This window comes from Manis javanica, chromosome 15, assembly GCF_040802235.1.
Source record: "Manis javanica isolate MJ-LG chromosome 15, MJ_LKY, whole genome shotgun sequence".
In the NCBI taxonomy this organism is placed as follows: Eukaryota; Metazoa; Chordata; class Mammalia; order Pholidota; family Manidae; genus Manis; species Manis javanica.
Window position 1 is genome coordinate 44,226,648 of NC_133170.1, and position 72,089 is coordinate 44,298,736.

Here is a 72,089-nt window from a genome sequence, read left to right on the forward strand (position 1 = left end):
TTTTTTTTTTTTTTTTTACTGGTCTGCTAGTGTTTGCATGGCCTCTTGGATGCTTATCCCAATGGTCCTCAGGTATTTATTTATGTTTGCAATAGGTATTGAAGATTAAGTTTTAAACTTAGGGTAACTTGGCTTGGTCATGAAATGCCTATGATTTCCTTTGGAGAGCTATCTGGACTTCATCAGCAGTGGTCTATATTTACAGACTAAGATTTGGTAAAACCCCACTAAGAACATCTAGAAATTATAGCAGAATGAGTGGACTTCAGTATAACTGATTACCTGCAATTAAGAGTCTAAAAGAAACATAACTTTGACCTTCTGCACGTTTTGTTTACTCGGACAGGTCAAGAACCCTTTCTCTATAATGGAGGTACTTTCCATAAAGAAATGAATATTCTTATGTTCAAAGGACTTGACTTATTACCTTGGAAAGGCTTACTGTGGATTTATAAGTATTTTGCAATAATTAAGTGGCTGTTAGATGTTACATCCAATGGTTCCTGTTTTCTAGTTGTAAACCAGTTTATTCCACAAACACCCACTAGGAAGAAAATCTGTATTCAACTCCCTTCTCTCCTGACATGATCCTTTAAATAGTCCTTGACTCATTCATTCAATCGGTTCATCACTTATTTGCAAGTTTATATTAAGCTCCTTTTATGTCCCAAGTACTGTGTATATTACTATTGGGACACAAGAGTGAATGAGACATAATTCTTTCAAGAATTTATAGTCTTTGAGCAAGAATAAAATGTATGCAAGTGACTATGATGTAAGCTATAATATTGGGAAGTGTTAAATAGAGGTATTTTAGTGTTGAAAGGAGGGAGTGAGATATTAACCCCTGTGTATTTGTAGATGTTGCCTATTCTTGAGTGTATTACATGCACATATATGAGGTGTATGTGTGTATACTGTATAATGTATATAGAATGTGTATGTATATGTGTGAGGTGTGTGTATACACACACATACATACATATACATACACATATATACATACATAATGTACACATGAACAATGAGGGGATTAAGGATGCCAACCCCCATGTAGATGAAAATCCATATGTAACTTTTGGCTTCCACAAAATCTAGCTACTAATAGCCTACTCTTGACTGGAAACCTTACTGATAACAGTCGATGAACCCATATTTTGTATGTTATATGTATTATACACTGTATTCTTAGAATGAAGTAAGCTAGAGAAAACATGTTTTTCCAAATTGTTGCAAATCTCCAAAAAGTTTTTCCAATATATTTATTGAAAAAAATCCACATGTAAGTGGACCTGCATGGTTCAAACCTATGATGTTGAAGAGTCAACTGTGTGTGTGTGTGTGTGTGTGTGTGTGTGTATACGTGCACACGTTTTAGAGGAAATACTTTTGTGTTTTGTTACTATGTTAAAAGACACTCCTCAGGATTGTTAGGTAAAGTGACTGACTTAGTTACCAGAACAATTAATATCCTTTATGCAAAATTCCATTGCTCATGGAATGAAATTGATAACTTTCTACTTGTTTGCTTTGCATACATTGAGCACAAATGTGTGGAAGGTGCTCCAGGATAGCAAGTATTTCTTGTCCTGTAAGCTGTAACTTTTTATCTCTAGGACTTAAAACTTAATACATTATCAGAAGCTATTTGTTGAATGAATTAACTTGGGCAGCTCAGATAAACAGCACCCCTCTGTCAGGGGTCATTTTGAAAGCTGTCATAAATGCCCAGAATATATTGATGTACACAAGATAGAAGTGTGTTTATCTTTCATGCAACAGACTGCTGTAAATAGTTTAGGTTTATTTTTTGTCATTGCCTGGTCTCAGGAACTCAAGGTTCTGTTAGTCTATTATGTTGCCATCCAGAGGGTATTGCCTTTATTTATTTGGAGTAATTTAATTTACTCTATTACCTGACATCCTGCCAGCAGAACGGGAAGGTGGGGATGTAGGGTTGCTTGTTAATGACGTTAAGATATATTTTGGAAGTTGCATAAATCCTTTTGACTCTTATCCTATTGGTCACAATTTGTCATGTGGCCATGGAGAACTAGAAGCATGGCTAGAAAATGTAGGCATTAGTTGGGCAGCCATATACCTTAGATAATGGGCTCCAGTTGTCTTTCTGCCATAACCTCTTATGCATGGTGTAAGCATAATGTTTACTTCAACGTGATTCTGCCAAATGTTGTATTTTCATTATAGAATCTGGCACCTTCAATTTTAGAGTGTGTGAGATGAAGATTCATTCTGTGGTAGTTTTTCTAGGTGAAGGAAGTGCTTCAACTCATGTGCCCTGGATTATCAAGATTGCTTGTGGTTATTACAGGAACTAACATTGTTTTAGAATTTCCATGTGTTTCGCCAAGAAAACAGTTCCTTTCCATGATGGACTGACCCTCCCCTTCCCATTCAGGGCTGGTATCCAAATAGAACAGATCACTAGATCACTTATTTTCTTTACCAAGTGTTTTAGACTGTTTGTTGATTCATTGTCCAGTTGGAACTGTGCCAGGTTGCTGAGGCCTGTTAAAGGCAAAGTTACATATTTTTTGTTGACAACAGGCATCAAGAATCTCTTTTGTGTCCATTCTCCTTCATTTGAGTAATCCTCATAATGTTTGACAGATTAAAAATAATTATTAGCTTTATTTTACATGAGGAGAAACACCAAAAAATAGGGTGGCTTGCCAAACATCACAGGGTAGATTTCTAACAGAACTAGATATTTGGACACCAAACCTAAATTGCATTCCTTTTTCTATTTGTCATATTTATTTAAATGTCAAAGATTTGAGGGAGATTTCAGACGCACTTGGATTCTGTCAGGTTCTCAACATGCCCGATTTGGGGCCATTCTGTGGTCATTCCATGTAGCAGGGAAAAGAATTAAGTTTCTCTTTTTCGGTTGCTCTGTGCTCTAACCCTTTATTGCAACAAGTTTTCTTAGCAAGTAGTGACAACACAGGTGGTGAGCTTTGACTGGATCACAATAACACTTTCTGCAGGTGATGAATTTATTCTTGGAGGTAAGAATGGATGGTGGTCGCTAATATGAGATGACAGGGTTAGTTATTTTCTCCCACCCCATGTAACTTAATAACTATCATATTCTTAATGCTGACATGCTATATGCCCTGATTCTCTGAAGGATAAACATGAGAGTATAGTTTCAACTGCTACTATGACTCAGATGTGAAAGAAAAATGGAATGTGTTTATTTAGTCTATAATAAATCTCATCTTTCACTTTTATTATTAAGTCTCCACTTGGTAATTGGTAGAAAAAAAATTTAGTCTTATGCAGTTTATATTTTACTGCAATCATGGAATGGATGGTAGACAGTCTTTCTTAGATTAAATTGCTCTGGTGCCCAGCCAGCCTCTCTCTCTGCCTGCTCTCATTCCTAGGTGCCATCTGGCAGTAGGAAGACTTCCAGATCTTTGGTGGGGAGGTTGCTCCTTGGCCTGCTGCTGACCTTTGGTAGGCACTGGCTGGCACTGCTATTGGCCACCCAGACCCACCTTGGTTTCCATTGGATTCAGATGTCCAAGTTCCCCTTCCTGGCTTTGTTGAGCCCATTGGCCCAGTGATGTCACCTCAATGTGTCATTAGGGCCCCACTGTAACTCCACATAGCCTGAGGATGTGGAAATGAGAAGGCTCAAGAGAAATAAACCCCAAGCCTTTCTTTGCCTGACCACTGGCATGTCTGTGGTGGTAGAATAAGAGGCATTGACTTCTCTCTGCTATGGACATTAAAGACTTCAGTAGTAGATGGGGATGGGTCATTTCTGTGGGAGAATGCTGTGGCCTCAACTGTTGACCTGGCGAAGCACGAGGTTGATATTTGGGATATTCCTTCTCAAGATGCTTAACTTTATTTGAGCCATTTTCTAACATTCTTTCTGTAACAAAGTCCAATGGCTCTATGTTGAGGAAGATACCAAATGTAGTGGTATCAGAGAACAAAAGAAATGCAGATAAAACTACGTAATATAATTTTGACCCTCATAATGCATTACTTGCAGTGGGACTCCTGGGGGATCCCAGTGCCTGACCCATTCAGCCACCACCACCACACGAATCCTCATGTGGACACATGACAGGTGAGTTATGGCCCGGCTGACACTGCAGCTATTGGAAGTTAAATATATATGGCTCATCTACCTTTCTTCATAATTTCTCCCACTGTCCTTCTGTCCTCCCTCTCATTTACATTTTTTGAAGAAAAGGCAAAGTGATTATTTTTTTGTTTTCATGTGTCCGGTAGTGGATATAAAAAGCCAAGAGATGGGGCGGAGCCAAGATGGCGGCGTGAGTAGAGCAGTGGAAATCTCCTCCCAAAAACACATAGAGCTATGAAAATATAACAAAGAAAAATCTTCCTAAAATAGAGACCACAGGACACAGGACAACATCCAGACCACATCCACACCTGCAAGAACCCAGCGCCTTGTGAAGGGGGTAAGATACAAGCCCCGGCCCGGTGGGACCCGAGCGCCCCTCCCCCCGGCTCCCAGCGGGTGGAGAGAAACCGGACCGGTTTTTTTTTTTTTTTTTTTGGCGAGCGCTTTTTGGAAGCCTTAGAGGGACGGGCCCCCGTTGCTGGGGAAGCAGGGTGGCAGGACCGGTGAGGAGGTGCCTGGGAACGGCGCCGGAGGACAAAGAATATCCCGCGTTTCTCCCTGCGAGACCTGGGGGCGGGTGCCTGAGACCGGTGCCTGAGGACGGAGGAGGTCGCGCGTTTTTCCCCTTTTTTTTTTTTTCTCTTTTTGGTGAGCGCTTTTTGGAAGCCTTGAAGGGACGGGGACCCCAGTGCTAGGGAGGCACGGTGGCGGGACTGGTGAGCGGGTGGCTGGGACCGGCGCCTGAGGACAAAGAATATCCCCCGTTTTTTCCTGCGGGACCGGTGGGCGGGTGCCTGAGACCGGCACTTGAGGACAGAGGAAATCGCGCGTTTTTCCCCTTTTTTTTTTCTCTTTTCTGCGAGTGCTTTTTGGAAGCCTAAAAGGGACAGGGACCCCGGTGCTAGGGAGGCAGGGCGGCGGGACTGGTGAGCGGGTGCCTGGGACCGGCACCTGAGGACAAAGAATATCCCGCATTTTTCCCTGTGGGACCGGTGGGTGGGTGCCTGAGACCAGCACCTGAGGACGGAAGAAATCGCGCGTTTTTCCCCTTTTTTTTCTCTCTTTTTGCCGAGTTCTTTTTGGAAGCCTTGAAGGGACAGGGACCCCGGTGCTAGGGAGGCAGGGCGGCGGGACTGGTGAGCGGGTGCCTGGGACCAGTGCCTGAGGACAAAGAATATTGAGCGTTCCTTCCCTGCGGGACCGGTGGGTGGGTGCTTTTTGGAAGCCTTGAAAGGACAGGGACCCTGGTGCTAGGGAGACAGGGCAGCAGGACCAGTGAGCGGGTGCCTGGGACCGGCACCTGAGGACAAAAAAAAAAAAAAAAAAATCGCTTGTTTTTTCCTTTTTTTTCCTTTTTTTTTTCTCTTTCTTTCTGTTCCCTCTCTCATTGTTGCTGCTGTTGTTTTGGTTTGGAGAGTGCTTTTTGGAAATCTTAAAGGGGCAGGACAGGTCACTTAGACCAGAAGCAGGGAATCTGGGGATCTCTGGGCACTCTAACCCCCTGGGCAGCAGGGAGCACAGAGGCCCCTTACGGAGATAAATAGTCTCCTGGCTGCTCCCCCTCCAACAGGGCTCCACCATTTTGGAGGAACAGCCCCAGCCAGGCCAAGCCCACAGCAACAGCGGAGATAAACCCCAAAGCAACTGGGCGGGAAGCAGAAGCCCTGTCTGCGCACAGCTGCCCAGCACAAGCCACTAGAGGTCGCTATTCTCCCAGGAAAAGGCTACAAACCAACAAGAAGGGAAGCTCTTCCAGTGGTCACTTGTACCAGCTCTGCAAACTATCTCTATCACCATGAAAAGGCAAAACTACAGGCAGACAAAGATCACAGAGACAACACCTGAGAAGGAGACAGACCTAACTAGTCCTCCTGAAAAAGAATTCAAAATAAAAATCATGAACATGCTGACAGAGATGCAGAGAAAAATGCAAGAGCAATGGGATGAGATGCAGAGAAAAATGCAAGAGCAGTGGGATGAAGTCCGGAAGGAGATCACAGATGTCAGGAAAGAGATCACAGAAGTGAAACAATCCCTGGAAGGATTTATAAGCAGAATGGATAAGATGCAAGAGGCCATTGAAGGAATAGAAGCCAGAGAACAGGAACGTATAGAAGCTGACATAGAGAGAGATAAAAGGATCTCCAGGAATGAAACAACACTAAGAGAAATATGTGACCAATACAAAAGGAAAAACATTCGTATTATAGGGATACCAGAAGAGGAAGAAAGAGGAAAAGGGATAGAAAGTGTCTTTGAAGAAATAATTGCTGAAAACTTCCCCAAACTGGGGGAGGAAATAATCGAACAGACCATGGAATTATACAGAACCCCCAACAGAAAGGATCCAAGGAGGACAACACCAAGACACATAATAATTAAAATGGCAAGGATCAAGGACAAGGAAAGAGTTTTAAAGGCAGCTAGAGAGAAAAAGGTCACCTATAAAGGAAAACCAATCAGGCTAACATCAGACTTCTCAACAGAAACCCTACAGGCAAGAAGAGAATGGCATGATATACTTAATGCAATGAAACAGAAGGGCCTTGAACCAAGGATACTGTATCCAGCACGACTATCATTTAAATATGATGGTGGGATCAAACAATTCCCAGACAAGCAGAAGCTGAGGGAATTTGCTTCCCACAAACCACCTCTACAGGGCATCCTACAGGGACTGCTCTAGATGGGAGCACCCCTAAAAAGAGCACAGAACAAAACACAGAACATATGAAGAATGGAGGAGGAGGAATAAGAAGGGAGAGAAGAAAAGAATCTCCAGACAGTGTATATAACAGCTCAATAAGCGAGCTAAGTTAGGCAGTAATATACTAAAGAAGCTAACCTTGAACCTTTGGTAACCACGAATCTAAAGCCTGCAATGGCAATAAGTACATATCTTTCAATAGTCACCCTAAATGTAAATGGACTTAATGCACCAATCAAAAGACATAGAGTAATAGAATGGATAAAAAAGCAAGACCCATCTATATGCTGCTTACAAGAAACTCACCTTAAACCCAAAGATAAGCATAGACTAAAAGTCAAGGGATGGAAAAACATATTTCAGGCAAACAACAGTGAGAAGAAAGCAGGGGTTGCAGTACTAATATCAGAAAAAATAGACTTCAAAACAAAAAAGTAACAAGAGATAAAGAAGGACACTACATAATGATAAAGGGCTCAGTCCAACAAGAGGATATAACCATTCTAAATATATATGCACCCAACACAGGAGCACCAGCATATGTGAAACAAATACTAACAGAACTAAAGAGGGAAATAGACTGCAATACATTTATTTTAGGAGACTTCAACACACCACTCACCCCAAAGGATAGATCCACCAGGCAGAAAATAAGTAAGGACACACAGGCACTGAACAACACCCTAGAACAGATGGACCGAATAGACATCTATAGAACTCTACATCCAAAAGCAACAGGATATACATTCTTCTCAAGTGCACATGGAACATTCTCCAGAATAGACTACATATCAGCTCACAAAAAGAGCCTCAGTAAATTCCAAAATATTGAAATTCTACCAACCAATTTTTCAGACCACAAAGGTATAAAACTAGAAATAAATTCTACAAAGAAAACAAAAAGGCTCACAAATACATGGAGGCTTAACAACATGCTTCTAAATAATCAATGGATCAATGAACAAATCAAAATAGAGATCAAGGAATATATAGAAACAAATGACAACAACAACACAAAGCCCCAACTTCTGTGGGACGCAGCAAAAGCAGTCCTAAGAGGAAAGTATATAGCGATCCAGGCACACTTGAAGAAGGAAGAACAATCCCAAATGAATAGTCTAACATCACAATTATTAAAACTGGAAAAAGAAGAACAAATGAGGCCTAAAGTCAGCAGAAGGAGGGACATAATAAAGATCAGAGAAGAAATAAACAAAATTGAGAAGAATAAAACAATAGCAAAAATCAACGAAACCAAGAGCTGGTTCTTTTAGAAAATAAACAAAATAGATAAGCCTCTAGCCCAACTTATTAAGAGAAAAAGAGAGTCAACACAAATCAACATAATCAGTAATGAGAATGGAAAAAGCACGACAGACTCCACAGAAATACAAAGAATTATTAAAGACTACTATGAAAACCTATATGCCAACAAGCTGGAAAACCTAGAAGAAATGGACAACTTCCTAGAAAAATACAACCTCCCAAGACTGACCAAGGAAGAAACACAAAAGTTAAACAAACCAATTACAAGCAAAGAAATTGAAACAGTAATCAAAAAACTACCCAAGAACAAAACCCCGGGGCCGGACGGATTTACCTCGGAATTTTATCAGACACACAGAGAAGACATAATACCCATTCTCCTTAAAGTGTTCCACAAAATAGAAGAAGAGGGAATACTCCCAAACTCATTCTATGAAGCCAACATCACCCTAATACCAAAACCAGGAAAAGACCCCACCAAAAAAGAAAATTACAGACCAATATCCCTGATGAATGTAGATGCAAAAATACTCAATAAAATACTAGCAAACAGAATTCAACAGTATATCAAAAGGATCATACACCATGACCAAGTGGGGTTCATCCCAGGGATGCAAGGATGGTATAACATTCGAAAATCCATCAACATCATCCACCACATCAACAAAAAGAAAGACAAAAACCACATGATCATCTCCATAGATGCTGAAAAAGCATTTGACAAAATTCAACATCCATTCATGATAAAAACTCTCAGCAAAATGGGAATAGAGGGCAAGTACCTCAACATAATAAAGGCCATATATGATAAACCCACAGCCAGCATTATACTGAACAGCGAGAAGCTGAAAGCATTTCCACTGAGATCGGGAACCAGACAGGGATGCCCACTCTCCCCACTGTTATTTAACATAGTACTGGAGGTCCTAGCCACGGCAATCAGACAAAACAAAGAAATACAAGGAATCCAGATTGGTAAAGAAGAAGTTAAACTGTCACTATTTGCAGATGATATGATACTGTACATAAAAAACCCTAAAGACTCCACTCCAAAACTACTAGAACTGATATCGGAATACAGCAAAGTTGCAGGATACAAAATCAACACACAGAAATCTGTAGCTTTCCTATACACTAACAACGAATCAATAGAAAGAGAAATCAGGAAAACAATTCCATTCACCATTGCATCAAAAAGAATAAAATACCTAGGAATAAACCTAACCAAGGAAGTGAAAGACTTATACTCTGAAAACTACAAGTCACTCTTAAGAGAAATTAAAGGGGACACTAATAAATGGAAACTCATCCCATGCTCATGGCTAGGAAGAATTAATATCGTCAAAATGGCCATCCTGCCGAAAGCAATATACAAATTTGATGCAATCCCTCTCAAATTACCAGCAACATTCTTCAATGAATTGGAACAAATAATTCAAAAATTCATATGGAAACACCAAAGACCCCGAATAGCCAAAGCAATCCTGAAAAAGAAGAATAAAGTAGGGGGGATCTCACTCCCCAACTTCAAGCTCTACTACAAAGCCATAGTAATCAAGACAATTTGGTACTGGCACAAGAACAGAGCCACAGACCAGTGGAACAGATTAGAGACCCCAGAAATTAACCCAAACATATATGGTCAATTAATATTTGATAAAGGAGCCATGGACATACAATGGCAAAATGACAGTCTCTTCAACAGATGGTGCTGGCAAAACTGGACAGCTACATGTAGGAGAATGAAACTGGACCATTGTCTAACCCCATACACAAAGGTAAACTCAAAATGGATCAAAGACCTGAATGTAAGTCACGAAACCATTAAACTCTTGGAAAAAAACATAGGCAAAAACCTCTTAGACATAAACATGAGTGATCTCTTCTTGAACATATCTCCCCGGGCAAGGAAAACAACAGCAAAAATGAGCAAGTGGGACTACATTAAGCTGAAAAGCTTCTGTACAGCGAAAGACACCATCAATAGAACAAAAAGGAACCCTACAGTATGGGAGAATATATTTGAAAATGACAGATCTGATAAAGGCTTGACGTCCAGAATATATAAAGAGCTCACACGCCTCAACAAACAAAAAACAAATAACCCAATTAAAAAATGGGCAGAGGAACTGAACAGACAGTTCTCCAAAAAAGAAATACAGATGGCCAAGAGACACATGAAAAGATGCTCCACATCGCTAATTATCAGAGAAATGCAAATTAAAACTACAATGAGGTATCACCTCACACCAGTAAGGATAGCTGCCATCCAAAAGACAAACAACAACAAATGTTGGCGAGGCTGTGGAGAAAGGGGAACCCTCCTACACTGCTGGTGGGAATGTAAATTAGTTCAACCATTGTGGAAAGCAGTGTGGAGGTGCATCAAAATGCTCAAAACAGACCTACCATTTGACCCAGGAATTCCACTCCTAGGAATTTACCCTAAGAACGCAGCAATCAAGTTTGAGAAAGACAGATGCACTCCTATGTTTATCGCAGCACTATTTACAATAGCCAAGAATTGGAAGCAACCTAAATGTCCATCTGTAGATGAATGGATAAAGAAGATGTGGTACATATACACAATGGAATACTACTCAGCCATAAGAAGTGGAAAAATCCAACCATTTGCAGCAACATGGATGGAGCTGGAGAGTATTATGCTCAGTGAAATAAGCCAAGCGGAGAAAGAGAAATACCAAATGATTTCACTCATCTGAGGAGTATATGAACAAAGGAAAAACTGAAGGAACAAAACAGCAGCAGAATTACAGAACCCAAAAATGGACTAACAGGTACCAAAGGGAAAGGAACTGGGGAGGATGGGTGGGCAGGGAGGGATAAGGGGGGGGAAGAAGAAGGGGGGTATTAAGATTAGCATGCATGGGGGGGAGGGAGAAAGGGGAGGGTGGGCTGCACAACACAGAGAGGATAAGTAGTGACTCTACCACATTTTGCTAAGCTGATGGACAGTAACCGTAATGTGGTTGTTAGGGGGGACCTGATATAGGGGAGAGCATAGTAAACATAGTATTCTTCAGGTAAGTGTAGATTAAAAATTTAAAAAAAAAAAAAAGAAAGAAAGAAAGAAAAGGGGGATTACTCCTTAACAGGATAAAACTATTGGTAAATCAAAGATCAACGCATGCTTTAAATATCCTTAATGTTGATCACTTAAAGGGTGTCAGATGATCAGCTATGGAGGTACTCTTTTCTGATAATATTCCTTTCTCTTAATTAAAAAAAAAAAAAAAAAGCAGTTACTGTGTGCTGACCTCCAATGAGTTCTGCACAGTGGTATAGAGGGCATGTCAAAGTGTGGGCAAAGGGTCTGTTTGTTTCTACGCAGAAGATCAAGGCCTAGCTTGGATACCCAGAAAATGAACTAAGATACGATATGAGGAGGTGCTCCCGGCATCAGCACTCTCTGGAGGACTCGTGCCGGGGGATGATCATCAAAAAGCCTCCACAGGGATCTGGACGATGCTGCGGTTGTGGCTGCATCCAGCCCACCATCTCCTGGACTTGCCATAAGAAGGAGGAGGGAGATGTCTAGGCTGGCATGTGCATACAGTGAGACAACGAATTTGACTGGATCTGTACTGTTGGAACTCAACCAGGGGTTGGGAGGGGTGCAAGTTGTAGCACCCCAAAATCTCATGACTATAGACTATCTATGGTTAAAAGAACATATGGGATGTGAACAGATCCCAGAAATGGGCTGCTTTAATTTGTCTGATGGTTCAAGTACAGTTGGAAAATATCCATCATATCATAGATAAATTTTCACAAATGCCTAGGGTGCCTAAATGGTTTTCTTGGCTTCACTGGAGATGGCTGGTAATTATAGATTTGCTTTGTTTATGTCACCGTATTCCTATTATGTCAATATGTGTGTGCAAATTAGTTAGTAGTTTAAAACCTATACATACTTAAGGTACTATACAAGAAGATATGTCAAAGAAATAATCAATCCTCCCAAGTTTCCTTCATATGCTACATCTATAGCTTTTCTTCTTCCTTCCTAATTACAAACCTTAAATAGAATTCGTGCCTCATATCGAATTTACCGAGTATCATAATTCCTCCAGGTGGTAAAGATACCTCGAGACAAGTGCTGGGCATAGAAGCCACAGGGCATAAATCTGCAAAGAAGTAAAAAGCTAACCTTTGCAAACAATATGGCTTCTCTCTCACTTACCAACTTTACATTTCCCTGTATGGCCCCGGAAGATGACTGGTTAGCCAGAGATGGGTAAGATTCCTCAAGGGAGGAACAACCTAAGACAGGCACAGTCGCAGGGGGGCCATCAGGTGAGAATTTGGGGATCAACAGAGGTGAGGCTCAGAACCTCACCCCCCCTGCTTTGAGAGAAATCTTCTGCATCCGTGGATGTCTTGCTGCCCTTGTCTAGCCTGGATTAATACTTAGTCCATAGGCACACACCTGATCATCTGATCATCTACATTTGCCTTCTTACAGCACTAAACTATGTTTTCTACCTTTATCTTGCATCTACCTACCACTTCAGCATTTTATTAAAAATAAAAATAATAATAATAATAGGAGAAATGTGGGATCAACATATAAATCAAGTACAAAAATCAAATGAATATTTATATTTGACCTGATGGTTTATAGGTCATATTGCATGATCAAAACCGAAAGTTTCTGTGATGAATGCCCTTGTACTGTTCACCATGTAAGAATTTATTCACTCTGTAAGAATTCGTTCACCATGTAAGAACTTGTTCGTTATGCTTCAGAAGATTGGAGACTGACGAGAATTAGGCTTGAGATGGATTAATGATTGTACATTGAGCATTGACCCCCCTATACTGAATTTTATTGTTGTTAACAACCATTTGATCAATAAATATGAGAGATGCCCTCTCAAAAAAAAAAAAAAAAAAAAAAAAAGCCAAGAGATACTTAACTTAAAGTACCTTAAAGTATTTCAAAGATGCTCATTCAGATAGGGATGTTAGAAAGCAGAGACTAAAGCCGGACTCACCTCTTTGGAAGGAATGGTGGACCTGTGTTTGATCAGCTCTTACAAAGCGATCACAGTTCACCAGGTCTGAGTTGCAGGCCTCTGAAAATGGGCCTTGTGGTTGGATGACTTTGGAGGATTCTGCCTGTTATGTTTCCCCTCTTGGAAACAGATAGTACAGATTAGCACATTACAGGGTCCTGTAGTTAAGAAACCTAATTTTGCTCTCAACATACCGTCCCATGGTTGTTAGGCCAGAGAAAGACTGTGCTTAAATTAACTTTTTGTTGGACACCTCATGGCATCATGCAAAAAAGTTGAACTGTGGAATGCATTTCAGGAAGTGCTGTTTAGGTACCAATACCCTCAAAATCATTTTTGCCAAAAAAGGAAAATATTTTAATGCTTGGCAAGTAACCATTTTGTATTGGGAATGTTCTTTGATGATTGAGTGCATAGTGTCAGGTGGATGTATGCGTGTATGTGTATATATATATATATATATATATATATAACAAATAATGCACTTTCCTACAGAAGAAGGGCTTATTCAGATGTTCTGTTTATTCTGATGTTACATCATACCAAGGGATTCCACAGCCACCAGCTATAGCCATCATCCACACTTCTCTTTCAGTGGTAAATGCTGCAGCCTCACAGCCTTCCTCGTCAGACCTGTCTGGCTTCTCACACATGAAGAAAATAACAGCATCCTCCAGGGCCTGCTAGTTTACTGTTTTTAAGTTTCACTGAATTATTTTTCATTAATTATTTAAAACAAATTGTTTTAAATGTAAATTAAAGAGGATATCTTATCTTTCTTCCACAGTGCAAATAACTTCTGTAAGTTTATTGTATGTTGCTAAGGCCAAATTGGAAAAGTTCCTCAAGAAACTTAAAATGATTCACCTTTAAAAAAGAAAATCCAAATCATATTGAAACCCATCGAAATTGTTAATGTTAAGCAGCTTTGTAGTTTTCCTCTATGAAGTGTTGCTCACAATTCTGATGATTTTTCCCCCCCTCAGGGGTTGATGCTTATATATTTTACCAATCCTTGCCTTTATTTTGTAGCAGGCTGATGAAATTATGAGTGAATTTTGAGGCTGAGGCCCTTCTGGGGCTTTACCAGATGTGTTGAGTTTAGCCTTTAGCAAAACTGTATTAGACCTTCATCAGCATAGGTCTCCTTATCATAGATGGCAGATGAGAGCTTGTACAGCAGCTTGAACCCAAGTCATTATCACTAAAAGCAGCAAGTAGTGGGTATTAAAAATTTAATTAGATAGGGAGCATTCCAGATCGGAAGGGATTCAACTCCAGCTTTGATGGAGCAAGCGTTCACTTCGTATCTCCAAGAGAAAAAGCAGTACTAAGTGATCCTTCTGAGGATTATGCATAAAAGCTAGTTTAATCCCCAAGTACGAAATATATAAGTGGCTATGCTGGAGAAATTAATGCTCTTACCTTCAGACAAAACCATGCATGAATTTGACGAGACTTTCTCTTTGCCAAAGACAGATGAATCAACTTTGGGTGCAATGGGGGTCCCTGGGATAGCAGAAGTGGAGTTGCTCTGAAAGATGGAGAACCCAGGTTCTGTAGGGAGCTGTGCCATCTTAGACAAACACAACTGTCTGGATTTCTCATCTGTAAACTGTAGAGTATGGAAAAAAATCTTGAAAACAGATGACTTTTCTAATATGTTTGCATTTCAAGATTTTAAAAACCTCACACATACTTCTGTAGACTTTATGTTTTTCTTTCTTGTCCTCTGCAGGTTGGCCCAGAGCAATATGTGTGGCCACCTGGATGAACAGCTCTATGATTTATTACATATACAAATTTAAGGCAAGACTCCACAGCAGAAACACCAGATAAGTACTGAATACGGAGGTGCTATTGAGCCCAGTCAAGTTAACCCTTTCCTATGTAATTCAAAGATTTCTCTCACCCTTTATGGTACCACTTTACCTTAACTTTTCCACAGGCCTTTTCCCAAAGGGATAATGTGGTTCTATTTCTAATTACCTCTTAGTCATTCTGTGCTGTTTTTATTGTTATGATGTCAGTGCTTAGAGCCAGCCCCCCATAGGCCCAGCACCTGGCTGGAGCTCTCACCCAGTCTGAGCCCTTCCCTGGTTCTTAGTTCAGCTGCGTTAAAAGCCCCCTACTCTGGGCTCATTTTTCTCCTACAGGAAAGGCATACAAATCTTTCTTCTTGGTCCTTTTGATCTCTTTCTAAAAGGCTGCACCTCTTTGTATAGTTGCTCCTGAGTTTACTGACATCTCATTTCACTTACAAAACCTGTGATACTTCTTTCTCCTAATCCTCAGATGGATTCTCCTGAATTCCCCTTTTTTACCCCCAAATTCCCAATATTTCCAACATTTTCCTGGGCTTTTGAATATAGTTGGTCCTCAGAAGTTTTAAGAGATGAATGTAAGGTGAAAGTTATTGGTGATTTGGAAAAGGCATTAAGATAAAGTATTTTTAAAAGGAAAGTAAATAGAATGGGCAAATATGGAAGCCAGTGTATCTTGGGAAAGACATGTAAAATATAGGATATCTGGAAACTCTGGAAACCCAAGTGAATACATGATGTCATTAAGGACATCTTCAATCTCTAGAAAAAAAATTAGCATTATCAGTGTTCCCAGGTTTAATGGGCATCCTGTATAGGGGATCCATGTTTTAAAATGTTGGCCAACTTGCTATCAGAATATCTTCCTAGATTGATCTTCCAAGTTTAGCTGCTTATAGGAGAAAAAACAATCATGTTTTAAACTAAGTAGAGATGTGTTTCTGTCTCACATACAGTCAGTCTGGAGATGGGCATTCCAGGGACAGGATGTTGCCTCTGCAGCATTTTCAGGGGCCGATTTCCATCTTTCTGCCTCATTTTAGTGCATGGTTTCAATTCTCTAAATCACTTCTTCCTGCTGAAAGAAGAAAGAAAGGCAAAAAAGCAAAAAGAAAGTCACCTGCCAGCTGCATCTTCTGGCCTGGGCTATTTCTTAAGAAATAGCGATTTGAAGAAAACATTTTAGAGAACTTAAAGATTAAAAATCTCTTACTTACATTGACTCATGCAACATTTGTGCTAACATCTGATTCACTGGGTTCTGGGGTCAGGCAAGAGAGACTGGAGAAGAGTGTGTGCTACTAGTGTTGGCAGTGTAGCCAGGTAAAAATGGGTTTGTTACAAAGGAGGAAGAAGAGAATGGGTCTTTGGGGGATGCAGCGAGAACTCTGTGCATACAAATGAAATCCCACATCTCATAGGTGAGGACACTGGGTCCTGGGGATACTAAGGGATTTAGTAAAGATGACATGACCATTAGTAATACCAAATTCAAGATGTACCATATGACAGGCATCACCATCTCCAGCGAGGTGATGTGGGTCCCTCCTAAAAGGGGGCCTTGGTCAGTAGTTCTGTGCTGCTCGAGCCAGCATCACCTGAGACCCATGAGAAAGGCAAACTCTCAGGCCCTACCCCAGACCTACTGGATAAGTGTTGACATTAGTCCCCCAAACTCAGAAAGTCTTATTTCATGTTGACAGAGTCAGTTCAGAGATGAGGACTCATGCTAACAAATCTCACAAGTACTGACCCCAAAAAAGTCACTTCACTTACTTGCAATCAAAACCTGAAATGGTCAGGCAGATAAAAAAATTCAGGCCCTTCTAGCCAACACATTCTTTCTTTCCCTGTGGGCAATTATGTGGGAAGCCAAACTAGCAGAATGAAGTGTGGAGGGCATTTCCAAATTCGTTGTTTCTGGACTCTAAATTTAAATGTTTTATACTATCGGGATTACTAAAGTCCTAGTTAATGTACAGTCATAGGATGCCAAGGAAACAGGGGACAGCACCCACATATTCAGACCAGCATTGCCCAACAGAAATATAATGCAAACCACATATATAACTCAGAATTTTTCTAGTAGCCAATTAAGAAGGCAAAAACAGGTAAAATAAAATGTAGTAATAGTTTATTTAACTCAGTATATAATATTTTGGCATGTAACCAATATAAAATTATTGAGATATTTTACATTCTCTCTTTCTTAAATGAAGCCTTTGAAATTTGATGAATATTTTACTTATAGCACATCTCAATCAGATTAGCTACATTTCAAGTGCTTGATAGTCTTATGCGGCCAGAGGCAAGCTTAGGGCACCATTTTGGCCTGGATGATCTTTAAACTCTGTCCCAGATGTACTAAGAAATCATATATTGGTAAGTCATACCAACATTTTTATTAAAGAGAATAAAGTAAATTAAGATACAATAATGTAGAATGGAAAATATACAGATGTATTTGTTCAGAAGTATACGTGCATCGCAGGTCATGATGTAAAAATGTTTCTTTTTCTAAATTACATTTAATAAGTTTGAAAGCCTTGACAGGTTATTCCATGATATAGACATGCTATGTTCTACTTATCTATTTCCCTGATAGATATTTAAATTGTTTTTTCTTTTTCACTGCAGCACACACAATACACTCATTGTATATTTGTCCTAAAGATTGTTGAGGGTAAGTAGTTAAAAGTATAATTGCTATGTTAAAATTTAGAATGGGTGGGTTTTCAGTTTTGTATTAATATCACCACAGTGTTTTCCAATGTGTCTGTATTTACAACTTCAGCAGTTAATGAGAATACATATTTCCATGCATCTTCACCAGCACTTGATCATTTCAAAGTCTTTAATTTTGAAAATATGATTGGTGGAACAGTATCTTGTTCTAATTGGCATTTCTGTCATTACTAATGGGGTTAGACTAACTTCTCCTTACTCTTATTTAAAGCCTTTTTCAGTTTTACATGAGCATAAAGAGTACATAAGGAGTGTTACACATCTCTTCATGTGTGATCCCAAGGCAGTCTACCACGTTCCTTCCCCCATTTATCCCTCACTTCCAACTCTATTTTGGTACTTACCTTCATATACCTAAATAACATGTTTGCATTAACCTCCTATAATAATGAGGATTTAGTCTCCTTCATTCCCGTATCATACTTATATCCTTCATATCTTTTCATTCTTCCAATATCATAACTTTGAATAAATTAATGCTCAGGGCTGTGTTTCTATGACTGCATAAGGCTGAGTCATGTGCACCATGAATACCTTTTCCCTATACATTTTCCTTTGCCGTGCAGGATTAAATACGGGCTTCTTTTTTGAGTGATTTTAAATTTCCATATTTATCATTAACTCAACCTAAACTCTCCAAAAGTTGTCTATATAGTGAGACTTTTGGAGAGATTTTATCACATTCATTTTCCGAGAAATCTTTCCTGAAGTCTTTTGACCCACTGATAGCAAAGGGCACTTCCTCCGCCTGGGGATCAGCTCTCGCCCTGCGGATTGCTTTCGCCTTGTTGCTCTGCTGAAACTTCCCTTTCTCTGTTCCTTGCCTTTTCTTACCTTATTCTTTGATTTTCATTGAGCACAGAGGCTTCTTAAGAAATAGCGAATGGAAGGAAACATTTCAGAGAACTTTAAGATCAAAAATATTGTATTTACATTGACATTTGATGGATAATTTTGTTAAGCATAGAATTCCTGGTGAGGAAGTCCTTTCCTTCCGTGACTGGAGGGCGGTACCTTACTGTCTGCGGGCTTTCCTTGTTGCTGTTGAGAATTCCAGGACCGCTTTGATCCCTGATTGTTTATGATGTTCTGTTTGTTTATTTCTTCCATTTGGTTTTCAATGCTCTCAAATTCTAGAACTCTTACTGACTGGATATTTACCAGTTTTCCTCTTCCCCTTCTCTAGTCCACCTCTCCACTTTTTGTGATTTTCTTGACAGTTTCTCATTTTTATTTTCTAGCTTTTCTTTTTGGGCTTTCAATTCTTTTATCACACTTTAATATCCAACAGTCCTCTAGATTTTTTTTTTTAATGGTGTCTTGTCCCTTTTATGGTTAAATTACCTCTCCTCAACACACACACACACACACACACACACACACACACACACACACACACACACACACACACACACGTTTTCCTGAAGCTGAATAGTCTTTACTTGCTTGTTTGAATCTTTCATATTAAAGAATTTTCTCAGAAATCTTACTTCCTTGGTTTCCTAGTGTGTTTAAGAATGTGCCAGTGAAAAGGGCTGCTGTGAACCCTGAACTCACTGAGAGCCGGGACCTTGCCCACTGTTGTCCTCTCTGGCCCTTCTGTGGTACAACTCCCAAAACCATGTATTTTGGTCTTTTCCTCTTAGACTCAGAAAAGAGAGAAGAGAGTTCCTGTGGCTTGTCCAGAGGATGGTTAGGCCTGGTTTCCAGCATTCAGGGGGCTGAGTGAGGGAAGATTCTAGGAATCTAAGTACTGCTAATAAATATGTTTACCGAATGCCCCTGTCTTCAGTTACCTCAACAGTATTCAATGTCTTCTAGCCCAGAAACCCTCAGATTTTATGTTCTTCAGAGACTAAATTTCCTATTTTTGTCATGCTGTGGGGTCAGCTGTGGTTTGGCTGCTGGAGCAGAAGAGAAGGTGTGGGGAACAAATGATTTCTTAACACGCTTCCAATCTTTATTTTAGCAACAGACCCCTGACCTCCACTTCTGGAGGTATGTGTTACCACCAAATCCTGAGTGTTTGGGGGATTCTGCAATGTAGGTAGGCCCATTTTCAGTTCTAGATGAGCTGATAGAACCAGGTTACATTTGTCATTCCAACTCTCAACATTAGCACTCAGGAATATATTTCTAAGATCCACTCACGTTACTATATATCCATCTACATGGCACCACATAATACCTCATGGTATCCTTCTATCATAGCTTTCCCAGTAGATGGTAAACCTGTTACACAAACCATCATTTGCTTTGTAATGTTACTGCATGTTTTATCACTTACAAATTTCAAATTTCATGTAGTTTTTGTAGTTCATGTAGAAATTTATCTTTCCTCACTTTTACATTAAAAAAACTCTCTACAGTTAAATCTTAAGAAAATATTTACAACGTAAAATAATAATGTATTCACTTCTAATGGATCTCTGGATGGTCTCTAATACTTTGGACTTTGTAGCATGATGCAGAGATTTGAATAGTCCTCATGTGAATAGCACTGTCACAATAATACTGTCAATGGAGCAGGCTGTCTTTTTGCCATTAATTTATAATGACACTTACTACACACCAAATTTCCACTGATATATCAGTTTCCTTTTTATGTGAACTTTTTATCTTGATCTATCAATCTATTTGCTTGTTCATAACACAAACCATGCTGCTATTCAATTTTATTTAGTAACATTTCAAAGCATTTGTTCGGATGGCCATGTGCTTTATCTACATGAAGAGTGATTACATTAATAGATATTCTAATTTAAACTTCACACTTTATTATTACATTATATGTATTTTCTTATCAATGTTTATCATTAATTCATTTGCTTTTAATTTACTTTGGGTTTTTGCATCTATGTTCAGAAATGACTGGCTTCTAAATTTCTTTTACTGGGTAAGACTAACCAGATAGTATTTGTGTCCTGCTGGGAATAATAGCACTTTTTCCAATTTTATGGAACATTTTATATACTTTGGAGGGTTTTTACCAAAATTTGCTATATATTACCTATAAAGTCATCTGAACATGATATCTTAACTTTTGTGGATATTTGAGTATCTCTCCAATGCATTTTCAAGTTACTTGTCTAATCGACTTTTCTACTTCTGTTTGAGCCAATTTTGGTAATGTTCTTTGCAGTCATTTTCTTATGTTGTCTAGGTCATCAAAATTACTTATGTAGAGTTGTGCGTAGTATTGATCTTAATAATATCAATAGCTGTTATGTTTCTGTTCTTCTTCCTAATATTATTTATGCCTTTTCTATGATTTCTTGATCAAATCTGACAAAGATTTTTGTGGTTTATTAGCTACAGTTCATTAATTTTTTACTTTGTTCTTATTTTTATATTTCCAACTTAATTTAAAAAAATTCTGTATAACCTCTTTATTTGCTTTTTTCTTAATTCTTGATTTGAAATCTTAGCTTATTTTGATTAAAAATAGAATCATTTAAAACTATAGTTTTCTCTTTGAGAACTGTTTTGCTGTATCCTGCAACATTTTATATTTTGTTTTTCTAATATTCATTTCTAAATAATGTAAGATGGTGCTCTGTTTTCTTCCTTGATCTAAAAGCTATTGGAAGTGAGGTGTGTCATTTAAAGATATTAAGACTTTGTTAGGGTAGGGGGCAGTGCTTTTAAACAAACAAACAAACTTTATTTTAGAAGAGTTTTAGATTTATAGAAAAGTTGCAAAGATAATACAGGCCCTGACCTGGCTTTCCTGGGAGGCCAAAATCCTGCCTTACTCCATTTCTTCTGAAATTGACCTTTCTTCAAAGTATGACTCAGATTTGTGCTTGGGAAGTAAGAGGTCTCTATGAATGTCAGCTTAGCTGGGAGTCCTGGCATCTCAGGCTGTCTGCTCTTCCTGGGGACAAGATGGTCCTCGTGGCCCTTGAGGGAGGACATTTTAGGTCTTACATCTCTTTTCTTGTCCCATCTGAAAAAGGAAGGAAATTAGTTGTTGTTGTTGTTTTCAGGTAGGACGACCAGTCCTCCCAAATGCCCAGGACTGAGGAGGTTCCCACAATGTGGGACTTTGAGTGCTAAAACCAGGAATGTCCTAAACAGGAAGGTGCTGTTTGAACAAAGACCAGTTGACCACCCTCCCCAGGTGCCCCACCAGGGTCTGTAGAAAGGCATAACCTGCTTAACCCCTTCCTCCCCACACTCCCTTATTTGAGCCTTCATCTTGTGGCCATCTCTCAGTACTAATCTCTACACATAGGGTGAGGAAAGGCAAATAAAAACAGTGGCAAACTATTTATGCACTAAATATTAATAAGTATGTTCATATTTTTCATTAGCTTTTCATTTGTGGAACCCTTAGGGAATCACTGAAAATCCCACGTGCTTCTGAAAGAGCCAGGTGGGGTGAAGACACTAGAGTTCTGTGTCCTGAGCTGAATACGGCAGAGAGAGAGATGCCGAGGGTCAGAGTGGCTGTATTTCTTGGGGCTTATTGACTGCTGGCGAGCCTCTCCCGGTCTGCTGCCTCTCCCTCTCTCCTCCTTCCCATCTCTCCCTCTCCCTTTCTTCTTTGCTCACTATTTTTTTCCATGTCTTCCCTTCCTCTTGGTTCTGCCCTCTTTCTCTCTCCTTCAAGGGCCCACACAAAAGAGGAATCCCTGAGAAGCTGCCCCTGTGGACTGATACCAACATCCTGAAGACTAGAAGTCTCTTTCATGTGAAAAGAGTCTCTCCATAGACCGTAGACCTTATCTGTTGAGCTAAGGAAATCAAAAAGTAATCAGAAGTGCTGTTTTCTGCACTCCCGCCTGGTGTCCCTCCCGGTTCTGTAGAGGAGGCTTTGGGGACCCTTCTTCCAAGGGCCTCTACAAAGCTGAGTGCCAACCTGGTTTGCCAGAGGTGCAGGGTTTGTGTGACCTGCTACGGAATCTCTAACTCCCTGTCCTTCATTTTCCTTGTCCATGTGGCTGGCGTTTGTTCCCATCCATGCCAGGAAAATGACTGTGGAGGGGCCCAGACATCTCCTCTGCAGAGACGCCAGGGGACAAACTAATGCTCCTTTGAATGATATGGAGAGAACACCTGTCTCTCTCTCCTCTCTGTAGCAAAACCATCTGGGTTGTCTAAATTCTCAAGATGAGTATTCCACAGGAGCAAAGCTGTCTCTAAATTTACAGAAACACCCACCATGTTAAAGGATTCAGAAGTGTGTAGCAGGTTACAGAGACTTTGGGTTTGTTACTGAGAAGAAGGTGCTTCAGTAAATTTTTGGTTTTGCTTCTAAATATTTGCTTTTAATCCGCTTCCTGTACCTACTCACCCTCTTTCTTTTCCTTGAGTGTAGTCCCTGCCTGAGACTCTGATGACTTGGAGTGTGGACATTTCACCTCTGCTCCCTTGGGGTTGGACCGACATCTGTGTACTTTACTAGCTTATATGTATCTGTATTTGGGTGGAATTGTGAAACTTGCAGCTTCTCTCTGACTTCAGTGGCCACCCTCCCCATTCCCCTTGCTCCGGATCCTCAAGGTGGCTGCCTTATCACTTTTTTTCAGATCACTCTGGGGGTGTGGGTAGGGAAGAGGTACAGCTCTTTTTGGAATCATCTGAATATAATATTAACAGAAAACAAATCACTGAGCATTCTGTAGAATTCCTAAAATCTGTTCTGAGGAGTAGGCTTCTGGGTCTTTGATCGTGAATGAAAGCAGAAGTATAAAGTAGGGTTGAAAGATTGTCATCTGAAGTAAAAAGGTTCATCTTGGATAAAGGTAAAGGATATATATCAGGTTTATGTTAGGTTTTTTTTTTACCCTAGATGCTTTTTTAGCCCAGATATTTTTTTTAGATCAGAATCCTAACCTAACCCAAAGCCTTCTTTAGGTTGTACAATTTTGGGTTGAGTTATTTTGAGGATGCATTATTTTCTTGACTCTGTAAGTATGTCGAACCTTAAAAATAGCCAGTTGTTTTACTAGCAAAATTTTTTATTCAGGAATAGGAGGAATTGCAATTCAGGACAAGCGAACTATGACAGCCCACAGGCAAGTCTAAAGAGACAAAGGGAAGGTCAGCTTTTATTATGTGTTTAGGAGGAAATTGGGGAGCGTTCTTTGGAGCAAAAGCTCACTGGAGAAGAACAAGGGTTTGAGGTGGTGGTGGTTTCCCACTGGCTGCAGGAGGTGATTAGTACATTGTTGTTGGGACAGGGAGGAATCTTCTTTGTTCTTAGAAACAGGAGATAAAATTCCTACCTGAAGAAATGTCCTCCCTTGTCAAGATAATTCTTACCTTCTTTTTTCCTGCTGGTTATACAGGCTGTGAGGAGCGGTAAGTGTGTGAGTGCTCCCCCTGCAGGGCTTTCTGACTATAGTTCTTAAATGAAGTTTCTTTTACTAATTCTCACATTTCCCCCTTTTGAGATCTTTTCTCAAAAGCAGCTGATGGCGAATCAGGTCACCTGCATTAGTGGTTTTGTCCCTTGGTGGCACGCAGGACCTTTCCTGGTTGTCATGTCCCACACAGGAGGAAAGTGCACAGACTGGAAGCTGTTGGCCACTATTTCACTAACCAACAAGGGCAGGAGGGAGAACTCTCAGGCATCTTCCACCTAAAGTCTGTATGTTACTAAGGTTGTAAGTGTTGGAGATCATCTTGGAGCTCTGAGCTAGCATCATCCTTTCTGGTGCATCACTTCTGCAGAGATTTGACAGGCAACAGGTGCAAAGTTTAAAATTTAAATATACAAAATAAGACAAGGAACAGAGTAATGACCTAAACCAGGAGATCAAAACTTGAGGTAACCAGCTGTACAAATCAAAGAACCACAGATTGTGAGGTGGGATTTGTTGTAGCCAATGTGTTTATCCTCTGGTTTTATGCAATTGGTGTAAAGCTGAGAGCACTGATGTGAGGAGCAAGCACGTTGGACCCTGATGACGTGTCAAGTCCCCGGCTGCTGCCCCCTCCCAACCTGAAAAATGCGCCTTACGTTAGCCAATCCTCGCACCGCTGTAAATCTAAGCTCTGCCTCCCCCTACCTTCTTTAAAAACTTGCTGCCTGTCTGCTTACATGCGTGAATTCCGCAGCCTCTATTTCTGTAGACTGGGGAAATCTCGCCCAGGTGTTTGCGTTCAAATAAACTACCTGGCCCTTTGTTGCCTCTCTTCGCCTGCTTATTTCAGCTAGAATTTATCTTACAATTGGGTTTCTACATGCCAAGAGGAATTTATTCATATGTAGTGGGTGGTATTTGCTGCTGCACAAACACCTCCCTGTACAGCTAGTAGATCCTCAAGGGCTATGCTGTTATCCAAAGTTAGTTTAGCCAAGTCAAGCGCCCACTGTTGGCTGCTCTTGTTTGCTTGTGCCTCTGGCTAGCTCTCCTCAGGTTAGGGAGAGATTTCTGACTGTCTGTTGTCTTTCATTCACATCTATGGGGGAGAGGCACTCCTTGTGGAGGCAAGCCCAGAGTCATGTTTGTCTCCTGGAAGTTCCTGGTTAAGGCAGCCATGAAGCTCAATGGGGTGGGCCAATGGGAGGCTTCTGATGGGTTACAGATTTATGCAGAATAGTTAAATGTACCAATGATTTGCCAGCTATCTAAACATTCATATGCCCCTAGGAAATGCTGTCCACCATGAACAAAAATGAAACCAGGTGAAACGTAGAGGATTCCATTTAAGGTCTAGTTTTTGGTAGATCCATTAGCCCAACTTTCCTAATTAACCCTTTCAGGCCATTGATCAGAATTATCTGTGAAGAAATTGTGTGAGAGCCTAGCCCTTTCCAAAGGTGTCTTTTCTAAAAAAACTTCTCAACAGGGTATAAGGTGATTTGGATTTCCCTTGGATGCAGGGGAACAGATCCCATTTAGGTAAGGGAAAGAATGTGGGGGACCAAGGATCATTTGATTAACAAAGATGGAGATGTTTAGCTGAGCTAGTACAGTTATGAACTAGTAAAATTATGATTTAATAATTGGTTATGGAGCTATAACTACAATAGTTAAGGGAATACCTATTTATAACAACCTAATGCAATAGGTAACATCCACAGGCTTGTACAAATAATTCTCAGTGGCATTTGAGACTAAAGAGAAATTAACTACAGGTAAGACCAAGGGGTCTCCAACATTGTGAACAAATTGGAGTTTATGGTGACAGACCCAATGAGTCAGTCTTCCCCCTTTTGCCAAAGACCAAGAAATGCATTTTCCCTCCAACTAGCTGCTGTGGGCCTTTCTAATAGGATTGAAGAGTTTTTCTGAAGATGTTTTTTCCAGTAGACGAAGTCACCAGGTTGAGAGGTGAACTGTTTACAGTCTTCATCTCCCAGGAGCATGCTGTAGAACGATTGCTCTATCAAAGCATGGTTATTTTTAATATAAGCAATTAAGCTTTTATAATATTGAAGCACATCTTTCAACTGTGGGAAAGAAACATGGGCTAGGGGTATTGGGCATCCTGTTATAAGAACAGATTCTTACTGAACTTATACAATACATACATTGTCATGAAAAATAAGAATATTTAAGAAGAGTCTTAGAATTCTGGAGGGGTCAGGTAGGGAGAAAAAGGTAAATGCTTCAACCTTTGTTATAAAGATGCACTTTACCAAATTGCTGTAAGTTATAAATATTTTAAAGGAGAGAAAAAAAGAGATCCTTTAAATCTGGAAAACAAATTACTAATGCAATCAGTTTTAGAAATTCTTACTCAGTTCAGTGTTATGATCTTAAGCAAAACCTGTTTTCTAGAGTACTTGTCAATCTTTTTCATGAATATTTTTGAAGATGAAGCACTTAAAACAAAAGTGTTCATAAAAGACAAGATATGAAAAGAACAATGATTAGAGGTCTGGGGAGAATTCATTATGTGTACTTGACGAGGACATTTGGTTACTTCTGTGACATGAATTTCAAGACAATACCTGAAATTATGACTGATAACATTATACTAGGACATATCAGCATTTTAGGAATTTTACATAATTTCTAGAACACTTATGACATATAACCACACAAATACAACATCAGAAGGCTTATTCGACAATGTTTCCCATGTACTTTAACATATCAGATAATCTTAATTAGTATAACATCTCTTTTTGTAAGGAGAGGGAACAAATCTTATGAGAAATTTCAAGGGCCCTCTGGAAATTCTCAAAGTTACTTTTAGGTCAAAAAGACTTTATTTAGGATTTGATTTTGGGAAGTGTATCAAAAATATCAAACAGTTTTGGACACTTAACCAAATAGGATTATTATGAAATAATATTTAATTATCTATTTGAACAAAGTGACAATAAAACATCTTAAAGGCAAATACAAAGGGTTACATAGTTGTAAGTAAAACTTAGCTCTTAATATCTGAAGGCTTGGTTTACTTGAGTAATCAAAGGCCTGAAGATAAAGATAACATGAAGTACATGAAATTATTTTGATAAAACATAAAATCTCTGCTTTCTAGGTTGGTTACTTTAAAAGGAAAACAAAACCTTTTATAATATATTAAGAAAAGCAGAGATAGTCCAAGAAAACTTTGTTCTTTTAACAGATGAAAGAAAAAAGTTTTAGTTTTATATAAGTTCATCATTGGTAAAAAGGCTTAATTTAAAAACACTATAATAACAATTCAATTTTTTTGCAAACGACTATATATAAAATTCCTTTCTCAAGATTCCTTTTTCATAAACCTCTTGTAAACTTTGTATATCTATTTCCTATATCTAAGGACAAAATTTCTTTTTACTTTTAACCAAACAAAATGAATAACAACAATGAAAACCCCTTGTCCTTCATACCTTTACTCATCCAAAAAACATGGAAACAGACTTTTCATATATAGCCATTTTCTTTCAGCCTTGTTATTTCTGGTAATTTTGTTTAACTCCCCATCCCCCTCCTTTTTTGCTGACACTTTCAACTTTATTACTTCAAATGTTATTTTCTCAATTTCAAAAACTCACAGAGCTTATCTAGAAAAGAAAAGATGCAAGGCAGTTACAGAATAAATAAAGATTTACTCTTAGAAGGTAGCTTATGCATTACATTAAATGAATATAAGCTCTTCCTATATAATGTGGTTCAGATAAATAAACCATACATGTTTTGAAAATTGTAGCATGACAGTCACTCGTGTGTGCAGGCTCACCCTGACATCGCTCTGTTAGAGAAAGGTGAAATAGGCAGGGGTGGCAGGACCCCGCATTATCATGGGAGATGACTGCTCTGAGTAGGCAGAATGAAGATTTAAAAAAGGAGACAACTTCTAAACTGGTGGCAGAGCTATACATATCTGGAAAGCCACCACCAGAATTCCCAGGCTTGCACGTAGTTGTAAGATATGGGGAAGTTCTTTTAAATAAAGATTGCTGATGGCTACAAATCTGAAAAGACAAAGCAACAAAGTATGAGCCTATCAGAGAGGGATTACAGTTCAGCCTTGAGGAGTTATCACTGTGTGTGTACAGGAGAGAAAGGGTGGTTGTTTTTGTATTGGTCTTTTCAGCTGTCTCGCTCAGTTTACTTTGGTATAAAATCAGCGACTTTTAAGCATGTTGGATCACTCCGCAGCAAGAAGTATAGTATGTATTATGGCCACATACCTACATATATAAAACCATATAAGAAACCAAAATAAAAGTTTAATAAATTGACATGAGCTTCCTACTGTTAGTATATGCTATGCATACATACTCTTTTGCATTTTACAAAATTCTTTTTCATTTATATATAATAAATCTATGTAAACCCATTTGTAAATCATAGATAAATTGTTATATATTATCCATGTATCTATATAGATAGCAATAATATGCTTATTATCTGTTTAAATAAATGTTAGCATAACTCACCTCTAGTCTGTGACCATAGTCTGAAAAATAAGACGTCTCAGTAAATCCTTGCCCAGTGGGAGAAAGCCCTCCTGGAGGCGCCTGGCTCCTCACCCTGCAGAGGCGTGTCTGCCGCTTGCCTCCATCCTCCCAACATTAATGCTCGGTTTGTGTGGAGTTAATTTATGCTTATTAGTCTGTGTTCTAATGTGTTCTTTTAAATTTGTTTATTTGGTCTTCTCAGCTCTTCTTCCAGTTTTTCAATCTATATGTGATCTCTGCTTTCCAGTGAACACCAGGAAGCAGACAGTTGGAAAATAGCTATCACAGGTTAACATCCTATAGATTACCAAACTTATAAAAATGTGTCAAAACTTTTAAAAGTATATTCTTCTTCATGATAAATCTTTTTCAGTGTGGCATAAAAGATGTTTGTTAATATATCCAAATACTTTTTCTCTCTAATAGCCGAAAGTAGATAAACGTATGTTTAGTATTTAATATTTATCTTATTTGGAAGTGATTTAGAAATTCAATGAAGATCTGGCACTTAATTTAACTTAGTGCCAACTTTGATCTTACATTCATTTAAATTATTTGCTTTTAGCAATTCAACTTGAGTTAGACATTAACCAACATCTTAAACTCTAGTTGACAGATTCTGCAATGTAGAGTATGAGCCTACTTGATTAGTAAACCCAGGTAGAAAAAGTTGTTTATTGCACTGTACTTAATGCTGGTAACTCTGCAGACATGTCTGCTTATTAAACCAACAAGCTAGCAATTATCAAAGATTTTTCTCAGATCATATGAACATTTGGGTTAGGTCTATATTTCTGAGAGGATATTTGATTTATATAAACATTTAATTTTTTTAAATTTTGGTTTCATTAATATAAAATCACATGAGTAACATTGTAGTTTCTAGATTCCCCCCATTATCAAGTCCCCACCACATATCCCATTACAGTCACTGTCCATCAGTGTAGTAAGATGCTATAGAGTCACTAGTCTTCTCTGTGCTCTACTGTCTTCCCCATGCCACCCCCCACGACATAATGTGTGCTAATAGTAATGCCCCTTGTTCCCCTTATCTATCCCACCCACCCTCCCCAGTCCCTTTCCCTTTGTAACTGTTAGTCCATTCTTGGGTCCTGTGATTCTGCTGCTGTTTTGTTCCTTCAGTTTTTGCTTTGTTCTTATGCTCCACAAATGAGTGAAATCATTTGGTAATTGTCTTTCTCCGCTTGGCTTATTTCACTGAGCATAATACCCTCTAGCTTCATCCATGTTGTTGCAAATGGTAGGATTTGTTTTCTTCTTATGGCTGAATAATATTCCATTGTGTATATGTACCACATTTTCTTTATCCATTCATCTACTGATGGACACTGGTTGCTTCCTAAACATTTAATATTTTTTTTTTTTTTTTTGAGAGGGCATCTCTCATATTTATTGATCAAATGGTTGTTAACAACAATAAAATTCAGTATAGGGGGGTCAATGCTCAATGTACAATCATTAATCCATCTCAAGCCTAATTCTCGTCAGTCTCCAATCTTCTGAAGCATAACGAACAAGTTCTTACATGGTGAACGAATTCTTACAGAGTGAATAAATTCTTACATGGTGAACAGTACAAGGGCATTCATCACAGAAACTTTCGGTTTTGATCATGCAATATGACCTATAAACCATCAGGTCAAATATGAATATTCATTTGATTTTTGTACTTGATTTATATGTTGATCCCACATTTCTCCTATTATTATTATTATTTTTATTTTTAATAAAATGCTGAAGTGGTAGGTAGATGCAAGATAAAGGTAGAAAACATAGTTTAGTGCTGTAAGAAGGCAAATGTAGATGATCAGATGATCAGGTGTGTGCCTATGGACTAAGTATTAATCCAGGCTAGACAAGGGCAGCAAGACATCCACGGATGCAGAAGATTTCTCTCAAAGCAGGGGGGGTGAGGTTCTGAGCCTCACCTCTGTTGATCCCCAAATTCTCACCTGATGGCCCCCCTGCGACTGTGCCTGTCTTAGGTTGTTCCTCCCTTGAGGAATCTTACCCGTCTCTGGCTAACCAGTCATCTTCCGGGGCCATACAGGGAAATGTAAAGTTGGTAAGTGAGAGAGAAGCCATATTGTTTGCAAAGGTTAGCTTTTTACTTCTTTGCAGATTTATGCCCTGTGGCTTCTATGCCCAGCACTTGTCTCGAGGTATCTTTACCACCTGGAGGAATTATGATACTCGGTAAATTCGATATGAGGCACGAATTCTATTTAAAGTTTGTAATTAGGAAGGAAGAAGAAAAGCTATAGATGTAGCATATGAAGGAAACTTGGGAGGATTGATTATTTCTTTGACATATCTTCTTGTATAGTACCTTAAGTATGTATAGGTTTTAAACTACTAACTAATTTGCACACACATATTGACATAATAGGAATACGGTGACATAAACAAAGCAAATCTATAATTACCAGCCATCTCCAGTGAAGCCAAGAAAACCATTTAGGCACCCTAGGCATTTGTGAAAATTTATCTATGATATGATGGATATTTTCCAACTGTACTTGAACCATCAGACAAATTAAAGCAGCCCATTTCTGGGATCTGTTCACATCCCATATGTTCTTTTAACCATAGATAGTCTATAGTCATGAGATTTTGGGGTGCTACAACTTGCACCCCTCCCAACTCCTGGTTGAGTTCCAACAGTACAGATCCAGTCAAATTCGTTGTCTCACTGTATGCACATGCCAGCCTAGACATCTCCCTCCTCCTTCTCATGGCAAGTCCAGGAGATGGTGGGCTGGATGCAGCCACAACCGCAGCATCGTCCGGATCCCTGTGGAGGCTTTTTGATGATCATCCCCCGGCACGAGTCCTCCAGAGAGTGCTGATGCCGGAAGCTCCTCCTCATATCGTATCTTAGTTCATTTTCTGGGTATCCAAGCTAGGCCTTGATCTTCTGCGTAGAAACAAACAGACCCTTTGCCCACACTTTGACATGCCCTCTATACCACTGTGCAGAACTCATTGGAGGTCAGCACACAGTAACTGCTTTTTTTTTTTTTTTTTTAATTAAGAGAAAGGAATATTATCAGAAAAGAGTACCTCCATAGCTGATCATCTGACACCCTTTAAGTGATCAACATTAAGGATATTTAAAGCATGCGTTGATCTTTGATTTACCAATAGTTTTATCCTGTTAAGGAGTAATCCCCCTTTTCTTTCTTTCTTTCTTTTTTTTTTTTTAAATTTTTAATCTACACTTACCTGAAGAATACTATGTTTACTATGCTCTCCCCTATATCAGGTCCCCCCTAACAACCACATTACGGTTACTGTCCATCAGCTTAGCAAAATGTTGTAGAGTCACTACTTGTCCTCTCTGTGTTGTGCAGCCCACCCTCCCCTTGCTCCCTCCCCCCCATGCATGCTAATCTTAATACCCCCCTTCTTCTTCCCCCCCCTTATCCCTCCCTGCCCACCCATCCTCCCCAGTTCCTTTCCCTTTGGTACCTGTTAGTCCATTTTTGGGTTCTGTAATTCTGCTGCTGTTTTGTTCCTTCAGTTTTTCCTTTGTTCCTATACTCCTCAGATGAGTGAAATCATTTGGTATTTCTCTTTCTCCGCTTGGCTTATTTCACTGAGCATAATACTCTCCAGCTCCATCCATGTTGCTGCAAATGGTTGGATTTTTCCACTTCTTATGGCTGAGTAGTATTCCATTGTGTATATGTACCACATCTTCTTTATCCATTCATCTACAGATGGACATTTAGGTTGCTTCCAATTCTTGGCTATTGTAAATAGTGCTGCGATAAACATAGGAGTGCATCTGTCTTTCTCAAACTTGATTGCTGCGTTCTTAGGGTAAATTCCTAGGAGTGGAATTCCTGGGTCAAATGGTAGGTCTGTTTTGAGCATTTTGATGCACCTCCATACTGCTTTCCACAATGGTTGAACTAATTTACATTCCCACCAGCAGTGTAGGAGGGTTCCCCTTTCTCCACAGCCTCGCCAACATTTGTTGTTGTTTGTCTTTTGGATGGCAGCTATCCTTACTGGTGTGAGGTGATACCTCATTGTAGTTTTAATTTGCATTTCTCTGATAATTAGCGATGTGGAGCATCTTTTCATGTGTCTCTTGGCCATCTGTATTTCTTTTTTGGAGAACTGTCTGTTCAGTTCCTCTGCCCATTTTTTAATGGGGTTATTTGTTTTTTGTTTGTTGAGGCGTGTGAGCTCTTTATATATTCTGGACGTCAAGCCTTTATCAGATCTGTCATTTTCAAATATATTCTCCCATACTGTAGGGTTCCTTTTTGTTCTATTGATGGTGTCTTTCGCTGTACAGAAGCTTTTCAGCTTAATGTAGTCCCACTTGCTCATTTTTGCTGTTGTTTTCCTTGCCCGGGGAGATATGTTCAAGAAGAGATCACTCATGTTTATGTCTAAGAGGTTTTTGCCTATGTTTTTTTCCAAGAGTTTAATGGTTTTGTGACTTACATTCAGGTCTTTGATCCATTTTGAGTTTACCTTTGTATATGGGGTTAGACAATGGTCCAGTTTCATTCTCCTACATGTAGCTGTCCAGTTTTGCCAGCACCATCTGTTGAAGAGACTGTCATTTTGCCATTGTATGTCCATGGCTCCTTTATCAAATATTAATTGACCATATATGTTTGGGTTAATTTCTGGGGTCTCTAATCTGTTCCACTGGTCTGTGGCTCTGTTCTTGTGCCAGTACCAAATTGTCTTGATTACTATGGCTTTGTAGTAGAGCTTGAAGTTGGAAAGTGAGATCCCCCCTACTTTATTCTTCTTTTTCAGGATTGCTTTGGCTATTCGGGGTCTTTGGTGTTTCCATATGAATTTTTGAATTATTTGTTCCAATTCATTGAAGAATGTTGCTGGTAATTTGAGAGGGATTGCATCAAATTTGTATATTGCTTTCGGCAGGATGGCCATTTTGACGATATTAATTCTTCCTAGCCATGAGCATGGGATGAGTTTCCATTTATTAGTGTCCCCTTTAATTTCTCTTAAGAGTGACTTGTAGTTTTCAGAGTATAAGTCTTTCACTTCCTTGGTTAGGTTTATTCCTAGGTATTTTATTCTTTTTGATGCAATGGTGAATGGAATTGTTTTCCTGATTTCTCTTTCTATTGATTCGTTGTTAGTGTATAGGAAAGCTACAGATTTCTGTGTGTTGATTTTGTATCCTGCAACTTTGCTGTATTCCGATATCAGTTCTAGTAGTTTTGGAGTGGAGTCTTTAGGGTTTTTTATGTACAGTATCATATCATCTGCAAATAGTGACAGTTTAACTTCTTCTTTACCAATCTGGATTCCTTGTATTTCTTTGTTTTGTCTGATTGCCGTGGCTAGGACCTCCAGTACTATGTTAAATAACAGTGGGGAGAGTGGGCATCCCTGTCTGGTTCCCGATCTCAGTGGAAATGCTTTCAGCTTCTCGCTGTTCAGTATAATGCTGGCTGTGGGTTTATCATATATGGCCTTTATTATGTTGAGGTACTTGCCCTCTATTCCCATTTTGCTGAGAGTTTTTATCATGAATGGATGTTGAATTTTGTCAAATGCTTTTTCAGCATCTATGGAGATGATCATGTGGTTTTTGTCTTTCTTTTTGTTGATGTGGTGGATGATGTTGATGGATTTTCGAATGTTGTACCATCCTTGCATCCCTGGGATGAACCCCACTTGGTCATGGTGTATGATCCTTTTGATATACTGTTGAATTCTGTTTGCTAATATTTTATTGAGTATTTTTGCATCTACGTTCATCAGGGATATTGGTCTGTAATTTTCTTTTTTGGTGGGGTCTTTGCCTGGTTTTGGTATTAGGGTGATGTTGGCTTCATAGAATGAGTTTGGGAGTATTCCCTCTTCTTCTATTTTGTGGAACACTTTAAGGAGAATGGGTATTATGTCTTCTCTGTGTGTCTGATAAAATTCCGAGGTAAATCCGTCCGGCCCCGGGGTTTTGTTCTTGGGTAGTTTTTTGATTACTGTTTCAATTTCTTTGCTTGTAATTGGTTTGTTTAACTTTTGTGTTTCTTCCTTGGTCAGTCTTGGGAGGTTGTATTTTTCTAGGAAGTTGTCCATTTCTTCTAGGTTTTCCAGCTTGTTGGCATATAGGTTTTCATAGTAGTCTTTAATAATTCTTTGTATTTCTGTGGAGTCTGTCGTGATTTTTCCATTCTCATTTCTGATTATGTTGATTTGTGTTGACTCTCTTTTTCTCTTAATAAGTTGGGCTAGAGGCTTATCTATTTTGTTTATTTTCTCAAAGAACCAGCTCTTGGTTTCGTTGATTTTTGCTATTGTTTTATTCTTCTCAATTTTGTTTATTTCTTCTCTGATCTTTATTATGTCCCTCCTTCTGCTGACTTTAGGCCTCATTTGTTCTTCTTTTTCCAGTTTTAATAATTGTGATGTTAGACTATTCATTTGGGATTGTTCTTCCTTCTTCAAGTGTGCCTGGATTGCTATATACTTTCCTCTTAAGACTGCTTTCGCTGCATCCCACAGAAGTTGGGGCTTAGTGTTGTTGTTGTCATTTGTTTCTATATATTCCTTGATCTCTATTTTGATTTGTTCATTGATCCATTGATTATTTAGTAGCATGTTGTTAAGCCTCCATGTGTTTGTGAGCCTTTTTGTTTTCTTTGTAGAATTTATTTCTACTTTCATACCTTTGTGGTCTGAAAAATTGGTTGGTAGAATTTCAATATTGTGGAATTTACTGAGGCTCTTTTTGTGAGCTAGTATGTGGTCTATTCTGGAGAATGTTCCATGTGCACTTGAGAAGAATGTATATCCTGTTGCTTTTGGATGTAAAGTTCTATAGATGTCTATTAGGTCCATCTGTTCTAGTGTGTTGTTCAGTGCCTGTGTGTCTTTACTTATTTTCTGCCCGGTGGATCTATCCTTTGGGGTGAGTGGTGTGTTGAAGTCTCCTACAATGAATGCATTGCAGTCTATTTCCCTCTTTAGTTCTGTTAGTATTTGCTTCACATATGCTGGTGCTCCTGTATTGGGTGCATATATATTTAGAATGGTTATATCCTCTTGTTGGACTAAGCCCTTTATCATTATGTAGTGGCCTTCTTTATCTCTTGTTACTTTCTTTGTTTTGAAGTCTATTTTGTCTGATATTAGTACTGCAACCCCTGCTTTCTTCTCACTGTTGTTTGCCTGAAATATGTTTTTCCATCCCTTGACTTTTAGTCTATGCTTATCTTTGGGTTTAAGGTGAGTTTCTTGTAAGCAGCATATAGATGGGTCTTGCTTTTTTATCCATTCTATTACTCTATGTCTTTTGATTGGTGCATTAAGTCCATTTACATTTAGGGTGACTATTGAAAGATATGTACTTATTGCCATTGCAGGCTTTAGATTCGTGGTTACCAAAGGTTCAAGGTTAGCTTCTTTAGTATCTTACTGCCTAACTTAGCTCGCTTATTGAGCTGTTATATACACTGTCTGGAGAGTCTTTTCTTCTCTCCCTTCTTATTCCTCCTCCTCCCTTCTTCATATGTTGTGTGTTTTGTTCTGTGCTCTTTTTAGGGGTGCTCCCATCTAGAGCAGTCCCTGTAGGATGCCCTGTAGAGGTGGTTTGTGGGAAGCAAATTCCCTCAGCTTTTGCTTGTCTGGGAATTGTTTGATCCCACCATCATATTTAAATGATAGTCGTGCTGGATACAGTATCCTTGGTTCAAGGCCCTTCTGTTTCATTGCATTAAGTATATCATGCCATTCTCTTCTGGCCTGTAGGGTTTCTGTTGAGAAGTCTGATGTTAGCCTGATTGGTTTTCCTTTATAGGTGACCTTTTTCTCTCTAGCTGCCTTTAAAACTCTTTCCTTGTCCTTGATCCTTGCCATTTTAATTATTATGTGTCTTGGTGTTGTCCTCCTTGGATCCTTTCTGTTGGGGGTTCTGTATAATTCCATGGTCTGTTCGATTATTTCCTCCCCCAGTTTGGGGAAGTTTTCAGCAATTATTTCTTCAAAGACACTTTCTATCCCTTTTCCTCTTTCTTCCTCTTCTGGTATCCCTATAATACGAATGTTTTTCCTTTTGTATTGGTCACATATTTCTCTTAGTGTTGTTTCATTCCTGGAGATCCTTTTATCTCTCTCTATGTCAGCTTCTATACGTTCCTGTTCTCTGGCTTCTATTCCTTCAATGGCCTCTTGCATCTTATCCATTCTGCTTATAAATCCTTCCAGGGATTGTTTCACTTCTGTGATCTCTTTCCTGACATCTGTGATCTCCTTCCGGACTTCATCCCACTGCTCTTGCATTTTTCTCTGCATCTCATCCCACTGCTCTTGCATTTTTCTCTGCATCTCATCCCATTGCTCTTGCATTTTTTTCTGCATCTCTGTCAGCATGTTCATGATTTTTATTTTGAATTCTTTTTCAGGAGGACTAGTTAGGTCTGTCTCCTTCTCAGGTGTTGTCTCTGTGATCTTTGTCTGCCTGTAGTTTTGCCTTTTCATGGTGATAGAGATAGTCTGCAGAGCTGGTACAAGTGACCGCTGGAAGAGCTTCCCTTCTTGTTGGTTTGTAGCCTTTTCCTGGGAGAATAGCGACCTCTAGTGGCTTGTGCTGGGCAGCTGTGCGCAGACAGGGCTTCTGCTTCCCGCCCAGTTGCTTTGGGGTTTATCTCCGCTGTTGCTGTGGGCTTGGCCTGGCTGGGGCTGTTCCTCCAAAATGGTGGAGCCCCGTTGGAGGGGGAGCATCCAGGAGACTATTTATCTCCGTAAGGGGCCTCTGTGCTCCCTGCTGCCCAGGGGGTTAGAGTGCCCAGAGATCCCCAGATTCCCTGCTTCTGGTCTAAGTGACCTGTCCTGCCCCTTTAAGATTTCCAAAAAGCACTCTCCAAACCAAAACAACAACAGCAACAATGAGAGAGGGAACAGAAAGGAAAAAAAAAGAAAAAACACGCGATTTTTTTTTTTTCCTCAGGTGCCGGTCCCAGGCACCCGCGCACTGGTCCTGCTGCCCTGTCTCCCTAGCACCAGGGTCCCTGTCCTTTCAAGGCTTCCAAAAAGCACCCACCCACCGGTCCCGCAGGGAAGGAACGCTCAATATTCTTGGTCCTCAGGCACTGGTCCCACGCACCCGCTCACCAGTCCCGCCGCCCTGCCTCCCTAGCACCGGGGTCCCTGTCCCTTCAAGGCTTCCAAAAAGCACTTGGCAAAAAGAGAGAAAAAAAAAGGGGAAAAACGCGCGATTTCTTCCGTCCTCAGGTGCTGGTCTCAGGCACCCACCCACCGGTCCCACAGGGAAAAATGCGGGATATTCTTTGTCCTCAGGTGCCGGTCCCAGGCACCCGCTCACCAGTCCCGCCGCCCTGCCTCCCTAGCACCGGGGTCCCTGTCCCTTTTAGGCTTCCAAAAAGCACTCGCAGAAAAGAGAAAAAAAAAGAGGAAAAATGCGCGATTTCCTCTGTCCTCAAGTGCCGGTCTCAGGCACCCGCCCACCGGTCCCGCAGGGAAAAACGGGGGATATTCTTTGTCCTCAGGCGCCGGTCCCAGCCACCCGCTCACCAGTCCCGCCACCGTGCCTCCCTAGCACTGGGGTCCCCGTCCCTTCAAGGCTTCCAAAAAGCGCTTGCCAAAAAGAGAAAAAAAAAAAGGGGAAAAACGCGCGACCTCCTCCGTCCTCAGGCACCGGTCTCAGGCACCCGCCCCCAGGTCTCGCAGGGAGAAACGCGGGATATTCTTTGTCCTCCGGCGCCGTTCCCAGGCACCTCCTCACCGGTCCCGCCACCCCGCCTCCCCAGCAACGGGGGCCCGTCCCTCTAAGGCTTCCAAAAAGCGCTCGCCAAAAAAAAAAAACTGCTCCGGTTTCTCTCCACCCGCCGGGAGCCGGGGGGAGGGGCGCTCGGGTCCCGCCGGGCTGGGGCTTGTATCTTACCCCCTTCACAAGGCGCTGGGTTCTTGCAGGTGTGGATGTGGTCTGGATGTTGTCCTGTGTCCTGTGGTCTCTATTTTAGGAAGATTTTTCTTTGTTATATTTTCATAGCTCTATGTGTTTTTGGGAGGAGATTTCCACTGCTCTACTCACGCCGCCGTCTTGGCTCCCCAACATTTAATATTTTTTAAGTCAAATAGAGTTCTTTAGTTTTGATAATACCATCTGGAGGTAGAGAAACATCACAAATCTGTAACATACACATAATGTTCATACATAACATATAGATAGACACAGAGATCTTATAGCTTTTGCTTTAGAAATGTTAGCTAAGTCTCAGGTATAAAACTCAAAACAGTGGATCCAAATTGTGTGACTGGCAGGTAGATTAAATTTACTGGCTCCAAAGGCCATCTTTTACAAAAGGCTTTTTTATTTACATTCTGTAAAGATCCTTTAAGAACCTCTTTCCAGGTCATTTTGTCTTTTAGATGCTCCTGCATATCAATCAGAGAAAGCATTCCATTGCCTCAGAGAAGTTTGGAATCCTCCCTTTTTTAGTGGATGTATCTAAAACAGAGTTTCCCCAAAATGTCCATTATAATTCCAAATTATATAAAAATTCACCCATTTTTCCAGAAAGGCACAAGATGCTGGTCCAAAGAAAGGTGGGATCTATGTCTTTGGAGTCCCTAAAATATCAATTATGAAAAGCCCTATTTTCCAACAGCTGTTCTAAAACACTGGGAATTGTGTGTTTTCCCTTTAGAATAGGATGGGTGAGTTATCAGGAAGCTTTAACAAACAGAAACAAGTACTCATCAGGAAGAGTGATGCTTTCATAAAATAAAAAAAGGATCCCAAATAAAGCTCAAAACTGTGAGAGCAGAGCTCAGAATCTAAGACAGAGTTACCCTCAAACTCCAGGGTTGGTGAGAAAGCCATGAAATCAGTGCGCTCTGTGGGTACCATGCACCTGTTTGCTCACCATTCTGAGAGTGGTTGGGGGTCTTCTCTGGATCCCACTTCTCTGACACCGTGTAATGTTAACCTTAAAAATAAGATAGCTGATTATTTCACTAGCAAAATGAGTCTATTTAGGAATAGCAGAGGAGTTACAATTCAGTATAAACAAACTAGGGCAAATCATAGGCAAACCCAAAGGGATAAAGGAAGGTCAGCTTTTATTAGGTTTTCAGAGGAAATTGGAGAGGGTTGTTTGGAACAAAAGTTCATGGGAGAAGACCAAGGGTTTGAGGTGGTGGTGGTTTCTCAATGGCTGCAAGTGGTGGTTAGTACACTGTTTCTGTGGCAGGGAAGGAGCTTTCGTCTTTTTCTTAAAAGTAGGGGATAAAATTCCTCTTTGAAAAATGCCCTTTCTTGTCAAGATAATTCTTATCTTCCTTCTTCCTGCTGGTTATGCAAGCAATAGTTCAAGTGTGAGAGTGCCCCCTGCAGGGCTTCCGGACTCCATTTTAAATGAGATTTTCTTTACTTATTTTCACAGCCTGTTGCTTTTGTCTCATCCATTTTGGTATTTCATATATTCTTTGTTTTTCTAACTACTGACACTCTTGGAGGGAATAAGAAGATGGCATATACTTCTCTAAGACAATGGAATGCTTTCTTTGATTGATATGCAGGAGCATCTAAAAGACAAAATGACCTGGAAAGCGGTTCTAAAAGGATCTTTACAGAATGCAAATAAAAAGTTTTTGTCTCATACATTTTGGCATTTCCTAGATTCTTTGTTTTTCTAATTATTGGCACTCTTAGAGGGAATAAGAAGATGCTTTATGAATGGCACGTTCAAAAAGAGTGATTAATTTAAGGAGAGACTATTAAGTAAGTTGATTATTTGTAAGTGTGGGCAAGGTGATGGGGAACCAACAAAATACAATAAAGCAATCCAAGTTGGTCAATAGCAAGAGGCATTTACCACCCGGAGGATGCGACCACAGGGGAATAAGTTTTACTAAGACTATAATGAAAGCTGTAGCTGTAGGGGTGGATTTGTCCAGTGAGAGTTATGGTGTTTAGTAGAAGAACATTGCCACTGCCAAATTATGGAACTGGAAGGAAGGAGACAGGGAATAAAAGTCACCTTTCCTTCCTTTTCTGCTCTGACTTCTGTAAATGTCTCCAACTGGCTAAACTCAACCAAAGGTTACAAGAAAAAGAAGCATTGTAGATGCTGTCTGCAGACATCAGCTTCCCAGGGTGCAGAGCTGGGGTAGAGAGCAATTCAGAGACTGTTCAGTATAACCAAGAAAAGTTGACAAGACAATCTTGTTCCTTATCAGAATCTTTATACTACACCTACATATTGATGTTCACTTCTAATAGAGATGTTTTATTTACTTTGCATTACATGTGATACGTTGAACCATCTCTGCCTACTCTTGGGGCATAGGAAAACGTTCTTTCTTTTTTTTCATGTTAGTTTAATGTGAAAAAGTTTAACAGATTGACCAACACAGGAGAGAGAAATGATCAACTTGGCAGGACCCTGAAGTTACTGAGCTAGAGCTAGCTGCTTTCTCTTTCCACAGTTAGCCCAGGGGAAGCTATTGAAGGACCGAACCATGGACACCTGGAACTAGTAATACTCATAACAAAGTTGAAGGCTTCTTTGAACTGTATGAGAGAGAGTATGGATGGCCAGAGACAGCAGGCAGAAGGAGAGCTTTCTATTTTCTGCTCTTCCTTGCGTTGCCTTGAACAACTTTGCTCATCCCTTTACTGAAGACACTGGCTGCAGCAGACCAGGTCCGAGGTACCTGACCCACTACATTCCATGGTGCCGACAATATGAAGAAAACACATGTGAATTGACAAGCCACCCTCAAGCATTTACTTCTCCCTCTCTTTTCAATTTTACCTTCCGTGAGATTCTACCTTCTCCTTTTGATGCTACTTTGTAAGCATTTAAAAGGTACGGCCTTTAAGGTTGCCTGGTAAAAAAAAGCAAATAAAGGGGATCAACAAGGTTTCCATGTTGTCCATGACTCTCTTCCCATCCCTTCCTTTCTCCTTAAACACACAGGAGCTGGTACAGACTGGGTCTGTCTCACTCCATGTGACTGCACAATGCTAAACCAAGTACTGTTACCTCTTATGAGCATGTGCTCACACGGTAAGCTAATTAGACCTCTGGGGAGAACAATAACTCTATAAAGAAAGACAACATATGGAGCAACATATTTAATCAGAAACGCAATTGTTTGAGCAGAATGGCAGATGACAACATATTTAAAGAGGTAAGGAAATATAAAAATGTCTAAAAAAAATAGAGAGTGGATACTTTAGATATGAAAGATATAAGATGAAAAATAACAATATAATTAAGATAAAGAATGGATACAGTCTAAAAGAAAGTAAATGAATTGGAAGATAACATTGATATATACGTCAGAAAATAGCAAAAAACATCATAGAAAATATAACAGGAGTGCTAAAATAAGAGATTTAAATAGATATTCAACATTTGTATAATTCAATTCTAGGACAGTGGGAAAAATTTTCAGATAAAGAAAAATGAAGACCATGAATTAGAAGAAATTATAGAGGACCCAGTGGGGATATGATAAAAACCTATATACCTGGACACATGGAAATTCAAGAATATCAAAGAGAAAGAGAAAATTCTACAACTTTTTCAGGGAAGGAAAATATTGTCTACAAAAAGCATGCATATTTGGCACTTAAACATTTCAACATCTGTGTGCAAGAAAGAAGTTGTTTTTAATAGCACTGAAGGAAAAAACTTTGATCTAGATTTTATAACAAGTCAGATTTCACTTAAAGCTGAGGGTATAATAAAAATGTTCTGAAATGTACTTTGCCTCGGGATGTTTGCTTCTTTAAACCCCACAGTGAGAGCACTCCAGGAAGAAAACCTTGAATAAGGAGGAAAAAAAGCCCAAGAGATCCTGCAAGAGATACAGGAAGTAAACATGATCAAAACACCATAAGAACAAAGAAACAATGTATAATTTTTTAGGAAGTAAAATGACAAATCGATCCAATGTAAGCGGGTAATAAAAGACAAAAGGGAAAGTAGAATAAATGGCAAACATAAAGTAAGGTAACAGTTATTTTGTTTTTATTTTTATTTTTATTAAAGTATCATTGATATACAATCTTATGAAGGTTTCACATGAGCAACATTATGGTTACTACATTCACCCATATTATCTTGTCCCCCCTGCTACACACCCCACTGCAATCACTGTCCATCAGCATAATAAGATGCTATAGAGTCATTACTTGTCTTCTCTGTGCTGTACTTCTTTCCCTGGGCACCCCCTACATTGTGTGGGTAACAGTAATTTTTATGTCCTACTATAATAGTAATTCCAATAAATGAAAATGGATTAAATTCATTAACTCAATGATAGAGTTTTCTTACTGGATTAAAAAAAAAAGACTCCTATTATGTAGTCAACATGCTATAAACTTAATAAAAAAAAGGCATAGAAAACTTGAAAATAAAAGTAGAGAAGAAAAGATTACTAGGACATAAGGAGTGAAAAGAAAGCTAATGATAAATTCTTAGTAGAGATTGGGGAAACTAGTCTGTTTGATGGTGAAATGTTTATAATTTTAGATACTCTGGAGAGAGCCATCCATAACCCAGGGCTTTTCTGAAAAGCTTCCGTGTTTCTCACCACCCCCATTCTTGAGACATGGCTCCTCAAAGGTGTAGATGCCTTAATGAAATGCATTTTGGACAACCTTATCATATCAACACATTTCACACTTGGTTTGTAAACCAAATTTCTCCTTACAATGTGGCCCTATTAAACTTGACAATTTGTGTTCTCTGCAAAATGCTTTTGAAAATAACATTAAATGCAGCATAGCAACAAATAAATGGATGTCTTTATTACTATTCCATTTCTTTTTGGTCCTTATAACTGATACTGTGTCATATTCAGCACTAGCATGATGCTATTCTAAAGTCTTTCTAGACTCAGCTATTCTGCCGGTAACCACTTTTATTGATTCAATGACTTATTCAAAGATTAATTTATTCAAACAGTATTTTCTGAATATCTAAAATGTGGCAGGAAATATATTAAGCATAGGGATCACAGTTGTGAACAAAATAGTCGCTATTCCTTTCTCACAGAGTTTATAGTTTAAAGAAGGAGAAAAATATTAAATAATCACAGCAATCAATACTGAATTGCACACTGTGGTAAAGCGAGAAGGAAAACGATGTGTGGGATGCATGTTACAGCGCAGTGCAGCATGTGCGTGGTGGAGGTGATCATAAAAGGCTTCCTTGGGAAAATGGTGCTGCAGTTCAGAAGGATGGGTCGGATCTTTCTAGGTGATGGAGTGTGGAAGAGCATTGCTCAGTCGCTCCAGCATGTGCAAACCTCTGAGGTGGGAAACTGTCTGATTATTTCTGGGTCACAGATACTGGAACCCAGACAATAAGAATGGTGCTAGGTTGTGGTGGAAAATTAGATCAAAGGCAATTCAGAGGCCTGTAAGATGGTAAATATTTCGGATTCCATTCTAAAGCAAATCAGAAACCATGGCATGGTTTTAAAATTGGATGGAGAAGTGAAACACCTGTACCCTGAAAACTATAAGATACTCTTAAGAGAAATTAAAGAGGACACTAACAAATGGAAACTTATCCCATGCTCTTGGCTAGGAATAATTAATATCATCAAAATGGCCATCCTGCCCAAAGCAATATACAGATTTGATGCAATCCCTGTCAAATTATCAACAGCATTCTTCAACAAACTGGAACAAATAGTTCAAAAATGTATATGCAAACACCAAAGACCCCAAATAGCCAAAGCAATCCTGAGAAGGAAGAATAAAGTGGGGGGGGAATCTTGTTCCCCAACTTCAAGCTCTACTACAAAGCCATAGTAATCAAGACAATTTTGTACTGGCACAAGAACAGAGCCACAGAGCAGTGGAACATAATAGAGACTCCAGACATTAACCCAAACATATATGGTCAATTAACATATGATAAAGGAGCCGTGGACATTCAGTGGGGAAATGACAGTCTCTTCAACAGATGGTGTTGGCAAAACTGGGCAGCTACATGTAAGAGAATGAAACTGGATCACTGTCTAACCCCATACACAAAAGTAAATTCGGAATGGATCAAAGACCTGAATGTAAGTCATGAAACCATAAAACTCTTAAAAAAAAACATAGGCAGAAATCTCTTGGACATAAACATGAGTGACTTCTTCATGAACATATCTCCCTGTGCAAGGGAAACAAAAGCAAAAATGAACAAGTGGGACTACATCAAGCTGAAAAGCTTCTGTACAGCAAAGGACACCATCAATAGAACAAGAAGGTACCCTACAGTATGGGAGAATATATTCATAAATGGCAGATCCGATAAAGGGTTGACATCCAAAATATATAAAGAGCTCACACACCTCAACAAACAAAAAGCAAATAAACCAATTAAAAAATGGGCAGAGATGCTGAACAGACAGTTCTCCAAAGAAGAAATTCAGAGGGCCAACAGACACATGAAAAGATGCTCTACATCGCTAGTTATCAGAGAAATGCAAATTAAAACCACAATGAGATATCACCTCACACCAGTAAGGATGGCTATCATCCAAAAGATAACAACAACAAATGTTGGCGAGGTTGTGGAGAAAGGGGAACCCTCCTACACTGCTGGTGGGAGTGTAAATTAGTTCAACCATGTGGAAAGCAGTATGGAGGTTCCTCAAAATGCTCAAAATAGAAATACCATTTGACCCAGGAATTCCACTTCTAGGAATTTACCCTAAGAATGCAGCAGCCCAATTTGAAAAAGACAGATGCACCCCTATGTTTATTGCAGCACTACTTACAATAGCCAAGAAATGGAAGCAACCTAAGTGTCCATCAGTAGATGAATGGGTAAAGAAGATGTGGTTCATATACACAATGGAATATTATTCAGCCATAAGAAGAAAACAAATCCTACCATTTGCAACAACATGGATGGAGGTAGAGGGTATTAGGCTCAGTGAAATAAGCCAGGTGGAGAGAGTCAAACACCAAATGACCTCACTCATATGTGGAGTATAAGAACAAAGAAAAACTGAAGGAACAAAACAGCAGCAGAATCACAGAACCCAAGAATGGACTAATAGTTACCAAAGGGGAAGGAACTGGGGAGAATGGGAGGGAAGGGAGAGATAAGGGTGGGGAAGAAGAAAGGAGGTATTATGATTAGCATGTATAGTTGTGGGGGGTGCACGGGGAGGGCTGTGCAACACAGAGAAGACAAATAGTGATTCTACAACATCTTACTACACTGATGAACAGTGACTGTAATGGGGTTTGTGGGGGGGACTTGGTGAAGCAGGGACCCTAGTAAACATAATGTTCTTCATGTAATTGTGGATTAATGACAACAAAATTTAAAAAAAAATTGGATAGAGACAGTTAGATTTGTATCTTGAGAATATTATGGCTACAGGAGATTAGGGGAGTACAGAGGCAGAAGGAGAAGTTCCGTTAGGACGGTACTAAGGGTGTCCCAGTGGAGGGTTACGGTGGCTTGGATCAAGGGAGCAGTGGGGATGGAGACACATGGATGCACCGGGATATATTTTGGACGTAGAGTTTACAGAAACTGGTGTTAGATTGGATGTGGGTGATGAGGATTAGGAGGTGTTGGAACAATCTTGGGTTTCTGACATGAAAAATGGAATGAGACGAGAGTCACTGCACTAGGTACCGTTTGCAGAAGGAGAAAACCAAAGGTGTGGCTTAGTTCACATTCAGTTTGAAATAGCTTCAGGATTGCCAAGGGGACATGTCAATTTGATAGCTGCACCATGTGAGATGGGAGCTCTGGAAATTCAGCATGACCAGAGACATCACTTTGAAAGCCTCTGGATTATTCATGATTCATAAAAACCTAAACATAGCTGAGACACTTCAGAGGAGAGGGTAGAGTAGAAACAGAAATGGTTTACCCCTGGGGAGCTCAAACATACAGAAACTGCATAAAGAAGGAAGAGGCAGCAACAGACCTGGTAAAGGGCTAAGAAAGGATGAGAAAACAGAATCTAGCATCCTTAAAGTCAAGAGAAAGAAATGTTCCAATGATGTCATTGGAACCGAGAGACCTGGAGGCCATGGGTGACTGTTTCAGTTACTAAGGCACAAACTCACCACGTTGTTATGCTTCCAGATTCTGTCGGGTAGGGGTTCAGACAGGCCACGGTGGGATGTTTGTCTCTGCTCCACCGTGGCTGGGGCTCTGCTGGAGCAGCATGAGGCTAGAAGCGACTCTGTGGCTGGAGCCTGGAATCATCTGCAGGCTCATAGACTAACATATCTGTTGCTCCGGCAGGGGTGCTGGGAAACCAGGACAGCTACTCTCACTGACTACACGTGGCCTCTCCTTGGGGCTTGGCTTGGCTTCCTCACAGCATGGTGGTTCAAGGTGAACAGACGTTCACCTGGTGCTCAGGGCCCCAAGCTGTATGTTTTCAGAGAGCACAGCAGACCGACACCTTTTCTACCTCGTCTTGGAATTCACCACATTCTGTGGGTTCCAAGTGAGTCATAGACAGCTCAGATTCAAAGGAAGAGGGAGTAGAGCTCATTTCACTATGAAAGGTCTGCCAGAGTATTTGTGGACAATCTTTAAGAGCATCAGTGGGGCTGTAACAACGGCCTCCTGAAAGAGGAGGACCCAACTAACGAGGGTTGCAGGGCGAGTAGAAAGTGAGAGGCGCCACTCGAGCACGGGTTAATCCTATAATTAAAATAATGAGAAACTTAAGAGTTGCTTGAATCTGATGTAAAGCAGGGTACACAGAGTAGTGAGGAATTTTAATATCCCTCAAAATCGGGACAGCTGACTTCAGTCTGCATTTAGAAACTGCAACTACACAATCTGTCTTTGAATTGAGCATCTTAAAATATCTCTCAAGTAGTTAAAAAAGTTAAATTACAAACTCTTAGTACATAGCATGCAGAAATGACTCTCACACCCATTTAACAGGTAGGGCACAGAGAGGCTAAATAAAATATTTCTGTGGCTGCTTAGTGCAGCTCTGGCAGTGTCACAGACAAAAGCAACACTTGTGATTAGCCTGCATGGTCCTTAACGTGAACAGATGTGCACAAGGAAGGCAGTCAAATCCTGCTGTCATAGAGTATTGTTCTAACTTCCTCCATAACTTTGAATTTCTTTTCTAACTTTAAATTCTGGTTCCCCCTTTTAATAACCTTCAAAATTTGCACATACAAAGTATACAGTGCACATATATTTATATCACTGAAACCCTGTTGACGTAGCTATAAATATTCAGCTAATATCACATCTTGAAAGAATAAGCAGAAATTTGCAACATAATAACTTCATCAACATCTTTAAAGCTCAGCAATTATGTTTCCTTCCATTGTTAAAGCTCCCCAAGCTCAGTTAAATAAGCAGATTTTTTTTATGTCTATTTGCCCTAAAATTGATCACAAACTGATTTTAAACTGGTGATGTTAGCTAAAATTTGGCTCTGGTCATTATTCACTAACTTGTTCTTTTATTCTTTCATTCAACAGTTATGATTTACATGGTTTTTGTGTGTGGGGGTCTTCTTTTCCCCCATACTTTTCAAAAAGAAACTTAAAATTTTAGAATTATTTACAGAAAAGCTACAGAGGCAATACCACATACCTCCACTCAGTTCCCCTACTGTTAACATCTTACATTAGTAGGATCCGTTCGTTACAAGTAATGGACAAATATTGATGGTTATTATTAACTAAAATCCATACTCTATTAGGGTTTTCTTAGTTTTTGCCTACTGCCATTTTTCTGTCCCAGGATATCACATTCATTTAGTTGTTACATCCTTAAAGCTTCCCTATACTGTAGTCTATACTCAGACTTCCTATTTTGATGACCTTGACAATTCTGAGGAGCCCTGGTCAGGTATTCTGTAGGTTGTCCCTCACCTTGGATTTACCTCATGTTTTTCTCTTGACTAGACTGGGAGGATGAGCTCTTGGAGGAGGAGGACCCCAGAGACAAAGTGATGTTCTTATCAAGGGTACATGCTGTCGTGGAGCAGCATCACTGATGATGTTAAGCTTGGTCACATGCCCGGGGCATGATCAGATTTCTCTTGTGTACGCCTCCCGCACTTAAGGAGTGGGGAGTTATGCTCCACTCCCCTTAGGGGGCAGTATCTGCCTAAATCTTTGGCCTGCTGGACGCTCTAAGGAAACCAAGCTGACTAAAAACCTGAGATAATTTATATAAAGCACTTACAGGGTACTGGGGTTGTCACATAGCTTGTGTTCAACACAATTTATTTCTTCTTGCCTCCAAGAAACTTCAAATATAATACATTTAGAAACATATGTAGAATATAAAAGTATAGAATTATTCTTCACTTTTCTGAACATTTTAAAATATGGTTAATTATAAAAATGCCCAGACCAAGCAGTTTTGGTAGCTCTTCATATTTTGCTGTAGAGTCTTAAGATTGTTTTGTTTAATTTTTAGAAATAAAATATTGCTGTTATGGAAACTGCAGAATCTCCTTCCTGATTCCTGGATATCACTGGTCTTAATAATCATGATAACTTTGTGAGTGAAGCTATTGAAGCTTTTAATTTCCATGTGGTTATATTATTTCTACATATGATCTGTGGATTAAGAGAATTTTACTTCTTCCTTTCCCATCCATATGACTCTTAACTGTCTTTTTTTTCCCCCCAATAAGATAAATTTGGATTCAGTGTTAAACTGATTGGAAAGGGGAGAGCCCAGAGACTAGTTTGGAATCAACATTAAAATCTGGGTTCTAGCTGTCCAAGGCTGTAAGTGAGTTTCCTAGCCAGGAAAGGAACACAGATGTGCTGTAAAGTGCTTAATTATTTCTGCTAGGATACAAAAGTTAATTGAAGTAAGATGGCTACAGAAAGGGGGTAAGGAGGTGCGGCTGAACTTGGGGAGATTGCTGATTGTTGACTGTTCCCCTAAAGGCTCTGTTGCTGGATTGGATGGGGGATAAATGGGTAAGCCTCTGTCCAGGTAGGATCCCGTCACGCTGAATGAGAGGCTGAGTTAGTGCTATGCCGTTGCGCTCTTACAATGGGGCTGACAGTGTTTTCCTGAAAATGTGTAAATGTATACTCACAGTCTCCATGGTGGACTGCAGATTGTGGTGCACTTTGGGGTCACAGAGATGGGTGAGCAGGGACTTGCAAAACTTCAGATTCCTGAGTCCTTCCCCTCAGAGAATCTGACAGTGTGGTGTGTTGTCCAGGATCCTGTATTAGCCAGATGCTGATTCACAGGTTCTGATGATCACCCTAGTCTAGCTGCTTCTGCTTGTGAGGAATGTTTACATTCATCAAGTCTGACTGGTTCCTGAGCTAAACTTACTATGTGCAAGGCATCATCTTTAGTGCGAAGGAGAAATCAGTCTATGATCTGCTGGTTTTGGACAGCTCTCTGCTTTTAGTGTTTTGACTCTTAAAGAAAGCTGGTGCCTCTGCAAGGTGATAAAAATAGGAACTAAACAAAACCATTGGGCTAGAAAGAAAGACTAAAAAATAATAATAGGTATTGTGGAGGTGAAATCTATGGACCATCAAAAGAATGAGAAACATGCTGCAGAATGGGAGAATATATTTGCAAAAGACACATCTGATAAAAGATGGTTATTCAAAACAGACAAAGGGTTTTTAAAACTCAGTAGGAAAACAAAGAGCCCTGTTAAAAAAATGGGCCCTAAACCTCACCAAAGATAAACACATAGCAAATAAGTATATGAAAAGACTCTCCACATCATGTGTCATAGGGAAATGAAAACCAGAACAGTGACGGGACACCCCTGTACACCTGTTAGTTTGGCTGAAACCTAGAACTGACAATCCCCAAGGGGATGTGGAGCAAAGAAACTCCCACTCCTTGCTGATAGGGATGCGAGACAGCACAGTCACTTCGGAAGACAGCTTGGCAGTTTCTTACAAAACTAAACACCCTTTTACCATGTGATCCAGCAATTATGCACCTTGGGATTTACCCAAAGAAGCTAAAAAATACATCCACATGAAAACTTGTACATAGTTGTTTACAGCAGCATTATTCGTAATTGCCAAAGCCTGGAGGCAACCAAGATGTCCTTCAGCGGGTGAATGGTTACATAAACCGTGGGACGTTTGGAGAATGGAATGTTTTCAACACTAAAAGGAAGTGAACAATCAGCTATGTGAAGACATGGAGGAAACTTAAATGTATATTAGTAAATAAAGGAAGCCAATCTGAAAAGGCTCCATACTGTACGATTCCGATGGCATGATGTTACAGGAAAGGGAGAGGCATGGAGACGGTAAAAAGATGAGTGGTTGCCAGTGTCTGGGGGCAGGAAGGGGTGGCTGGGTGGAGCACAGAGGAATTTTAGAGCAAGGAAAATGCTCTGTATGATACCGTAATGATGGGTACATGTCATTGTACGTTAAAGAAAAATCTACAAGCCATAACTTGACAGCTGACTGTTTGCTTATTGGAACTGGAAAGCAGATATAAAAGATGAGACTGAATTTGCTGGCCTTGCACCTGGCTGGGTACTAGCACATACAAGTAAGAAACTACAATGGTTTGTAAATCTTAAAATGCTATGCAATTGACACAGAGAAGACAAGTAGTGATTCTACAGCATCTTACTATGCTGATGGACAGTGACTGTAATGGGGTGTGAGGGGGGGCTTGGTGAAGGGGGTAGCCTAGTAAACATAATGTTCTTCATGTAATTGTAGATTAATGATACCAAAATTTAAAAAAAAAAGAAAAAAAAAGAAAAACCACAATGAGATATCGCCTCACACCAGTAAGGATCACCACTATCCAAAAGACAAACAACAACAAATGTTGGTGAGGCTGGGCTGTGGAGAAAGGGGAACCCTCCTACTGCTGGTGGGAATGTAAATTAGTTCAACCATTGTGGAAAGCAGTATGGAAGTTCCTCAAAATGCTCAAAATAGAAATATCATTTGTCCCAGGAACCCCACTTCTAGGAATTTACCCTAAGAATGCAGAAGCCCAATTTGAAAATGACAGATGCACCCCTATCTTTATTGCAGCACTATTTACAATAGCCAAGAAATGGAAGCAACCTAAGTGTCCATCAGTAGAAGAATGGATGAAGAAGATGTGGTACATATACACAATGGAATAGTATTCAGACATAAGAAAAAAACAAATCCTACCATTTGCAACAACATGGATGGAGCTAGAGGGTATTATGCTCAGTGAAATAAGCCAGGCAGAGAAAGACAAGTACCAAATGATTTCACTCATATGTGGAATAAAAGAACAAAGGAAAAACTGAAGGAACAAAACAGCAGCAGAATCACAGAACCCAAGAATTGACTAACAGTTACCAAAGGGTAAGGGACTGGGGAGGATGTGTGGGAAGGGAGGGAGAAGGAGGGGGAAGAAGAAAGGGGGCCTTACGCTTAGCATGTATAATGTAGGGGGGGCACGGGGAGGGCTGTGCAACACAGAGAAGACAAGTAGTGATTTTACAGCATCTTACTGCACTGATGGACAGTGACTAATGGGGTATGTGGGGGAGGACTTGGTGAAGGGGGGAGTCTAGTAAACATAATGTTCCTCATGTAATTGTAGATTAATGATACCAAAAAAAAAATACTATGTACTTGGAAGGTATCATTTAGCTGTGAAACACAGGCACAAAATCCATGGCTCTTGCTGTGAAATGAAATTTCCCAAAAGAACAATTTCTTATCCCACAACTTGTTTTAAAGGGATTTCTGAGTCTCTTAGGATCAAAACAATCTTTGATAACAGTGAAATAGGTGAGAGGAACTGAATTATAATTATTTTATACATATATGATTTTAAATTCACATTCTGAGGCATGGCCCACATCACTTTATGAGCAAAGTAACAAGACCAGACTTAACCTTCTCTCATGCTACTAAATTTGCTCTTGGTTTTCAAATAATGGATGATTTAGAATTTAAGGAGGAAGAGAGAAAGAATATGTGTGTACCAGGGGTTGGAGTGTGCATAGGGAAGGAATAACTTAAAGATTTCTATTCATTTAGCTCTTAAATAAGAGTGTAAGCTTCTTCCCAAAGAAGGCAAATTAAAGAATCTGAGAGCTAGCTGTCTTGAAGACGTTTAAGAAAGCTAGAAAGAAATTTTCACAGCTGAAATAGCAAAGCGAACTCTGGCTTCCATTGTTAATATTCACTCCTTACCTTATTTTCTTCCCGCTGGATTTCTCGATTAAGAGAAAAGCTATTTAGCATGTTGAAGAACCTTATAAACTCAATTCTGCCAGTAACACAAGATCGTGGTTAAGGTGACATGCAGCACCGACAAGAATGGCTAATTATGTCAAATTACAGCTTTTAAAATGCCAAATGAGACCTCATTTCAGTGTCAGGCCTTTTCGGGCCTCAGCTGGATTTCTAGCAGAAAACCCACTCTTTAAATTAGATTTGAACTTTTAACTGGGGAAGGATGGAAGAAAACGTGTGCTGCAGAAGGCTGTGGATTAGGGTTATATCTGCGGCCTGTTCTTTCACAGCCATGTCTATCTCTGCTGTGAATGTTTGTGCATGTTGAGAAATTATCATGTAAGAGGGGCTGTTTTTAGTCCTGTGGCCCAGGGGTCTAGTTTTCTCAAAAATGTATTTAAAGCTGTGTTTAGTATTTTATATATAGACAGTATTTCAGTTAGTCCACAGTTTAGTGCCTTACAACACCCACTATTCATTATTGCTCTGTCTCTGGTACAGCCGGGTGGTTCTGCTGATCAGGCTGGGCTTGAGTGCCCTCAGCCAGACCCCGGTTCTGTGCCTGCCAGTCACATGGCTGGGAGCCTGTGGGTCTGGGACAGGGTTCTCAGCAGGGGTGACTTGGCTCTGTTTGTTGTCATCCAACAGACAGCCTAAGATTTTTCTGATGTGAGTGGAAGGGTTCCAAGAGAGATTGTGAAAATGTGCAAGGTCTCCTGAGGCCTGGGTTTAGGATTAGCATACAGTCACTTCTGCCTCTGTTCACAGAAGCTAGTTGCAGAGCCAGCCCAATTCAAGGAGTTGTGGGGAAGACTCTCTACCTAGAAGGGAAGAGATGCAAAGTCACATTTCAAGGGATGTGCAAAGGGAGAGGGATGGAGAATTGGGGTAATTTTTTTTTTCAATTTCCCTAAAGAGGCTTCCCACCCAAAATCAACCAGCCCAGTATCATGCCAGGTCTTTGCAGGTGGTCTTTACTTTTCTCATAAGCTGCTGGCTTACCCATCAAGAAACACACCTATTCTTTTCACAGTTTCTTCCACAAATTGTATTTTTTCACAAATAACATGAAAGACTTATATATATTTCTCAAAAACCTTTCTTCTTTTTTTTTCTCTGCTTATCAACAGATGCCCTCCACTTACTGTTGCCATCATTTTCAAGTTGCACGAACTCTCCAGAATAAGATGAACACGCATTTGACATTCCTAAGCAGGCTTACATTAATTTTAGTTCCCCATTGAATTTCAAGAAGGAGTCTCCACGCTGACATTAAAAAATATTAACATTTGCAGTGGCAGAGCAATCTGCTGGGGCGTGGATTGTTGCTCTGACTTGCCACATTTTTCCCCTTGTTCTTTTTTTAGAAAGAGCAAAGCAGAGGGATTTGGCAGGGCAATTCAACCTGCCACTCCAAGCAGCTCCAGAGACGGTAGCCTAGCCCAGACCGTACTGTGTTCTAACTGGCAGCAAATTCTATGTTCAAGGTCTTCCTGCAGAAAGGCAGTGTCAGCTGGGCCCCCTCACCCTTACTGCTGTCTGTCCTGTGTCTTGGAGATAACTTCCCAGACATAAAACGGCAGCTTCTTTCAATTTTTCTGAATGCTTCTAAAAAAGCCTCTCCTTCATCTGTTCTTTTGCCCCAAATAAGATTTTTTCCCCCTTTGTTGTTTACAATAATGCAGTCAGTGAAAAGAAGCCAAGGTTCTGATTGAGGTGTGGTGGGATAAATTTATTCATAATCTGTTTTTTTTTAATCAAAGCTTTTGTGCTCTTTATGGACAAGGCAGTATGCACCAGGGGGAACTTCCTTCTGTAGTGCTTTTCTACCCCTTCAGTGTTGCTTATTTTTATCATGTTCCATCACCATTATTACCCATTATATTTATATCTGTGTTTAGCAGGCAGACTTGTCTCATGTCTATAAAGGTGTAATGAGCAATTTGGGTTAATGATGTTCTGCAGCTGCTCAAACAGTTGGTACTAACGTCATCATTTACGCCTTCCAAAGAAATCCGAGTGAAGCATCGGATGTAGACCAAATTGTCTCTGCCTGTTGAATGGAGGAGGTAGAGGCATGGATTGGGTGAGGTGTGTGGGATAACAGTTCATGCATCCTTCAGTCCCCAGTTGGACAGATGCTAGCAAGGAGCCTCATTCATGAAAGAAGCTTTGGCATTAGGAAACAAAAGTGACTCAACAAATAAATGTACTTGCATTGCCATCTTGATGAAAAGATACTGCTTTAACAGAATTGAGAATTAATTTTTACACTGTTGTGAAATTTATAGATAAACTTTGAAAATCCATAAAACCAATACCTTTCCATCTCCCTTTAGGGAGAAAAGAAACTGGTACAGAGAAAAGAACATTGAATTGGAAATAGAATAACTGCATTCAGGGTTTGTACTCAGCAACATTTTATCTGGGTGCCCTTGAGCAATTAGTGTAACTTCTCTAAGACTCAGTTTGGGGAAACTGGGAATAGCAAACACCTCATGGGATGATTTAGGAAAAAGGGAGATAAGTCTGTGAATGCACAGTATGTAGTGGCTCACAGATATGAGCTGTTGCTAGTATATGTTTTTAGAGTTCTTTGCATTAGATTATGTGCCTAAACACAAATGGGAAAATTTCTCCACATGTATAAGGGGCATTTGACCTCTCTTGGTTTTCTCAGCACGTTATCTGTCTAATGTTCTTTCCTGCCGATGTTAATTCACACTTCCAGCCTTTTCTTTTCTCAATTCCTGGCTGTTCTAATATGGAAACTGTGTAATGAATGACTATTTTTCATTGTGTTGGTTATTTTCATGCTTTAGGAATCCAGAACTTGACAGGAAAGTAATTTAAATTTGGCAGCCTGAAGATCCACACAGGGCCAGTTCAAGACAAAATTTTGAAAGAAAAATTTGTTTTGTATTTCCTCCCAGCCCTGTCTACCTCTCTTAAATACACCCATGGTGAGTGTGGATTCAACAATACCCTCTCTGATACCCTTTAGGAGAGTCTGTGTTCTGAACCCTCCTTGATTTCCTTGCACCGTAACTTGATCGAAGTGCTCCCCAGTGGCAGCAGCCATGCTCCCATCCCTAACCAATGTCTGTAGCTCAGAGCCAGGTGTATACTGGGCCCATAATCACGGTCTATTAAATGGCTAGACAAGACTATGAGGAGACAGCCAATCTGCTCCATTAATTGGAGCTAAAGGGTTAATTAGTGTAAATGATTTCCTGGATTGTGTCTCCCAGACTTCAAATTTGCCTTCTGGCTGGTACCTTACAAACTCATAATCTGTGGAAGTGGCAGATGGTGGGGAAGCTTTATAACCGTGGGGCAGGCCTTGAGGGTGGGGAGGTGGGTGAGTATTTCTGAACATTGAAACCTGATACACTGTTCTCACATTTTCGCTAAAGCTGAAGGCACACACTAGTACCTCTCTGGTGGAAGACATGGACATTTTTGTCCCTCCTCTCTGCTATCATCCAAAAGGCTGCTTGGAACATTTTCATTTCACAGTTTCATAAGTGCTCTGAAAACTAATGATTAATATTTATTAGGCCCCGATTTTGGCAGACACTGGTGGAAGGGCTTGGCATATATGATCCCATTAAACCCTAATAAACTAAACTATCCTATGTGTAGGTGCTATTTCTAATTTCTTCTTTATAGATCGGGAAACCAAGATACATAGCGATTAATAAATTGCACAACGTTACAGTTAGTAAAATGGAAGAGACAAAAATCAAACTCAGATATCTTGGCTCCAGATTCTGTGCTGTTAACTACACCCTGCAGTGGCTAAGAGCATAGTGCAATGTGTGTGTTTTCACATGCTGCTGAGGTAGACATTCCTGGAGACTCGGAGGGGGCGGCAGCAGGACGAACAAATGACTGTCAGCCTTTATGACAACTATGAGAGATCACTCAGGCCATAGGATTGGGGGTGCTCAGGTACACCTCCGGGGAGGGATTTGCTGGCCATTGCTAAGGGCAGTTCCCTAGACTGTGCCTCTGTGTTCTGTAGCTCAAGAATGTTGGGATGTGCATAAGAAACATGCATGGTATGCAGTACAGGTGATTTAGATTTGTGGTTGAGGGGAATTTTCACCATCAGGCAAACTGGTGGCATCCTCCTGGAAAAAGAACTAGCTGGGGGTTTAAACTGAAATGCCCATTAGACCCCGTGGATCAGGCTGCAGGAGTGCTCTCCCTTAGGGTCAGGAATCCCCTCGGAAATTCATGCTGGGTCTAACCTGGCTCACACACGAATGGTCAGCAGGCCCCCGGATTCCTTGCAACTGTGCCTTTGGGTGTGACCATCATAATTTTTACCTGGAAGGCTGTCTCAGTTACTATGGCTGCTGTCAATCACCCAAAACTCAACTGCATAAACAACTATAACCCCAGATTCTCGCTCACATTTTCTGTGGGTCAGGAATTTGAGAGCAGCTCACATCAGCAGTTCTAAGGAGGTTACAGTCTGGCTCCGACCAGGTCTGAAGCCACCCCACTCACTTCACTCTCTGTCTGGCATCGGGGTGGGAGGACAGACAGCTGGGGTCACAGTGGCCTGCTAAGGCCAACTGTAACACATTCAGGAATTGTGTGAGCTGCGTTTTGAATTTCTGGTAGCTTGAAATAGACCATGATGGGAGTATTTACACTATGGAGATCAGCAATTGCTGTATATCGGCAAATGCTAGAAATCTTTTCTTTTTCAGACGACTGTTTGCTTCCACGGGCCCAGAACACTGGGAGCTCCTTGGGCCTCTCTGCCTTGATGGGTTTCTCCAGGTAACACCTCTAGCATGGCGGCTGCAGGGCAGCTGGACTTCTTACACATCAGCTCTGGACTCCCAAGGCCAATGTCTGAAAAGAGAGAGACAGGACAAAATGTACAGTGTTTAATGACCCGGGCTTGGAAGCCATGTAGCCTGTTTCCCCTGCAGTCCCAGAATATTCTGATTCAAGAAGAGGGAACAGAGACCCTGCCTTCTGACAGAGGAGGGTTAGCACCCCAGTGAGAAGGTAGTGTGTGGACAGGAGGCCTTGTGGCCATCATCTTTGGAAAAGATAACAGTTTTTTTCTTACATTGTTTCATGATTATAAAACCAGAACTCACTGTAATAAATTATATGAGGAAAAAATTAAAAATCACCTGATATCCTCCAGCCTTCAGAGAAGCAACACTGTGGTTTTGGTAACAGTTCATTTATAAATCCTTTTGTGCATACCTATGCATGTGATTTTTGAAAAATAGGGTTATAGTATATATACTGTTTTAGTTTGTTTTACAGTTTTCTATCACGTCCTGCTACCTAGGGCGACGGCAGGAGAACGATCACCGAAGGCCTGGTTTGTTAGGAATCTTTATTATGGGTGTCCGAGCATCCATCCAGCGAAAGGCAAAAGCAAAAACAACAACCACAACCACACCCACTTCCTCCAGGGCAGCAGCTTATATAGCATATCCCAACCAATCAGCTGACTGATCACAAGCCAGGTTCAGTCTTATTGGAAACATGTGAAAAGCATGCTATGAGCACGAGCATGGAAATGGGGACAAGCCAATCATGGAGGCTTCCTTATGTGCTGAGCTGTAGGGCCAGGAAGGGTGGTGTCTAGGAAGCAGGCGCCATCTTTAGGGCGTTGTTCAGCTAGAGTGGGGCTCAGCCTCGGCCGTAGGCCGGGCCCCCACAGTTTTCTTTTTCCTTCCTTCACTTATTTATACCTTGCTTATCACACTACAAAACATCTCTAATATATTACCGATAAAATATCTCTTAAGTCAAAAGATAAAGCTGCTTTCTATTAGTTTCCAGAGACAGCTATAACAAATTATCAGAAACTTAAAACAACACAAATTTATTCACTCACTCTTTTGGAGGTCAGAAGTCAAAATCAGCGTCACTGGGCAGAAATTGAGGTGTTTAAGGGTCACGCTCCCTCTTGGGGAGAATCTGTTCCCTGCCTCTACCGGCTTCTGGGGTCTTCCATCATTCCTTGACTTGTGGCCACATCACCTCAGTCTCTGCCTCTGTGGTCACACTGCGCCCTCATCCTTTGCATATGTCAAATCTCCCTCAGCCTCTCTCTTATAAGGGTACACATGATTTCATTTAGGGTCAATCTGGAGAATCCAGGATAATCTCATGTCAAGAACCTTAACTTAATCACACCTGCAAAGACCTTTTCCCATATAAGGTGACATTTATTAAAGATCTAGGTATTAGGACCTGATATCTGTAAGTGATTATTCATCTTACTGCAAAGCTTTCAGTTATGCTTTTTAGTTATTCCATGGTATTCCTCATAAATCACAATTAACCATTCCCCAGCTGAAGGGCATATTTTTGTTGTTGTCTGAACATTTAAAAAGTCTTTGAATTATAAAAACAATAAATGCTCATAAAAATTTACCCTTAACTTTACTTCCATGCCCCTTTCAAAGATACAAGTGCTTATGTATCCATTAACAATTTCTGTGTACACACATTTTTGTATTTGTATTTCTTGTACAAATAAGAAAGCTCTGTGTGTGTGTGTGCATATGTAAGATAATTTTATAGTTTATTTTTACTAAATAATTTATCATGGAAGTCTTTTCATATCTGCATGTATGAATCATACAGATCTACCATCTCATATTAACTAGTTCTCTGTTAATAGCTAATTAGGTGGTTTCTAATTTTTTCTGATCCTAAACTTTGCAGTAGTGAATACTCATATATATCTTTATATAAGTAGCTCTGTATCCTTATAATTTCTAGTATCTCATGTTGGTGGTTCTAAGGAGGTTACAGTGTTACATAAATAACATATATATGTATATATCTTAATCTAACATTTCCACTACTAGAAATTATAAGGATATAATTGCAACATTTAGGATGTGTATATATATATATATATATATATATATACACACACATTTTAAATGCCAGTCAATATTATCATTTTTCCTCTCAAAAAGTTGCACTAATACAGAAGATGTTCAAGCCATTTTTAATAGATTTGACTCTAACAGAGTGTGGTTTTGCCTGGAGCTAACGTAGATCCGCTGGAGTAGACAATTAAGGTAGTCCTTGGAGGTTTAGTAAGAGCACTTGAAGCAGAGCAGTCGGCAAGGAAGACATTTCAGGGAGGGGATGGTAGGAGCAACTCGAAGATAGGGAAATATGTAAGGCCAGGGAATGGCTTTGTAATTTTTGAAGAGCAAAAGTTAGTGTAATAATACATAAAAATTAGTGAAATAATACAGCTTTAATTATATCTAGTAAATGTTGAGTAAACATATGGCCAGAAGTATAAGCTTCCACTAGATTTAAGTTTCTTAGGGCAGGCAATAAGCATTCCCTTATCTTTGTGGCTTCAGCAATTAATGGCTTAGTTGTCTCTCTCATTGTCAGGGAGGGAAAGCTTTGCTCCACATAGTGCTTCAGGGCTCTAGCCTTCTTTCATGCTGAGGCTCCATCACCTTTAACCCATGGTCGGTTGCTCTGGCATTATGGGGCCATCTAGTTAGCAGATGTGCGAAGGAATGTCACAAAGTACCTCCATGCTTAATTTCCTGATTAGTTATATATTATTATACAAAATGTACCAAAATGTATCAGGATAAAACAGCACATATTTGTTATCTTATAGTTTCTGTGGGTCAGGAATGTGGCCATGATGGAGCTGGGTCCTTTGTTTCAGAGTCTGTCTTAAGGCTACAACCAAGGGGTCAGCCAGGGCTGGAGTCTCATCTGCAGGCTCAATGGGAAAGAATCCTTACTCCACTCATATGACTGTTGGCTGAATCCAGGTCCTTGAGGACTGCTGGACTAAGGGTATTAATTTCTTGCCATCTGGGCCTCTTGCAATATGGCATCTTGCTTTGCCCAAGTTGGTAAGTAAGCAACCAAGTCTTGCAGCAAGATAGATGTTACAGGCTTATGTGGTATAATCATGGAAATGACAGCCCATGACCATTGCCATATTCAACTGGATAGAAGAAAGTCACTAGGCCAGCCCTTATTTAAGGGGAAGGGATTGCAAAAGGGCATGCAAATGAGGGGCACAGGAATCACTGGGGATCATTTTAGAGGTGACATTGCACTGAAAGAGATGGATTAATTCCAGTACATTTCACTGACACATAATTGTCACACTGGCATCACCTAGTTGCTAGAGGCCTGGGAAACACAGCGTAGCTCTATCCTCAAGATGAAGAACTAGTGATAAGCATCTACCCAACCTATTCCACAAGAAGGGACCGAAGGTTCTTTATCACTATGTTTATAATTCACCATTTAATAAAATAGTAGGTTTTAATCTGGGCTTGTCTTTGTGGCTTTGAAGGAACTACTACCACTACCTCTATGATCAGTAATAGTTCTGTTTTTAATCCAAACAGTAGACAGTTAATTTTAGATGTATTATAAGCTGAATTTACTTTGTTTACTTCCTAAATTACTGTATATTTTGGAAAATTTATTATAGGGGTTTTGAAATTACATTTTCATGAAAAACATATGTTAATAAAAGACCCTGAATATAAAAAGAAGTTTCTTTTCTCTTTCTTGTACAGGTGGGTTTTAATAAATGACTTTGAATTTATCATTAAGTGATTTTAATCTTGCCTGAGGGAAGTCTTCATCTCAGTGACAATAGAAGGGGATAATTTTATTTACTATGCCAGCTACTTGGGTACAATTCTCTTTTAAAAGTATGGAAAATAAGCTTACTCTTTAATTTACAAATGTATCCAATATGTACATCAAAAGTTTTGTTTTCTGTTATAAATCTGCTGTTACAGACTATGATTTGGTAGGTCATTTAACCTTCCTACATCTGGTTTCTTAATTGTTTAAATGAGATGGTTAGTTTTGACAATGAATAAGTTCCTTCCAGTTTTTGAATTTTGATTCTATGGGTAAAATCAGAAAATCTAATAAAGCCAATAAATGAAAATATTTTTTTATCATAGTATTTAATTGAACAACTAACTGTGGGACAAAATTTGTTTGTGTTTTCCTCATTTATCACTGTGGAAGAAAACTTGTAGTGGCCTAAGACAAAAATGATGTTAATGTGCTCAGAGATTCTGTGGGTCAGGAATTTAGAAAGGGCTCCCTGGGAACAGCTTTTCCCTGTCATGTGACATTCCAGGAGGTTCCACATGGCGTGTGCTTCCCAGGTCACAGTGACAGGGTCCCATGAAGGGGCACCTCCACCAGAGTGACTGGAGACAGTGGGTTCTGAAACAGGGAAAGAGTGTGGCTTTTTGATACTTAGCCTTGGAAGACACGGGTATCACTCTTACCACACTTGAACCAGACACCAGAAACAATCCTGCCTAGGTTCAAGGGCAAGGGATGTAGACCCCATTCTTAATGGGGAGGAATTCCAAAGAATTTGGGGCCATGCTTTAAAACTGCCACTGTTTAAAGCTATCTGCCATGAATTTTATTTTTATTTTAAATGTCCTTGAATTTTGAGGGGTTGGGTATAAGGAAAAGGCAATGGATTAGAGCATTCAATTACACTTTAGAGGAATAGAATAGCATACTTAATAACAGTTTAAAGTAATAGAAACTTTTATAGCAGTTAGAAAGATTGGTTACTACACAAGACCTAGTCTTTCCACTGCTCTGTTTGGCATCACAGTTCTTTTAAAAGGCAATATAACTAGGTAATTATTATGCTTGGTCAAAAAAAAAAATAAGGTTGGTATGTATTGTCTTGAACATTTCATTTATTTTATTACTTCTCTGGCCCCTGAAGGGATAATAGAATTTTCTTCCTGGCTTTTGTAGCCTACATGGTGCTTTTATGTATAATATCATTTCTTTTCACAATAACGTTGCAAACATACAAATTATTAAACCGGCTTAAAAATGAGGAGACAACTTTAGAGAGTATATCTCTTGGTCAAGGGCACCTTAGAGCTGGAATACAGTTCTTTTAATGGTAAGCTTAGTAGTTGTTTCAGTTAGGATGCCTTGTCTGCAAGAAACAGAAAATAAAGATCAACGTGGTTTAAAATTAAGGATGAATATTGCTGTTGGATTTCAAATTTTCCAGATGTGGGACAGCTTCAGGGTTGATTAATTCAGAGTTCCAGGGGCTTCCTAATGGACCCCATTTCTTTCAATCTCTTTTTTTTTTGCTGACCTAAGTATATTGGCTTTGTCGCTAACTCCACGTAAGGTCATGACACAGCCTCGCAGGACACCCCAGCAGGGCTCTTCTCTCGATGGTGTCTCTTTTTATTATCAACAGACTTTCCCCCAGAGCAGAACCATTATCCCCAGACCTTGTGCTGCAGGACTGTTGTTCCCTTAGTCTCTTCAAAGAATACAACTTGAAACAAATGGGGGCTTTTCCAGCGTGAAGCAGGTTGGGGTAAGTAGCTGGGTGCGTGCTTTTGTTGGGTGCCATACTGCATCCCTTAAAGAATTCCCTGAGGGTAAGTGTATGAGTGGAAGTAATGCTAGCTGCTCTAACAGATACAGCCCCACCCACATATACGGGCTTAACATAACAAGATTCGATTTTCACTAAACTAACAGGCTAATGTAGGGGTTGATGGTTTGCGACCAGCTTTCTTCCATAGGGAGCGTCACAGACCCAGACTCCTCCCTCCTTGTTGCCTTTCTATCCCACTAGGACTTCAGACTTCTTGCTCCAGGTGACAGATGGAAAATGAGTTGGTAGAGAAGACCCGCCTGTCTTTTAAATGCCTTTTCCTGAAAGTTAGCGTATCTGGCTGCTCACATGCCAGTGATGAGAACTTGCTACAGGGCTCCACCTAAATATAACTGGGAAACGTCACCCTTCATTGGGTGTCATTTTACAATAGCAACTCTATACCATGGGAGGAGTGACATGAGGTCTGATGGACATTTAGCTATCTCTGTTCCTGCAGGCATTACACAGGGCTGAGGAAATGTTGCCTTTGTTCTTTGTAAGCTTAATGAATTCATTCTATTTATTCATGAGTTCTCTCTATAAACAAAAAAATGATATACCAGACTATGACCTAGACATGGAGGACATCTGAGTGGACACGGCAATCTAGCCAGGGAGGTGGGTAGAAGGAGAAAATTGTAATACACTGTGATAAGTGCTGTAGCGGAGGCATGAACAAAGGAAGGGCACTGGGACAGATAATGAAGTGCCGGATTCTGTAGAATAGAGAAGGTCTTCATGAGGAATTTCCCTTGGAATTCACATGAGTAGGAGTCAGCAGACAGGTATAAGAGGCTAGGCTAGCATGTCCCTGATGGAGGGAACAGCATGTGCAAAGGCACAGAGAGAATGAGGAGAACACAGGTTGCATGTAGAGTGTTTGGGCTGTGATAGGCAGAGCAAGCTCCTGTTATGGAAGATGTTTGTACAGGGTGTGGGAGCAACAGGGGTGGATGAGAAAGAGGAAGTAAAGACAGCAGAGGAAGTGGGTTTGCCTTGGGTGAAAGAAGCTACAATTTCTTATTTTTCTGGAGGAAGATGGGGAGCTGGAAAAATAGATGCCCTGAGCCTTTTTTCCTCACAGATGGGCCTTGGGAGATTTGAGAAGGATTCTCTTCAGTTCTGGAAAGCACTTGTTTGTCCCCATGTGGTGTTTTATGACTCACAAAATGAGCTAAACAATGAAGGCCCCCACTCTTTATGAGCTCCTGGGTGTAAAATACTGACATAAATGGACAATTTATGGAAAATAACTACAGGAACACAAAGGGAGCATCTGGGTTTTGTTTTTTACTTCTCTCTCCCCTCCCCAGAGTGTGTCCTGTGCTGGGTACACTGAGACCCCAAGCTCATGCAGTGGGAATCTTCAAGTTACGTTATGCAGCTTTAGGAAATGGTAGTGATGGTGGAATTATGGTATTCCAGAGGCCAGGAAAGGAGATTTCTTCAAAAAGTCCATTGTAAACATACAGATTAGCACACCTTCCTCTTGAAGATGTCTAAGTCTTTTTGTTTATTCCCATTGGATTACTAAAACAATTTTTAAATGTCATGTCAGGCAAACTAGAAAAGGAAGTGATGTCATGAATTGATTGAATGATAAGCCATTTTGAGTATTATAATCTCAAAAGCAAAAATACATTTGGGAAGCCATTCCGTATTTTAAATGTAAAGATTGGTTATTGGGAAAAGGAATGTGTTCTTTTTTTTTTGGGTGGTATGGGCCAGCTTCTCTTGATGCATTCATGTCATATATCTATTGCTGCTTACAACTTCTTTCTGAATAATTGAAAGAGAGAAAACACAGGAAAAGTAATGGATTCCAAGCCCTAAGTCTTTGAATCAGAGACTAGTTTGATTACTCAAAACTCTTTTATTTGTAAAGGACTTAGATGAATACATATGTTTCAAAGACATGATATTCTACATCTTTAAAAGCTAAAACAAAACCCCTTGCAAGACAAGTAGCTATTAAAATATGAAAAATATGCAAATAAGCAAATATAAGACAACAAGCCTAAACTACCTATTTTTCAGATCTTTTTAAACTTATTTTTCTGAATTGGCCCTTTCTTAAATTTTCAGGACTCTTGACTCGCCACGCTTCTTCTTTAGTCTTGGTGTTTGTGTTGGTTGGACTGTTCATCTTGATCTCAAAATTGCTTCTCATCTCTTGGCATAGAGCGTGGTTAGATGTTTGTTTTCCTCTGCTGCTGCCTCAGACCTGAGCTGTTGGAGAATGTGGCAGGGGGATTTCCTGGTTGGGCAAGGCCTTGGGACCTGTGGTTGGCCTGGACCCAGATCCAAAGGATGCTATTTCCTGCTGCTTACTTAAGTCAGTGTGAGTGGTTTTCATGTCAGTGCTTGGCTGCTTGCCTCTGGCTTTGTCCAGGGAGCTTAGATTTCTATTTTTGTTCAATTTGTAACCTACATTCTCTGGAGAGTTAAGATCCTGTTTGTTTTTGATGAATGGTTACAACATCCTCTTTAAAAACACTTTTTCCCTGTCCCATCACCTTCAGTGTTTGAAATGTTTCCCATGTTCCAGTGTGTGACTGGCTAAACTGAGTAGCAATACTTGACATCAGTGATATCTCCAGCCCATTTCCTCTCTCTCCTCCACGTGGGTGGCCACTTTAAACTGTGCTCAGTCTCTTGGTTGCATTCTGTTCAAAATCTCAGTGTTTGCTCCGCATCTCCACAAGCTGCAAAATGCATATTGGGCACCATTTAGAGATGAATATGGTGAGCCCACTTATTGACCATTAGCTATGACTTAAATTCTGCTCAGAGGATTTGAGTACCTTCACTTAATAAAATTAATACTTTCATTTAAACACATATTCATTTAATAAAATTTAGTGAGTAAATACTATGTGTCAGACTGGTGCTGTAACAGGATTTGAAAATGGGAAGAGTAAGATAAGGTCCCAGTTTTTGAGGGTTTCATAGTTTGGGTAAGTTTTCAATCAGGAAATATCCTTGCATGTTCTCTAACAGTTCACATCTGAAGCAGAAGCAGAGAGAAACAAACATCTAACCAAGCTCCATGCCAAGAAATGAGATGCAATTTTGAGATCAAAATGAACAGTCCAATCAATGCAAATACACAGAGACAGTAACGGCACAATATGTTGTGTATTGTGAGATGGGGTATAAGGTGCTGGGATGATGCTCTGTCTTTGTCCTTGAGGAGTGCAGCTTAGCAGAGAAAGAAACGGCGGTGCCTGGAACATAACAAAAAAGTCTTTTCTTGAATTAGTAAGTGGGGTGTAATGTAGTGGTAAATGTAAGGTGTTATGATGTAGCAGACATTGCTTCTTCCTGTCCTCATCCAGTTCCCATTTTCAGAAATTCCTTCGGGAAGCTGATTATTTTCCCTGTCTCAGTCCATTGGGTTTGTGTGGGTTGTCCCACCCCAGTTTCAGTACTAAACTAACCAGTGTGCTCCATACACCTGGCTGTACCATGAGCATGTGACTCCAGCCAGGCCAATGAGTAAATCCCAGAACTTTTGTTGAGATTGTAGAGAGATACTTTTCCACTGGAGCATCTGGGAGGAGGAATCAGACCTGATGTTTCTTAAGTGAATCTATGCACATGGAAAAAGCCCCTAAGAATGGAGCACAGTGGGGGTGGGGGAAAGGAGAAATTGAAATATCAAGAATGAATTCTGACATCTTCATTTGTGCCCTTGACTTAAGCATTTGTGCCCTTGACTTAAACTGGTCCTCTTCTTGGTTCACAGTCATGCGAGCTCCTAATTTGCCGTTTTGCTTACACTAGTTATAACGAGTATGTATTTTGTTTTGTGCTACGAAAAGAATAGAGACCTGCCTGACACGTAGAGGAGCCCAGAGTTGAAATCATCTAACTCTGCCTGGGAGAAGATTTCACAGAAGCAAACCTCTAGCTGACAGAAGATGAATAGAAGGAGAGCAGGTAGGTAAGAAGGAAGGGGCTTTCCAGGCAGAGGAATCAGTACCGGGGAAATACAGAAATGAGACAAATAATGCCATATTATTGTCTGAACCATGAGGCAGAAGAGGTTGTTACTTTTCCAATGCCTCATGTCCTAGGTTGTCTTTCCTCCATTAGCAAAATTTAATGTTTTTATAAAAGCAATGCAGATATTCTGAATTTTATGAAAATAGGCAAGACACCTCTAGAGGGCACAGGTAGAACTGGTATGGGGGTGTATTAGTTAGGACATTTTAGCTCTGAGTAAGTAAAAACCCAACAAACATTGGCTTAAAACAAGGGAACATTGAGCATACGCTTAACAACCCATTTGGATACAGTGTTTCCAGGACTGGTGAGGAAGCTCAGCATTGTCCTCAAGAACTCATTCTCTGTTCATCCTCACCTTCTGCCATATTCACTTGGGAACTCAAGCTTTTTACCTTATGGTTGACACATGGCTATTACAGTTCCAAACATCCCATCATACCCATATTTTCAAAGTAGGAAACACGAAAGGAAACTAAAAAGCCATCTACATTTGCATCTCTCTCTCTTTCTCTGTCATTTATTATTGATCATGGAAGATAACATGTCACAAAAACCTTTTCCATCCTGTAGATTTTTCTTTCTAAGTCATTGGTCAGGTCTAGATTACATGCTATTCTTTAAGGGAAATGGGATTAGCTTAGACCAGTTCACACGGTGGGACTGAGCATTGCCATTCAAAATGAAATTAAGGATCTGTTAGCTGGAGACAAATGTAAGGAGAATAGCTGCTACGAAGGAAATTAACAGGGTCTTTCAGAAGGTTTGTTCCTGATGAGGTGTCAATATAAAATCATCCTCTTTATTGGTTGCGAAATACTTCTCTCAGGAAGCTGCTTCTCACATTCAGGATTTCACAGGACAGTTTTAAAACCAACATCATTCTGGACAAAGCCCATTTGAATCTGACCACTTATTCAAATGAGTTTGAAAAGTACTTCTTCCTTTACCAGTAACTTGAACACATCTTTTAGGGGATGCAGTGTACAAAGCCTAGTTGAAAATATCAATAATAAAGGCAGAAACGTTCACAAGGAGTAATGACATTGTATATCTGGTTACTGGCTTTTCTTATCAAGATGCATTTGTATATATCTGTCTCATTTCATCTGTGCAACCACACCTACGTGTTAGTTATTTTTTCAGTTTACCAATGAAAAAGTTGAAATACAGAAATTTTAGATGACTTTTTAAAGCTACATGGTAAATTAAAGAAAGAGCCATGTCTACAAAGAGCTTCTCACTCTTGTTTCCTTTCTGTGATGTCCTAAAGCCTTAGATGCCAAATTAGTTCTTCTGTTTATCTAACAATCTTCCTTCAGTTGGGCTCAAGGTGGTATGCATAAGTATAAAGACAGAGAAATTTTTCTTCAAACCGAGTCAGTGATGATTTTAGTACCTTGATGGTGAACAGACATTGTTGTGTTATCTTGATGATGCTTTGGGTCTGGTGATAGAATTTGTTTACCTTCTAGAGCATCTGCTCTCAGAAACACACACTCATCTGCAATAGAATGTTAAGGGGTTGTTGAAATTCTTGGTCTTTTTCTAGAACTGAAAGAGTCAAGTGTAAATACCATGTCGTCACCATCTCTAAAATTCCTTCTTTGACTGCCACTGCTTCATGTGACATCAGGACTGAAGTGTCACATACACTGTAGGTTTTGTTTTATTTTGTGATAGAACTATACATGATACAACAAGGAAAGCCCTGGATTTGGAGTCAGAAAATTTAAGTGCACATCTTCACTCTGATTTTTCTGGTGACTTGGGCGAATCTGTTGGCCTTTGTAGGCTTAGTTTCATCATCAGCTCTTGCATGGTGATGGCAGTGGTGGTGAGGGGGCCTTGTTATATTCCAGGCTTCTTGTGAAGTTGAAAAGTTTGTGAATATGATTGTCAAGCAATTTTTATTTTCCTCATCCTTGCTATCTTATTCCTGAATTTATGAATTTGAAGTCAAGTTTTGACTTATTTTGTGGTACTCCTCTAAGAGCTATTTATGAGAAAACCTTCTCCTACTGTCTTCCTTAGCTCAGGTCTCCTGATTTGTGTGAGCTGGGGCTTCTCAGCCTTGGCACTATGACACTTGGGGCCAGACAATTCTTAGTTGTGGGGTCTCTCCTGTGTTTTGTAGGGTGTTCATCAGTATTTTTAGACCCTACACCCCTACACACTATATATCATCAGCAACCCACTCCATCCCTGAAGGGATTTTGACAATCAAAAGTCCCCAGACATTGGCAAATGTCCTCGAGGTAGGATATAAAATTGCCTCCAGCTGAAAGATGTTCATCTAACTTTATGATCTATATTTTCCCCTCCTACACTTAGAAGACCTGAATTTGTTTAGTTTGGCTTCAATAATGTAAAATATGCAGTATGTTTGAACAGTATTTGGGTTCAAAAGTAATGAATGAGACTTTTAAATTATTTCATAATTTGAGACACTTTGTGAAGTCATGCACATTGTGCTTTGGAAGTACAATGTAATTGAGTTTTAAAATAATGCATCAGATTTTTCCAATCAGATGCACTCTTTCCATTTAAGTCAGAAGTTTTCTGTAAAGGAATCTGTACATTGGTAATCACAATATAGAGACCTAGTTTTTTATATTGCTAAAAGATCCTCCTTATGTAGGCTTCACTGACATGACAGATGACATTAAGCCATGAGCACCTCTGTTTGTACAGCAGATGAGAGTATGTCAGGGAAGACATTTAAATGACATATATGTCTGGTCTTAAAATTTTTGAAAATTAAAATTAAAGTAGATATAATAAAACATTCTTGAAAATCTAGATGTCCTGTTAAAGAAACTATTAACTATTCATGAGAGAGAAAAAAATTAAATTAATTTAGTAGTTATCTCTACTCTTAGAGAACAAAGCAGTGGTAGTACCTGGGGGCTTAAATTCCCCTTGTCAGATGACAGATTCATTGTTTGACATGTTAAATAGGTGCACTTGGTTAACATATATGAGGCCTCTGTAGCTGTGACATTTGAGTTGTTGAAAACCTTTCCCTTCCCCAACTTTATACAAATAGGCAAAAAATTCTGGTTGATATTGGGGAAGCCAAATGTTCAAAGGAAGTGACTACAAATGATTCACTTTGCATTTATTTATGTGGCTTCACCAGAAGGAGCATTTGTGTTCAGAAGCCTTTATGAAATATTTATTAGGGAATACTTTAATAAGATGGCTGACGGGCTGCGTGTGGTAATGTTTGGATATGGATATCTTTGTTAGCTATGTTCCCATCTCTACGTATTTTGCTCTAAAAAAGGACAGTTATGTCACTAGTTAATGCCTGAGGGTCTAGTCCAAGTTTAAATAGACAGAAGTAAGTGGCGGTCTTGTAGAAATCAGGCATTTGCCTTCTAATAACTTTCTAGATATTATATAGGTTGAAATAGTGCAGATGGATAAGGATAGAAAAAATGTACAGCTCAAAAGTTGGAATGTCATTTTGAGGGACTAGGATCTCTCACCCCCGAATCTTCCATGCTTAAGGTTCTCTGTAATCTTCTGTCTCTTATTTCTATAAACATATACCTCAACTGGTTGAAAGATCTTCCCAGGTCTTTCTAGAGGTGAGTTTCTTCATCAGGAAATCATCCGTAAGTTCTTTGTCAGCTTTACCGGGAACCGAGGTCAACAGACACTGGTGTGTCTCAACAGATGACTTAACTTTCTTAAATTTTGAGGTTTTAGACTCCTCTTACTGTCAGAAAAAAAATTGATTATAGATGACTGGTAGTCCTGAAATGGGGACTGAGGTGGGACCAAAGAGTAATTTTTCAGAGTTTTATTAATAAGATTACTCTGGCTGCTCCTTGGAGAAGGATGTGAGAGGGTCAGATGTAGTCCAGGATGGTAAACTAATTCAGTTGTCCAGGTGAGAGGTGATGGTAGACAAGGATGATGACAAGGGAATAGGGAAAAATGAAAATATTCAAGAACTGTTTTGTAGGTAAAGCCAAAAGACCTGATGGATTTGATGTAGTGTATAAGAAATCAAAGATGGCTCTAGGGTTTTTGACTTGAACATAAGATTGATCCTGTGCCATACACTTTAAAAGAGAAAATTAAAACTTGGGTTTTAGATGTATTAATTTTGACAAACCTATATAAAGTCATGAAAAGATGCAGTTGAATATATGTTTGGAGCTGAGGGGAAAGAATTACTGTATTTTGGTGATGTATGCACTCCCATGTAACACTTTTACTCTTTTTGTGAATAAGGACAGTTAGTGAAAGTAAGCTGGCTTTTTAAAAATTCAACCTTCTTTTATCTTTCTGCTCACATGAGCAGCATCAAAAATGGAAATCCTCCTCTGATTGGCAGTGGTGCTCATGTTCCATGGATGATAGCAATGTGTTTGTCTTCATGGTAAATGGGGTGTCAACCTGGTTATCTCAGATCAGAAGACTCTGTAGTTTAATCTCAAAGCTAAAAAAAGATTAATGGGAAATGTCACAGTGATGCATCCCATGCTTAGAATCCAATAATTTCATTTTAATCAGTTGTACATTATTGGTAACACTGAATCATAACTTTAGTTGCTTTCCAAAGATACCATGACCTTGCACAGCTGTCTGGAGTGAATAAAAAGTCTGGATCTATTTAGTGCATTTTATTAGAACTATGGGTATTTTCTCTTTCTCCTTTTTTTTTTTTTAAAGTGATTATCAGTGTCTTTATTCACAAATGATCACATAGCAAAATAAAACAAGAAAAGTAACTTTACTTAAGGGATTGTCTATGAATCAATCAGTTTTGCACAATCTAGTGAGTATGTGTGACTCTAGAATGCTCTATTAAACTGGAGGGATAC